General features: G+C 43.5%; 1 protein-coding gene across 1 annotated transcript; it reads right to left on the bottom strand.

Annotated features, from left to right (window-relative positions):
• Positions 1–20,429: 20,429 nt before the first annotated feature.
• slc6a1b (solute carrier family 6 member 1b) lies at positions 20,430–53,735 on the bottom strand. Its single transcript, XM_055869914.1, has 15 exons — positions 53,329–53,735; positions 49,790–50,207; positions 49,324–49,455; positions 48,988–49,088; positions 48,449–48,558; positions 48,114–48,246; positions 45,548–45,682; positions 44,401–44,504; positions 43,737–43,861; positions 39,096–39,208; positions 35,381–35,512; positions 31,091–31,193; positions 30,316–30,416; positions 26,296–26,463; positions 20,430–23,099 (listed from the first exon to the last, which is right to left on the bottom strand). Exons 2-15 carry the CDS (start codon positions 50,013–50,015, stop codon positions 22,977–22,979), a joined length of 1,806 nt encoding a protein of 601 aa, XP_055725889.1. The 5' UTR covers positions 50,016–50,207; positions 53,329–53,735; the 3' UTR covers positions 20,430–22,976.
• Between the last annotated feature and the right edge of the window lie 18,354 nt (positions 53,736–72,089).

The following is a 72,089-nucleotide window of genomic DNA, read 5'->3' as shown; positions in this document are numbered from 1 at the left end:
AGAGACATAGAGAAAGAGACATAGAGACATAGAGAAAGAGACATAGAGAAAGAGACATAGAGACATAGAGACATAGAGAAAGAGACATAGAGACATAGAGAAAGAGACATAGAGAAAGAGACATAGAGAAAGAGACATAGAGACATAGAGAAAGAGACATAGAGAAAGAGACATAGAGACATAGAGAAAGAGACATAGAGACATAGAGAAAGAGACATAGAGAAAGAGACATAGAGAAAGAGACATAGAGAAAGAGACATAGAGAAAGAGACATAGAGACATAGAGAAAGAGACATAGAGACATAGAGAAAGAGACATAGAGAAAGAGACATAGAGACATAGAGACATAGAGAAAGAGACATAGAGACATAGAGAAAGAGACATAGAGAAAGAGACATAGAGAAAGAGACATAGAGAAAGAGACATAGAGAAAGAGACATAGAGACATAGAGAAAGAGACATAGAGACATAGAGAAAGAGACATAGAGAAAGAGACATAGAGACATAGAGAAAGAGACATAGAGACATAGAGAGAGAGACATAGAGAAAGAGACATAGAGAAAGAGACATAGAGAAAGAGACATAGAGAAAGAGACATAGAGAAAGAGACATAGAGAAAGAGACATAGAGAAAGAGACATAGAGAAAGAGACATAGAGAAAGAGACATAGAGAAAGAGACATAGAGAAAGAGACATAGAGACATAGAGACATAGAGAAAGAGACATAGAGACATAGAGACATAGAGACATAGAGACATAGAGAAAGAGACATAGAGACATAGAGACATAGAGAAAGAGACATAGAGAAAGAGACATAGAGAAAGAGACATAGAGAAAGAGACATAGAGAAAGAGACATAGAGAAAGAGACATAGAGAAAGAGACATAGAGAAAGAGACATAGAGACATAGAGAAAGAGACATAGAGAAAGAGACATAGAGACATAGAGACATAGAGACATAGAGACATAGAGAAAGAGACATAGAGACATAGAGAAAGAGACATAGAGAAAGAGACATAGAGACATAGAGACATAGAGAAAGAGACATAGAGACATAGAGAAAGAGACATAGAGAAAGAGACATAGAGAAAGAGACATAGAGAAAGAGACATAGAGAAAGAGACATAGAGACATAGAGAAAGAGACATAGAGACATAGAGAAAGAGACATAGAGAAAGAGACATAGAGACATAGAGACATAGAGAAAGAGACATAGAGACATAGAGAAAGAGACATAGAGAAAGAGACATAGAGAAAGAGACATAGAGAAAGAGACATAGAGAAAGAGACATAGAGACATAGAGAAAGAGACATAGAGACATAGAGAAAGAGACATAGAGAAAGAGACATAGAGACATAGAGACATAGAGAAAGAGACATAGAGAAAGAGACATAGAGAAAGAGACATAGAGAAAGAGACATAGAGACATAGAGACATAGAGAAAGAGACATAGAGAAAGAGACATAGAGACATAGAGACATAGAGAAAGAGACATAGAGACATAGAGAAAGAGACATAGAGAAAGAGACATAGAGAAAGAGACATAGAGAAAGAGACATAGAGAAAGAGACATAGAGACATAGAGAAAGAGACATAGAGAAAGAGACATAGAGAAAGAGACATAGAGAAAGAGACATAGAGAAAGAGACATAGAGACATAGAGAAAGAGACATAGAGACATAGAGAAAGAGACATAGAGACATAGACATAGAGACATAGAGAAAGAGACATAGAGACATAGACATAGAGACATAGAGAAAGAGACATAGAGAAAGAGACATAGAGAAAGAGACATAGAGAAAGAGACATAGAGATAGAGACATAGAGAAAGAGACATAGAGAAAGAGACATAGAGAAAGAGACATAGAGACATAGAGACATAGAGAAAGAGACATAGAGAGAGAGACATAGAGACATAGAGACATAGAGAAAGAGACATAGAGACATAGAGAAAGAGACATAGAGAGAGAGACATAGAGACATAGAGAAAGAGACATAGAGAGAGAGACATAGAGAGAGAGACATAGAGACATAGAGAAAGAGACATAGAGACATAGAGAAAGAGACATAGAGAAAGAGACATAGAGACATAGAGAAAGAGACATAGAGACATAGAGACATAGAGAAAGAGACATAGAGACATAGAGAGAGAGACATAGAGAAAGAGACATAGAGAGAGAGACATAGAGAAAGAGACATAGAGAAAGAGACATAGAGAAAGAGACATAGAGAAAGAGACATAGAGAAAGAGACATAGAGAAAGAGACATAGAGAAAGAGACATAGAGAAAGAGACATAGAGAAAGAGACATAGAGATAGAGACATAGAGAAAGAGACATAGAGAAAGAGACATAGAGAAAGAGACATAGAGACATAGAGACATAGAGAAAGAGACATAGAGAGAGAGACATAGAGACATAGAGACATAGAGAAAGAGACATAGAGACATAGAGAAAGAGACATAGAGAGAGAGACATAGAGACATAGAGAAAGAGACATAGAGAGAGAGACATAGAGAGAGAGACATAGAGACATAGAGAAAGAGACATAGAGACATAGAGAAAGAGACATAGAGAAAGAGACATAGAGACATAGAGAAAGAGACATAGAGACATAGAGAGAGAGACATAGAGAAAGAGACATAGAGAAAGAGACATAGAGAAAGAGACATAGAGAAAGAGACATAGAGAAAGAGACATAGAGAAAGAGACATAGAGATAGAGACATAGAGAAAGAGACATAGAGAAAGAGACATAGAGAAAGAGACATAGAGACATAGAGACATAGAGAAAGAGACATAGAGAGAGAGACATAGAGACATAGAGAAAGAGACATAGAGACATAGAGAAAGAGACATAGAGAGAGAGACATAGAGAAAGAGACATAGAGATAGAGACATAGAGAAAGAGACATAGAGAAAGAGACATAGAGACATAGAGAAAGAGACATAGAGAAAGAGACATAGAGACATAGAGAAAGAGACATAGAGACATAGAGAAAGAGACATAGAGACATAGAGAAAGAGACATAGAGACATAGAGAAAGAGACATAGAGACATAGAGAGAGAGACATAGAGAAAGAGAGAGAGACATAGAGAAAGAGAGAGAGACATAGAGAAAGAGAGAGAGACACATAGAGAAAGAGAGAGAGACACATAGAGAAAGAGAGAGAGACACATAGAGAAAGAGAGAGAGACACATAGAGAAAGAGAGAGAGACACATAGAGAAAGAGAGAGAGACACATAGAGAAAGAGAGAGAGACACATAGAGAAAGAGAGAGAGACACATAGAGAAAGAGAGAGAGACACATAGAGAAAGAGAGAGAGACACATAGAGAAAGAGAGAGAGACACATAGAGAAAGAGAGAGAGACACATAGAGAAAGAGAGAGAGACACATAGAGAAAGAGAGAGAGACACATAGAGAAAGAGAGAGAGACACATAGAGAAAGAGAGAGAGACACATAGAGAAAGAGAGAGAGACACATAGAGAAAGAGAGAGAGACACATAGAGAAAGAGAGAGAGACACATAGAGAAAGAGAGAGAGACACATAGAGAAAGAGAGAGAGACACATAGAGAAAGAGAGAGAGACACATAGAGAAAGAGAGAGAGACACATAGAGAAAGAGAGAGAGACACATAGAGAAAGAGAGAGAGACACATAGAGAAAGAGAGAGAGACACATAGAGAAAGAGAGAGAGACACATAGAGAAAGAGAGAGAGACACATAGAGAAAGAGAGAGAGACACATAGAGAAAGAGAGAGAGACACATAGAGAAAGAGAGAGAGACACATAGAGAAAGAGAGAGAGACACATAGAGAAAGAGAGAGAGACACATAGAGAAAGAGAGAGAGACACATAGAGAAAGAGAGAGAGACACATAGAGAAAGAGAGAGAGACACATAGAGAAAGAGAGAGAGACACATAGAGAAAGAGAGAGAGACACATAGAGAAAGAGAGAGAGACACATAGAGAAAGAGAGAGAGACACATAGAGAAAGAGAGAGAGACACATAGAGAAAGAGAGAGAGACACATTAACACATGGGAAAGAATTTACACAAAAAAACAGAGCAAACTAGAATGCTATTTGGCCTTAAACAGAGAGTACACAGTGCCAGAATACCTGACAACTGTGACTGAGCCAAAATGAAGGAAAACTTTGACTATGTACAGACTCGTTGAGGCTTGCTATTGAGAAATGCCGCCGTAGGCAGACCTGGCTCTGAAGAGAAGACATGTACACACTGCCCACAAAATGAGGTGTAAACTGAGCTGCACTCCCTAACCTCCTGCCAAATGTATAACCATATTACCATCTCCTTCCAGACTCACATTAAGCATCTCCAATCCAAAATTAAATCTAGAATCGGCTTCCTATTTCGCAACTAAGCCTCCTCCACTCATGCTGTCAAACATACCCTCGTAAACTGACTGTCTTACCAATCCTTGACTTCGGCGATGTCATTTACAAAATAGCCTCCAGCACTACTCAGCAAATTGGATGCAGTCTATCACAGTGCCATCCGTTTTGTCACCAAAGCCCCATATACCACCCACCACTGCGACCTGTATGCTCTCGTTGGCTGGACCTCGCTTCATACTCGTCGCCAGACCAATACTGTCTCCAGGTCATTTTAAAGTCTTTGCTAGGTAAAGCCCCGCCTTATCTCAGCTCACTGGTCACCATAGCAACACCCACCGTAGCACGCGCTCCAGCAGGTATATCTCACTGGTCACCCCCAAAGCCAAATCCTCCTTTGGCCGACTTTCCTTCCAGTTCTCTAATGCCAATGACTGGAACGAATTGCAAAAATCACTGAAGCTGGAGACTTATATCTCCCTCACTAACTTTAAGCATCAGCTGTCAGAGCAGCTCACCGATCATTGCACCTGTACATAGCCCATCTGTAAGTAGCCCATCCAACTACCTCATCCCCATATTGTTATTTATCCTCTTGCTCTTTTCCACCCCAGTATCTCTACTTGCACATCATCATCTGCACATCTATCATTCCAGTGTTTACGCTAATTTGTAATTATTCCGCCTCTATGGCCTATTTATTGCCTTACCTCCCTACTCTTCTACATTTGCACACACTGTACACAGATTTTTAGATTTTGTTATTGACTGTACGTTTGTTTAGGTGTTGTTGTTTGTGTCGCACTGCTTTGCTTTATCTTGGCCAGGTCGCAGTTGTAAATGAGAACTTGTTCTTTAACTAGCCTACCTGGATAAATAAAGGTGTTCTTAACTAGTCTACCTGGATAAATAAAGGTGTTCTCAACTAGTCTACCTGGATAAATAAAGGTGTTCTCAACTAGTCTACCTGGTTAAATAAAGGTGTTCAACTAGTCTACCTGGTTAAATAAAGGTGTTCTCAACTGGCCTACCTGGTTAAATAAAGGTGTTCTCAACTGGCCTACCTGGTTAAATAAAGGTGTTCTCAACTAGCCTACCTGGTTAAATAAAGGTGTTCTCAACTAGCCTACCTGGTTAAATAAAGGTGTTCAACTAGTCTACCTGGTTAAATAAAGGTGTTCTCAACTAGTCTACCTGGTTAAATAAAGGTGTTCTCAACTGGCCTACCTGGTTAAATAAAGGTGTTCTCAACTAGCCTACCTGGTTAAATAAAGGTGTTCTCAACTGGCCTACCTGGTTAAATAAAGGTGTTCTCAACTAGTCTACCTGGTTAAATAAAGGTGTTCAACTAGTCTACCTGGTTAAATAAAGGTGTTCTCAACTGGCCTACCTGGTTAAATAAAGGTGTTCTCAACTGGCCTACCTGGTTAAATAAAGGTGTTCTCAACTAGCCTACCTGGTTAAATAAAGGTGTTCTCAACTAGCCTACCTGGTTAAATAAAGGTGTTCTCAACTGGCCTACCTGGTTAAATAAAGGTGTTCTCAACTGGCCTACCTGGTTAAATAAAGGTGTTCTCAACTAGCCTACCTGGTTAAATAAAGGTGTTCTCAACTAGCCTACCTGGTTAAATAAAGGTGTTCTCAACTGGCCTACCTGGTTAAATAAAGGTGTTCTCAACTAGCCTACCTGGTTAAATAAAGGTGTTCAACTGGCCTACCTGGTTAAATAAAGGTGTTCTCAACTAGCCTACCTGGTTAAATAAAGGTGTTCTCAACTAGCCTACCTGGTTAAATAAAGGTGTTCTCAACTAGCCTACCTGGTTAAATAAAGGTGTTCTCAACTGGCCTACCTGGTTAAATAAAGGTGTTCTCAACTAGCCTACCTGGTTAAATAAAGGTGTTCTCAACTAGTCTACCTGGTTAAATAAAGGTGTTCTCAACTAGCCTACCTGGTTAAATAAAGGTGTTCTCAACTAGTCTACCTGGTTAAATAAAGGTGTTCAACTAGTCTACCTGGTTAAATAAAGGTGTTCTCAACTAGTCTACCTGGTTAAATAAAGGTGTTCTCAACTAGCCTACCTGGTTAAATAAAGGTGTTCTCAACTGGCCTACCTGGTTAAATAAAGGTGTTCTCAACTGGCCTACCTGGTTAAATAAAGGTGTTCTCAACTAGCCTACCTGGTTAAATAAAGGTGTTCTCAACTAGTCTACCTGGTTAAATAAAGGTGTTCTCAACTAGTCTACCTGGTTAAATAAAGGTGTTCTCAACTGGCCTACCTGGTTAAATAAAGGTGTTCTCAACTAGCCTACCTGGTTAAATAAAGGTGTTCTCAACTAGTCTACCTGGTTAAATAAAGGTGTTCTCAACTAGTCTACCTGGTTAAATAAAGGTGTTCTCAACTAGCCTACCTGGTTAAATAAAGGTGTTCTCAACTGGCCTACCTGGTTAAATAAAGGTGTTCTCAACTAGCCTACCTGGTTAAATAAAGGTGTTCTCAACTAGCCTACCTGGTTAAATAAAGGTGTTCTCAACTGGCCTACCTGGTTAAATAAAGGTGTTCTCAACTGGTCTACCTGGTTAAATAAAGGTGTTCTCAACTAGCCTACCTGGTTAAATAAAGGTGTTCAACTAGTCTACCTGGTTAAATAAAGGTGTTCTCAACTAGCCTACCTGGTTAAATAAAGGTGTTCTCAACTGGTCTACCCGGTTAAATAAAGGTGTTCTCCACTAGTCTACCTGGTTAAATAAAGGTGTTCTCAACTAGTCTACCTGGATAAATAAAGGTGTTCTCAACTAGTCTACCTGGTTAAATAAAGGTGTTCTCAACTAGTCTACCTGGTTAAATAAAGGTGAAATAAATAAAAAAATTATAGACACATATTTCCCTCAGATTTCACAGACCCGTAAAGACATCGAAAACAAACCCTAATATCTCTCATATCTACTGGGGTGAAATACCACAGTGTGATAAACTCCCATATCTACTGGGGTGAAATACCACAGTGTGATAAACTCCCATATCTACTGGGGGAAATACCACAGTGATAAACTCCCATATCTACTGGGGTGAAATACCACAGTGATAAACTCCCATATCTACTGGGGTGAAATACCACAGTGTGATAAACTCCCATATCTACTGGGGTGAAATACCACAGTGTTGATAAACTCCCATATCTACTGGGGTGAAATACCACAGTGATAAACTCCCATATCTACTGGGTGAAATACCACAGTGTGATAAACTCCCATATATACTGGGTGAAATACCACAGTGTGATAAACTCCCATATCTACTGGGTGAAATACCACAGTGTGATAAACTCCCATATATACTGGGTGAAATACCACAGTGTGATAAACTCCCATATCTACTGGGTGAAATAGCACAGTGTGACATCACAGCAACAAGATGTGTGACCTGTTGCCACAAGAAAAGGGCAACCAGTGAAGAACAAACACCATTGTAAATACAACCCATATTTATGTTTATTTATCTTCCCTTTTTGTAACTATTTGCACATAATATGACATTCGAAATGTCTACATTTTTGGGGGGGGAACTTTTGTGAGTGTAATGTTTACTGTTAATTTGTATAGGGTTTTTTTCTCACTTTTTTTAATTATCTACTTCACTTGTTTTGCCAATGTGTTTCCAACTACGCCCTGAGAGAGAGAGAGAGAGAGAGAGAGAGAGAGAGAGAGAGAGAGAGAGAGAGAGAGAGAGAGAGAGAGAGAGAGAGAGAGGAGAGAGAGAGAGAGAGAGAGAGAGAGAGTGAGAGAGAGAGTGAGAGAGAGAGAGAGAGAGAGAGAGAGAGAGAGAGAGTGAGAGAGAGAGAGAGAGAGAGAGAGAGAGAGAGAGAGAGAGAGAGAGAGAGAGAGAGAGAGAGAGAGAGAGAGAGAGAGAGAGAGAGAGAGTTTATAGCTACACAAAGTAAAGGTCGATAGGAGATGACTAGATTAGTTTTCCTAGGGCGGGTGGTTAGCCACTCATTAACTGTTAGGCTGCTAGATTAGGATTATCATAATAGATTAGATATAGATTATTAGTGGACACAGTAATATTCCAGGAAACAGATAATGGTAAGTATGTATAGGTATATGTAGGTTGGTTGGTAGCAGTTAGGTAGGTACTGTAGGTAGGTAGAGGAGTCTGCTTCTAACCAGAGAGGAAGTGGAGAAGCAAAATGGTTTACTCCACCCAAAATATGTCCACGAAAATAAAACCACGAAGCAAGGAATTTTTGTACGGAGGTATATGAGAGTGCCGAATTTGGTCAAGAAAAATGTCTTTGCTAATTTCGCTGTGTGTGGCTTATTTGATCTAATAGAAATGTTTGTAATGGTCTAGGAGGCCTGGCCATGGCCGTCCCTGTTCTCTACCAGCTCATGGGCCTCTGGGTAATTCAGCAATTTAATAAGAAAAATAAATACTTCCTTATATTGTTGTTCATACGCGTATCTGCCCTCTCATTGACTAGAATGGTCCCACCTGATCTTGCCTTCTTCCACCTGTTAAGGACATGTATTTTCATTGTTAGAGCGGTCACTCAAATATCTTGTCAATATAATTTTAGCTTTAACCCATTATCTTTAAACGTAATTTATTTAACCAGACAAATCCGTTATGAACACATTTCTTAATTACAAAGACAGCCTACCGGGGAACAGTTGGTTAACTGCTTTGTTCATTGGCAGAACAACAGATGTTTTACCTTATAAAAAGCTCAGGGATTTGATCTAGCAACCTTTCAGTTACTGGCCAAACACTGACCATTTTTTTATTTTATTTAAAAAAAAAAAAATTACCGTTATTTTACCAGGTAAGTTGACTGAGAACACGTTCTCATTTGCAGCAACGACCTGGGGAATAGTTACAGGGGAGAGGAGGGGGATGAATGAGCCAATTGTAAACTGGGGATTATTAGGTGACCATGATGGTTTGAGGGCCAGATTGGGAATTTAGCCAGGACACCGGGGTTAACACCCCTACTCTTACGATAAGTGCCATGGGATCTTTAATGACCTCAGAGAGTCAGGACACCCGTTTAACGTCCCATCCGAAAGACGGCACCCTTTCACACCCTACACATTAGGCTACTTGCCGCCCCAATTAAAGAGCCAATCCACAGCGCTTACACCCACCTCTGTTCTGGTAATAAGCTGATGGATGGGCCTGGTGAAATGTTACCACTCTCAAATTCATAGACGGAAGCGATGGACGCAAGGACTGACTGACCATCCACAAAATCAAAATGATAGTTTTGACCATATTTTGTTTACGGTCCATTACAAAGGAGTCAAACTAACTTCTCACTGGGCACACACTAGTTGAAACAACATTAGTCTACACACCATTTCAATAAAATTACGCTGAACCAACGTGGAATAGATGTTGATGTAACGGCTGTCGTCGGTGGAAGAAGGTGAGGACCAAAGCGCAGCGTGGTTAGTGTTCATCTTATCCAATAATAATCCAAACTGAACACTTCAAATTACAAAAACAACAAAGTGAAAACCGAAACAGTTCTATCTGGTGCAGACACACAAAGACTGAAAACAACCACCCACAAAACCCAACAGAAAACAGGCTACCTAAATATGGTTCCCAATCAGGGACAACGATTGACAGCTGCCTCTGATTGAGAACCATATCAGGCCAAACACAGAAAACCAACACAGAAATAGAAAACATAGAATACCCACCCAACTCACTCCCTGACTAACTAAAACAAAAGACAAAACAAAGGAACTAAGGTCAGAACGTGACAGTTGAATTGAACCATCGTGGAATAGACGTTGAATTGACGTCCGTGCCCAGTGGGTTATATTTCGGGCTATGACAGTTGAACTAAGGTCATGAGGCATTTATAAGTTATACATATTCAAGAATCAATGAAGAGGTATCATTAATTTTAAGAGGATATGTAGGGTAACAATGTGTTTAGCAGGGTATGTAGGGTAACAGGGTATGTAGGGTAACAGGGTATGTAGGGTAACAGGGTATTTAGCAGGGTATGTAGGGTAACAGGGTATGTAGGGTAACAGGGTATGTAGTAGGGTATGTAGGGTAACAGGGTATGTAGGGTAACAGGGTATGTAGGGTAACAGGGTATTTAGCAGGGTATGTAGGGTAACAGGGTATGTAGGGTAACAGGGTATGTAGGGTAACAGGGTATGTAGGGTAACAGGGTATGTAGGGTAACAGGGTATGTAGGGTAACAGGGTATTTAGCAGGGTATGTAGGGTAACAGGGTATGTAGGGTAACAGGGTATGTAGTAGGGTATGTAGGGTAACAGGGTATTTAGCAGGGTATGTAGGGTAACAGGGTATGTAGGGTAACAGGGTATTTAGCAGGGTATGTAGGGTAACAGGGTATTTAGCAGGGTATGTAGGGTAACAGGGTATTTAGCAGGGTATGTAGGGTAACAGGGTATTTAACAGGGTATGTAGGGTAACAAGGTATTTAACAGGGTATGTAGGGTAACAGGGTATGTAGGGTAACAGGGTACTTAGCAGGGTATGTAGGGTAACAGGGTATTTAGCAGGGTATGTAGGGTAACAGGGTATGTAGGGTAACAGGGTATGTAGCAGGGTATGTAGGGTAACAGGATATTTAGGGTAACAGGGTATGTAGGGTAACAGGGTATGTAGCAGGGTATGTAGGGTAACAGGGTATGTAGGGTAACAGGGTATGTAGGGTAACAGGGTATGTAGGGTAACCGGGTATTTAGCAGGGTATGTAGGGTAACAGGGTATGTAGGGTAACAGGGTATGTAGGGTAACAGGGTATGTAGCAGGTTATGTAGGGTAACAGGGTATGTAGGGTAACAGGGTATGTAGCCTGGTATGTAGGGTAACAGGGTATGTAGGGCAACAGGGTATGTAGGGTAACAGGGTATGTAGGGTAACAGAGTATGTAGGGTAACAGGGTATGTAGGGTAACAGGGTATGTAGGGTAACAGAGTATGTAGGGTAACAGGGTATGTAGGGTAACAGGGTATATAGGGTAACAGGGTATGTAGGGTAACAGGATATTTAGCAGGTATGTAGGGTAACAGGGTATGTAGGGTAACAGGGTATGTAGGGTAACAGGGTATGTAGGGTAGCAGGGTATGTAGGGTAACAGGGTATGTAGGGTAACAGGGTATGTAGGGTAACAGGGTATTTAGGGTAACAGGATATTTAGCAGGTTATGTAGGGTAACAGGATATTTAGCAGGGTATGTAGGGTAACAGGGTATGTAGGGTAGCAGGGTATGTAGGGTGACAGGGTATTTAGGGTAACAGGGTATGTAGGGTAACAGGGTATGTAGGGTAACAGGGTATGTAGGGTAACAGGGTATTTAGCAGGGTATGTAGGGTAACAGGGTATTTAGCAGGGTATGTAGGGTAACAGGGTATGTAGGCTAACAGGGTATGTAGGGTAACAGGGTATGTAGGGTAACAGGGTATGTAGGGTAACAGGGTATGTAGGGTAACAGGGTATGTAGGGTAACAGGGTATTTAGCAGGGTATGTAGGGTAACAGGGTATTTTTTTAGCAGGGTATGTAGGGTAACAGGGTATGTAGGGTAACAGGGTATGTAGGGTATCAGGGTGTATAGTAGGTTATGTAGGGTAACAGGGTATTTAGCAGGGTATGTAGGGTAACAGGGTATTTAGCAGGGTATGTAGGGTAACAGGGTATTTAGCAGGGTATGTAGGGTAACAGGGTATGTAGGGTAACAGGGTATGTGGGGTAACAGGGTGTGTAGTAGGATATGTAGGGTAACAGGGCAAATGTCTTTATAGTGTGTGGTCTTCTCCGTTCAAATAAATCCATTTGATTTCATTCAAACTAAAAATCGAATTCATGTTAAATCAGGAAGATCCATGTTCATCCTATTAGATGTACTGTACATACGTATTTACAGTTTAAAAACAATTGGCCTCTCATGCACATCTAAAAAAACATCAGGCCATATTATGTGAGTTATATGGTCACGGAGAGGAGAGGAGAGAGGGGGAGAGGAGTGGGGAGGGGAGGAGAGCGGAGGGGAGAGGAGAGAGGGGGAGAGGAGTGGGGAGGGGAGAGGAGAAGAGAGGAGATGAGAGGAGAGGGGGAGAGGAGTGGGGAGGGGAGGAGAGCGGAGGGGAGAGGAGAGAGGGGGAGAGGAGAGAGGGGGAGAGGAGTGGGGAGGGGAGAGGAGAAGAGAGGAGATGAGAGGAGAGGGGGAGTGGGGAGGGGAGGAGAGCGGAGGGGAGAGGAGTGGAGAGCGGAGGGGAAAGGAGGAGGAGGAGGAGGAGAGGAGGAGAGGAGTGGGGAGGGGAGGAGAGCGGAGGGGAAAGGAGAGGAGAGGAGAAGAGAGGAGGAGAGAAGGAGAGGAGGAGAGGAGTGGGGAGGGGAGGAGAGCAGAGGGGAAAGGAGAGGAGAGGAGAAGAGAGGAGGAGAGAAAGAGAGGAGGAGAGGAGTGGGGAGGGGAGGAGAGCGGAGGGGAAAGGAGAGGAGAGGAGAAGAGAGGAGGAGAGGAGGAGAGGGCAGATAAGAGATGTGGATGCTGTGTTGGGCTGTGTTGGGCTGTGTTAGACTAGCATGTCATCCAGTGTTATTGTTATGCAGAGGAGAGCAGAGAGAGACAGAGTGCTGTACCAGGCGGCGAGGGAAGAGAGGAGAGCAGAGAGAGAGAGTGCTGTGCCAAGCAGCCAGGGAAGAGAGGAGAGCAGAGAGAGACAGTAGGCTGTGCCAGGCAGCCAGGGAAGAGCAGAACAGAGAGTGTCCTGTGCCAGGCAGCCAGGGAAGAGCAGAACAAGAGAGTGTCCTGTGCCAGGCAGCCAGGGAAGAGCAGAACATAGAGTGTCCTGTGCCAGGCAGCCAGGGAAGAGCAGAACAAGAGAGTGTCCTGTGCCAGGCAGCCAGGGAAGAGCAGAACAAGAGAGTGTCCTGTGCCAGGCAGCCAGGGAGGAGCAGAACAGAGAGGGTGTCCTGTGCCAGGCAGCCAGGGAAGAGCAGAACAAGAGAGTGTCCTGTGCCAGGCAGCCAGGGAAGAGCAGAACAAGAGAGTGTCCTGTGCCAGGCAGCCAGGGAAGAGCAGAACAAGAGAGTGTCCTGTGCCAGGCAGCCAGGCAGCCAGGGCCGAGAGGAGAACAGAACAGAGAGAGCAGGGAAACAGATTTAGCTAGCCCCTTTAGTCTGGAGCAGACTACCTCTGCTAGACTGAATCTGTCACTGTTACTACGCTGATGGATCCTAAGAGGCTCTCTCTCTCTCTCTCTCTGCCTGCGTCATCCACCGCCACCGCTTTGCAAGTCTTGGACCTCCAATCAGAGACTCATTTCAATGCAACCTCTTTCCCTGCACATCACAGGGCATTTACAGACTGCTAATCTGTTAATAAGTGCCATGAAGTAATTGGCATTTGAGATTAGTGCGTTCTAGTGACTGATAGTCATGCAATACTGAAAACAAGATTTCCTCTGTAACGGGAAGTTTCCGTGCACCAGATTATTTTGTGAAATTTTTTCTCTCTAGATGTTTTATGAATAATTTGAACAAATTGTCATCTGTTGGATATTGATAACACAGTACCACAGTACCACAGAGTGAGGAGATCCAATCCAATACGAGGACACAACGGCTATGATGACAGAGGCCATACTGGCAAGAGAATGCACCCGCAGGCTGTGAATCAAGGATTCATTCTACATTGTAATAACTAAGCCATGGCCACAGAGTTCATATGTGTATTTATGAAACGTTTAACCACCACAAAAGTTTTCAAACACCTACTCATTCAAGGTTTTTTTTTCTTCCCAAACCAGATGGGACGGCGTATCGCTGAAGGATGCTGTGCTAGCCGTGCTGGTTAAGTGTGAGTTTGAATTCTAAATAAATCACTGACAGTGTCACCGGCAAAGCAGCGCCGCACCATCACACCTCCTCCTCCATGCTTCACGGTGGGACCAACACCTCCTCCTCCATGCTTCACGGTGGGACCAACACCTCCTCCTCCATGCTTCACGGTGGGACCAACACCTCCTCCTCCATGCTTCACGGTGGGACCAACACCTCCTCCTCCATGCTTCACGGTGGGACCAACACCTCCTCCTCCATGCTTCACGGTGGGAAATACACATGCGGAGATCATCCGTTCATATACTCTACGTCTTACAAAGACAAGGCGGTTGGAACCAAAAATCTCACATTTGTCCTCATCAGACCAAAGGACAGATTTCCACTGGTCTAATGTCCATTGCTTGTGTTTCTTGGCCCAAGCAAGTCTCTTCTTCTTATTGGTGTCCTTTAGAAGTGGTTTCTTTGCAGCAGTTCCACCATGAAGGCCTGATTGACGTAGTCTCCTCTGAACGGTTGATGTTGAGATGTGTCTGTTACTTGAACTCTGTGAAGAATTTATTTAGGCTGCAATTTCTGAGGCTGGGAACTCTAATGAACTTATCCTCTGCAGCAGAGGTATCTCTGGGTCTTCCTTTCCTGTGATGGTCCTCATGAGAGCCAGTTTCATCATAGCGTTTGATGGTTTTTGCGACTGCACTTGAAGAAACTATCAAAGTTCTTGAAATGTTCCGTATTGACTGACCTTCATGTATTAAAGTAATGATGGACTGTCATTTCTCTTTGCTTATATGAGCTGTTCTTGCCATAATATGGACTTGGTCTTTTACCAAATAGGGCTATCTTCTGTATACCACCCCTACCTTGTCACAACACAACTGATTGGCTCAAACACATTAAGGAAAGAAATTCCACAAATGAACTTTTAACAAGGCACACCTGTTAATTGAAAGGCATTCCAGGTGACTACCTCATGAAGCTGGTTAAGTTTAATGCCAAGAGTGTGCCATGCTGTCATCAAGTCAAAGGGTGGCTACTCAAATATAAAATATGTTTTGATTTGTTTAACACTTTTTTGGTTACTGCATGATTCCATATGTGTTATTTCATAGTTTTGATGTCTTCACTATTATTCTACAATATAGAAAATAGTAACAATAAAGAAAAACCCTTGAATGAGTAGATGTGTCCAAACTTTTGACTGGTACTGTGTATAAAAACCTCCAGCAGTAACCTGTTACAGTACACAATCTACTCCCTGCACTAACCTGTTACAGTACATAACATACCTCCTGCATTAACCTGTTACAGTACATAATCTACCTCCTGCACTAACCTGTTACAGTACATAATCTACCTCCTGCACTAACCTGTTACAGTACATAATCTACCTCCTGCACTAACCTGTTACAGTACATAATCTACCTCCTGCATTAACCTGTTACAGTACATAATCAACCTCCTGCATTAACCTGTTACAGTACATCCTGTGCTAACCTGTTACAGTACATAATCTACCTCCTGCACTAACCTGTTACAGTACATAATTTACCTCCTGTACTAACCTGTTACAGTACATAATGTACCTCCTGCACTAACCTGTTACAGTACATAATCTACCTCCAGCACTAACCTGTTACAGTACATAATCTACCTCCTGCACTAACCTGTTACAGTACATAACATACCTCCTGCACTAACCTGTTACAGTACATAATCTACCTCCTGCACTAACCTGTTACAGTACATAACATACCTCCAGCAGTAACCTGTTACAGTACATAATCTACCTCCTGCACTAACCTGTTACAGTACATAACATACCTCCTGCACTAACCTGTTACAGTACATAATCTACCTCCTGCACTAACCTGTTACAGTACATAATCTACCTCCTGCACTAACCTGTTACAGTACATAACATACCTCCTGCACTAACCTGTTACAGTACATAACATACCTCCTGCACTAACCTGTTACAGTACATAATCTACCTCCTGCACTAACCTGTTACAGTACATAACCTACCTCCAGCAGTAACCTGTTACATTACATAATCTACCTCCAGCACTAACCTGTTACAGTACATAATCTACCTCCTGCACTAACCTGTTACAGTACATAACATACCTCCTGCACTAACCTGCTACAGTACATAATCTACCTCCTGCACTAACCTGTTACAGTACATAATCTACCTCCTGCACTAACCTGTTACAGTACATAACCTACCTCCAGCAGTAACCTGTTACATTACATAATCTACCTCCAGCACTAACCTGTTACAGTACATAATCTACCTCCTGCACTAACCTGTTACAGTACATAATCTACCTCCTGCACTAACCTGTTACAGTACATAACATACCTCCTGCACTAACCTGTTACAGTACATAACATACCTCCTGCACTAACCTGTTACAGTACATAACCTACCTCCTGCACTAACCTGTTACATTACATAAAAAAATATGTTGTCTTTAACTTCGTGCGGATTACTGGGAAATTGCAGAGCGCCAAATTCAAATGAAATTACTATAAATATTAAACTTTCATGAAATCACAAGTGCAATAGATCAAAATAAAGCTTAACTTGTTGTTAATCCAGCCACCCTGTCAGATTTCAAAAAGTCTTTACGGCGAAAGCAAACCATGTGATTATCTGAGGACAGCGCCCAGCACACAAATGCATAACAAATCATTTTCAACCAGGGAGTTGCGACACGAAAGTCAGAAATAGCGATGTAACATATAATATATGCATTTTACATTTTTTTTACATTTTAGTCATTTAGCAGACGCTCTTATCCAGAGCGACTTACAGTAGAGTGCATACATTATATTACATTTTACATACTGAGACAAGGATATCCCTACCGGCCAAACCCTCCCTAACCCGGACGACGCTATGCCAATTGTGCGTCGCCCCACTGACCTCCCGGTTGCGGCCGGCTGCGACAGAGCCTGGGCGCGAACCCAGAGACTCTGGTGGCGCAGCTAGCACTGCGATGCAGTGCCCTAGACCACTGCGCCACCCGGGAGGCTGGCGCAGTGGTGCCTTACCTTTGAAGATCTTCTTCTGTTTGCACTCCAAAAGGTCTCAGTTAAATTCCAAATGGTCCTTTTGTTCGATAATGTCCTTCTTTATATCTATAAAAACTCTGTTTAGCTGGCGCGCTTCAGTCAATAATCCACTCGGTTTCCCTCCTTCAAAATTCATACAAAATAAATCCCAAACGTTACCAATAACCTTATCCAAACAAGTCAATCAACGTTTATAATCAAACCTATAATAAAAAAATACCAAAGAACGCGCTCTCATTCACGCGCTTGGAAACACTACAGCCAAAATGGGAGCCACTTGGAAAAACTACAATTTCTGGATCATTTTTCCAAAAACTAGCATGAAACTCTTTCTAAAGACTGTTGACGACTAGTGGAAGCCCTAGGAACTGCAATCGGGAACAATTTTGCCCTATTTATAAAAGTGCCAGCCATTGAAATCAGTGTTTTTATGGGGGGGGGGGGGGGGGGGGGGGCGGGGGGGGGGGGTTATTCCTCGGGGTTTCGCCTGCCAAATCAGTTCTGTTATACTCACAGACATTAGCTTAACCGTTTTTGAAACTGTAGAGTGTTTTCTATCCAAATCTACCAATTATATGCATATCCTAGCTTCCGGGCCTGAGTAGCAGGCAGTTTACTTTGGGCATGCTTTGAATCCGGATGTCAAAATACCGCCCCCTATCCCAAAGAAGTTAACCACTAGCATTGTCTTTGCTGATAGCTACTTTATTGAGGAAATGTGTAGCTGCTACAATTGTGATATGTGGTTGTCCCACCTAGCTATCTGTAGATGAATGTACTGACTATGACTGTGATATGTGGTTGTCTCACCTAGTTATCTGTAGATGAATGTACTGACTATGACTGTGATATGTGGTTGTCCCACCTAGCTATCTGTAGATGAATGTACTGACTATGACTGTGATATGTGGTTGTCCCACCTAGCTATCTGTAGATGAATGTACTGACTATGACTGTGATATGTGGTTGTCTCACCTAGCTATCTGTAGATGAATGTACTGACTATGACTGTGATATGTGGTTGTCCCATCTAGCTATCTGAAGATGAATGTACTGACTATGACTGTGATATGTGGTTGTCCCACCTAGCTATCTGAAGATGAATGTACTGACTATGACTGTGATATATGGTTGTCCCACCTAGCTATCTGTAGATGAATGTACTGACTATGACTGTGATATGTGGTTGTCCCACCTAGCTATCTGGAGATGAATGTAATGACTGTGATATGTGGTTGTCTCACCTAGCTATCTGAAGATGAATGTACTGACTATGACTGTGATATGTGTTTGTCCCACCTAGCTATCTGTAGATGAATGTACTGACTATGACTGTGATATGTGGTTGTCCCACCTAGCTATCTGGAGATGAATGTAATGACTGTGATATGTGGTTGTCTCACCTAGCTATCTGAAGATGAATGTACTGACTATGACTGTGATATGTGGTTGTCCCACCTAGCTATCTGAAGATGAATGTACTGACTATGACTGTGATATGTGGTTGTCCCACCTAGCTATCTGAAGATGAATGTACTGACTATGACTGTGATATGTGTTTGTCCCACCTAGCTATCTGTAGATGAATGTACTGACTATGACTGTGATATGTGGTTGTCCCACCCAGCTATCTGTAGATGAATGTAAGTCGCTCTGGAAATGAGCCTCTGCTAAATGACTCAAATGTAACGTTCTCAGGGAAACAATTGGAGAAAAGGCTTGTAATTGAACAATGTAAAAACCTAGCATCTTAAAATGTCTAATTAAATTGTGTTCCCCCCCAATTCCAGCCGTGCATTTGAATGGATGTTCTTCATTATTAATAATGAATTCATATGTTGTTATTAAGTCAAAAGTTGCTCAAGTCTTGTAACATGATAAGCAGGAGTTGTATCAATGGTATTTTTGGAGTATTAAGAAATTAGACGTGAAAGCAGATTTTACAATAGTCGTCCCCTTGCTAAATTTAGTGCTCACTCAAAATTATTTAATGTTTAAAATAAAAAATAAAAAAACATTATTCAAAGAAAAGGTAAATACAATGGGATCACCAATATATAAATCATATTAATTTATAATGTGTATTAAAAAGGACAGGATCCCATTCTTCACATTGTAGAAGAATCCCATTGTTCACGCATTGTGATGGAACTAAAATCTGTCATTTAAAATCCAAATGACATGTACCCAATAGGTGCACATTGTAGAAGAATCCCATTGTTCACGCATTGTGATGGAACTAAAATCTGTCATTTAAAATCCAAATGACATGTACCCAATAGGTGCACATTGTAGAAGAATCCCATTGTTCACGCATTGTGATGGAACTAAAATCTGTCATTTAAAATCCAAATGACATGTACCCAATAGGTGCACATTGTAGAAGAATCCCATTGTTCACGCATTGTGATGAAACTAAAATCTGTCATTTTTAAATCCAAATGACATGTACCCAATAGGTGCACATTGTATGCTGTATCTCATTTAGCTCACTGTGCTTTTTAAGGTGAGAGATGCAGTTATTGTGTCAAGCGTTTACTCTACCGTCCTCTGGGTCTCAGTGTCATTCTATTCATCTCTTTTCTGATTTATAAAACACTGTATCTACCTACTCTCTGTAACACTATATCGAATAACATTTTTAAATCTGATATGTTTGAAATAAAATAAGCTGTAATGTCACGACTTCTACCGAAGTCGTTACCTCTCCTTGTCCGGGCGGTGTTCGGCGGTCGACTTCACCGGCCTTCTAGCCATCATCGATCCACTTTTCATTTTCCATTGGTTTTGTCTTGTCTTCCCACACACCTGTTGTCAATCCCATTCATTACCTGTTGTGTATTTAACCCTCTGTTTCCCTTCATGTGTTTGTCAGAGATTGTTCGTTGTCAAGTGTTGTGTTGTTTGTGTATAGGTGTGCGATGGGTCTTCGTACCCAGATTTGTATTATATTTTTCCGTGAGTGTTATGGAGCAGATTACTGGGACTTTAATTAAAGTACTCCATGCTACACTCTATTTTGACTCTCCTGCGCCTGACTTCCTCTGCCACTTATACACGCCACTGTGACATGTAAAAAAATATATATATATATAAAATACAAACATTTCCCCCATTAAAAAAAAAATTATACATAATGAAAAGCACAAGTTATAATCTATAGTTCTTTATTTACTTCTGCAGATAACATATACAGCAATCATGCTTTTTCATATAACACCATCTAACAACATGTATTATATATTGTACATAGAATATTTTACATTAGGCCCATGAAACTGCTAGAAATATATAAAACAAGATGATTCTTTGACTAGGCAAGTGTATCTATTATTTAATTATTCTATTATTGTTATTGTCATCTATTTTTTGTTGTTGTTGACATTTCAGAAAGATATATATAATATAAGATATGTGCTTTAGTTTCTGAAAATAATCCTATTGTTGGAGAAAACAGCAAATAATATCAGATTTTTTTCAACATTTAGACAAAAAAAAACCTCATATGGACATTCACAGTTACATGTATAACACAGTAGAGTTTTACAACATCATTTAAGACAGACAACTGCAGTATGGTAACTTTATACAAAATGAATGGGAACCTTATTCATTGCACATTTTAGTTGTATAGTCTTTGCAGAGACTAAAATGACTCATTTAAACCAGATCCTTGTCATTTGTAGCTGCCAAGGAAACAAACTAGTTTTATCTTTATAGAAATACAACTTTGATCATTTGTGGAATTACTATATAAATCGGTCTATATATGTATATGTATATATGCAGTACCAGTCAAAATTTTGGACACACCTACTCATTTCAGTGTTTTTTTTTTTATTTGTACTGTTTTTTTACATTGTAGAATAATAGTGAATGCAGCAAAACTATTAAATAACACACATGGAATCATGTAGTAACCAAAAAAGTGTTAAACAAATATATAAGTCCTTCACTCTGCGGTCCAACTCCTCCCAAATCCTCTCAATTTGGTTACTACATGATTCCATATGTGTTATTTCATCGTTTTGATGTCTTAACTATTAAGCTACAATGTAGAAAATAGTAAAAATAAAGAAAAACCTTTGAATGAGTAGGTGTGTCCAAAGTTTTGATTGGTACTGTATATATTTATTTCTTGAAAAACAATTTGATAATTCATGTTTCCTTTTTCAAAACAAAATAAGAAAAAAAAGTATAATTTCAGTAGTAATATTGGCCTATGGTTTCGTACCAGGTTAGGTTGTGGTCCATTTAGGTTGTGGTCCATCTATAACACTTCTCTTTCAGAACCTGACATTGGAAACCTGCACAGTCAGACTAGGACTAGAATGATTGACTAACGACAGACGACTGACTATCACCTCAGTAGTTTCATCGGATAATTTGGTCACTTTTCACGACTGTTCCTGAGGTCTGGACTTAATGTGGGAAACAAGTTTGAAGTTAACAGTATCTCTGGGTTGTGAGAAACAGTCACTGCTCAAATGCTGCTTCTGGGATAATAACGGTGATAGTACTGTGTTATCTGCATTGACGGGATGGGAGGGATATGTCTCATGTCAATAGGTTGTTCGTCTTGTTTTTTATTTGTTATTAACATACGTATGATTTTTGGTCCATCTCACTCTTACATAGAACACATCCTACAAATGATTCTAAAAAATAAAATGTTATTGTTCTTTAGAAAACAAAGATACAATTGTAACAGTCTCTGGTGTGTAAATGTTAATCTGCATTTTGTAATAGTCGTACCGAATGGAATGATTTGAGATCCACACTGGCCTTTGTGCTTTTCAAAGGTTGCTCCGGAAAATAAGTAAGGGGTAAAATAGTGGTAAAAATGGCAGGGTCTTGGAAAACAGTGATAATATTATATACATAGATATGGAGATTTGGCCTTTCAGGTCGCACTTTCCCATAATGCTCATTGCTTATAATTGGTCAATATTCAATTCCACTATGCATCTTTCGTTTTGCATTTATTTGACTACTTACTGTAACACATTCCATTCTTTTTTCTATATTTCTTTTAAATACAAACATATGAATTATAATCGATTTATATAACCTTTTTACAATAATTTTTATTTTTAATAGATTAATTAAGTAAATATCTTGAATTAGCACGGTAGTGTTGAATCATATTGGGCTTCCAAAATTTAAATTATAATTCAAATGACAGTAATTCTCTAGGTAATAATTTCAGAAAGACTAAAAATGTTTTTGCATATGAAATAGAACCGTTGACAATAACATCAGGCGTGTCCTGTAACATAGCCTTCCTTCATTCTGATCTGGCTGGTTAATCTACTGTATCTTTCTTCCTTCTATTTTACTCTTTTCTTTTACAAAAAAAAACAAAAAACAAAACAAAAATGAAAACAAAATTGTAATCAGGTTGGTCACATGTTTCCCCTGGAGGTAGGTGATAGGATATCAGACATCAAAGTCATTATTTTTTTTGCATCTCAAATAGAACACTTTTCCCTATGTAGTGCACTACTTTTGACCAGGGCCCATATGGAATAGTACCCTATATGGAACACTACCCATATTGGTCCTGGTCAAAAGTAGTGCACTACATAGGGAATTGTGTGCCATTTTGAGACGAATCCCTTGGTTGCGTTTTCACCTTGATTACGTTGTTTTCTGCAGAGAGTTTGCCTCGGGGCATGGGTTTAGATGTAACGAGGTTTAGATGTAAGCCTCTTCAGTGGCCGGGGCCAGGTTCTCTGCTTCTGCTGCCGTCTGCTCAGGGCCGTTCTCCTGACGTTCTCCTTTCACCATCGTCGGGGGCTGGATCATTATCCGCAGACGCTGCAATGTGCGAGAGAACGATACATTCAAAATAGGCCCGTTGTGCTGACATTTTTAGGCTTTCACATCGTTGGCAGTAAGTTACAACGTTACCATGTCGTCTGCAGACGCTGCAAAGAAACGATATGTTTAAAAAAAAAAAAAAAATCTGTCTGCTTGATGACCGCTGGTAGCCCTTTCCTGCAGTCAAATTATCTAGTGGCCTCATGGGTGGAATGTTATTCATATTTTTCATAATTTAATAAGGAAAAAACGTTATTTCAAAAAAGACGCAAAAACCTCCGATGTTTATATGTCAAATGGTGTTGTTATATTTCAGTCTCCTGTAATCTATATAAAATGTAATATTGGGAGGCAAACTGAAACTGTAATACATTTCAACTCTGTATCTGACATGGTACAAGTACCTTCTTTTTTTTAGACACATAAACCATGTGTAGATTTGTTTCAGACTACCCAGAAACACTCTGTGTGACCCTGATTTAGCCCACTGCAGTAAAATGAAGCTTTCACATTGCTACCTTCGAATATCTTACTATTATGCTATACACTGTATCATGCACGAGATAGCTAGCTGTCTCAGTGTCTGCGAGAAGCAACTTCCATCTGTTGCTTGACACATACTAATCAAGGAACTGATTGCTACAATTTAGGCAATCAAGACTCCACTGACTGACACAAAGGGGCCGACAGCTGCTCATCTCGTTGCAAGTGATGACTGCAGCGCCTCCATCCTTGACAACAACTGAACCAACAATTACTGATCAGCCTTTCACTGCAAGCTGCAGCTGAACAGCGATCACGTGACTGACCGGCCTCATACTCCTCTCTAGGACCTTTTTCAACTGAACATCTATGTCTATTTCTATGTCTATTTCTATATGTCGATTTCCCTGTCTATATCAATTTCCCTGTCTATTTCTCTATGTCGATTTCCCTGTCTATGTCGATTTCCCTCTCTATGTCGATTTCCCTCTCTATGTCGATTTCCCTCTCTATGTCGATTTCCCTCTCTATGTCGATTTCCCTCTCTATGTCGATTTCCCTCTCTATGTCGATTTCCCTCTCTATGTCGATTTCCCTCTCTGTCGATTTCCCTCTCTATGTCGATTTCCCTCTCTATGTCGATTTCCCTGTCTATATCTATGTCTAATTCCATGTCTATATCTATGTCTAATTCTATGTCTATTTCTATGTCTAATTCTATGTCTATTTCTATGTCTACGTCTGTTTCTATGTCTATTTGTCTATTTCTCTGTCTATTTCTATTTCTCTGTCTATGGGAACACCCATACGAAATACAAAAAAAATGTATTTGGAGGAAAGTGTCTCCTTTTTAAAATCTTTAGTAATGACATAACTAACAGTTACATCACTTCCTGTTAAAGCCACTGGCTCTGAGTAAGGCCAGTGTGTCTATGTATGTGGATGACTCAACACTATACACGTCAGCTACTACAGCGACTGAAATGACTGCAACACTTAACAAAGAGCTGCAGTGAGTTTCAGAATGGTTGGAAAGAAATACATTTGTTCTAAATATTTCAAAAACTAAAAGCATTGAATTTGGGACATTCATTCACTAAACCCTAAACCTCAACGAAATCTTGTAATAAATAATGTGGAAATTGAGCAAACTGAGGTGCCTAAACCGCTTGGAGTAACCCTGGATTGTAAACTGTCATGGTTGAAACATATCGATGCAGTAGTAGCTAAGATGGGGGAGAAGTCTGTCCATAATAAAGCACTGCTCTGCCTTAACAGCACTATCAACAAGGCAGGTCCTACAAGCTCTAGTTTTGTCACACCTGGACTACTGTTCAGTCGTGTGGTCAGATGCCACACGTAATACATAGAGCCATAACTCCATCAAGTAACTCATGCAAGTAGTACAATCAGATGTAATAAAAACAGATAAAAATACACCTTATGGAACAGCGGGGACTGTGAAGAGACACACACACAGGCATATACATAAACATGCTAACACACGCCCTCTACACACACGTCAACTTGGATTTTGTATTGTAGATCTGTGGTAGTAGAGCAGTGCCCTGAGCTACTGCCTTGACAGGAACTAATGAGGATCCATAATAAACTCCAGGAAGAGTAGCTGCTGCCTTGGCAGGAACTAATGGGGAGCCATAATAAACCCCAGGAAGAGTAGCTGCTGCCTTGGCAGGAACTAATGGGGATCCTTAATAAACCCCAGGAAGAGTAGCTGCTGCCTTGGCAGGAACTAATGAGGATCCATAATATAATAAACCCCAGGAAGAATAGCTGCTGTCTTGGCAGGAACTAATGGGAATCCATAATAAACCCCAGGAAGAGTAGCTGCTACCTTGGCAGGAACTAATGGGGATCCATAATAAACCCCAGGAAGAGTAGCTGCTGCCTTGGCAGGAACTAATGGGGATCCATAATAAACCCCAGGAAGAGTAGCTGCTGCCTTGGCAGGAACTAATGGGGATCCATAATAAACCCCAGGAAGAGTAGCTGCTGCCTTGGCAGGAACTAATGGGGATCCATAATAAACCCCAGGAAGAGTAGCTGCTGCCTTGGCAGGAACTCATGAGGATCCATAATGTACCCCAAAATGAGTAGCTGTTGCCTTGGCAGGAACTAATGGGGATCCATAATAAACCCCCGGAAGAGTAGCTGCTGCCTTGACAGGAACTAATGAGGATCCATAATAAACCCCAGGAAGAGTAGCTGCTGCCTTGGCAGGAACCAATGGGAATCCATAATAAACTCCAGGAAGAGTAGCTGCTGCCTTGGCAGGAACTAATGGGGATCCATAATAAACCCCAGGAAGAGTAGCTGCTGCCTTGGCAGGAACTAATGGGGATCCATAATAAACCCCAGGAAGAGTAGCTGCTGCCTTGACAGAAACTAATGGGGATCCATAATAAACCCCAGGAAGAGTAGCTGCTGCCTTGACAGGAACTAATGGGGATCCATAATAAACCCCAGGAAGAGTAGCTGCTGCCTTGGCAGGAACTAATGGGGATCCATAATAAACCCCAGGAAGAGTAGCTGCTGCCTTGGCAGGAACTAATGGGGATCCATAATAAACCCCAGGAAGAGTAGCTGCTGCCTTGGCAGGAACTAATGGGGATCCATAATAAATAAAAATACAATATATATATGATGATGATTGGCAGCATCTGAGGAAGAAAGAAGAAGATGTCCGTACCTCTTTGTAATCCCCCTTGAGGTTGAGGAACATATAGATCATGTATCCAGGTATCAGGAGCATGGAGGACAACGCCATGCACCAGCCCACTCCCTGGCCCCAGGCGGGGAACACGTAGTTGTTCATGGTGAGAGGAACCATCTGGACAGCACTGAACAGGAAAACGCCCTGGAAGAGAAGACAGAGGAACAACCTGGTCACAAAACAATGGATGCCTTAGTGCTTTATTGTGTTTATTGTCCTCTATATTGTTTATGTTTGTAATGCTGTATCCTTCATACTTTTTATGATCTACTAAATTCAAATCAATCAATCGACCTGGTTACATCCCAGACACCACCAAAATCGAGCTGTTTTTTTCTATACGTCGACAGAACGGCAGCGTCGTGTAAACTCAAGTGGGGTGGTGATGTGTCTCTCTGTTCACAACAGCTGGTGCACGATCTCTAATATTTAAGGAAGTCTTGAAGTTCTCCTCGCCTGAGTTAGAATACCTCACGATAAGCTGTAGACCATACTATTTATGAAAAAGATTTATCTATAACATTCTTAGTTGTCTATTTACCCACCACAAACCGATGCTGGCACTAAGACCGCGCTCGACGAGCTGTATTGGGTCATAAGCAAACAGGAAAATACTCACCGAGAGGCGGCGCTCCTAGTGGACTGTGATTTTAATGCAGGAAAACTGAAATCCGTTTTACCTCATTTCTACCAGGATGTCACCTGTGCAACTTGAGGCGAACAAAACGTTAGATTCCCTTTACTACACACACAGAGATGTATACAAAGCTCACCCTCCATTTGGCAAATCTAACTATATCCTAACTATATCCTCCAAGCACAAGATGAAGCGGATGCTAGGCTATAGGACTGTTTCACTAGCACAGAATGGAATGTGTTCCTGGAGGAGATTTACCATATCAGTCACCGGATTCATAAATAAGTGCATCGACGACGTTGTTCCCACAGTGACCGTACGTACATTTCCCAACCAGAAGCCATGGATTACAGGCAACATCCGCACTGAGCTAAAGGGTAGAGCTTCCTCTTACAAGGAGCGGGACACTAATCCGGACGCTTATAAGAAATCCTGCTTCACCCTCCGAGGAACCATCAAACAGACAAAGCTTCAATAAAGGACGGAGATCGAATCCTACTACACCAGCTCTGATGCTCGTCGGATGTGGCAGGACTTGCAAACTATCACATATTACAAAGGGAAACTCAGCCTCGAGTTGCACAGTGACATGAGCCTACCAGACGAGCTAAATGCCTTGTATGCTCCCTTCGAGGCAAGCAACTCAGAACCATGCATGAGAGCATCAGCTGTTCTGGACGACTGTGTGATGACACTCTCCGTAGCCGATGTGATTAAGAGGTTTTAATATTAATATTTAATATGAATATTTTAATATTCACAAGACCGCAGAGCACGACTCCATCATTAAGTTTGCCAATGACCCGACTGTGGTGGGCCTGATCACCAATGACGGACTACAGGAAAATGGGTCCAAATACGCCCCCATTCACATCAACAGGGCTGTAGTGGAGAAGGTCGGGAGCTTCAAGTTCCTCTGTGTTCACATCACTAAGGAACTATCATGGTCCAAACACGCCAACACATCCATGAAGAGGGTACGACAACACCTATTCACCCTCCGGAGACTGATAAGATTTGGCATGGGTCCTCAGATTCTCCAAAAAAGTTATACAGCTGCACCATCGAGAGCATCTTGACAGGCTGCATCACCGCCTCGTATGGCAACTGCTCGGCATCTGACTGTAAGGAGCTACAAAGGGCAGTGAGTACGGTCCAGTACATCACTGGGGCCAAGCTTCCTGCCATACAGGACCTCTATACCAGGCGGTGTCAGAGAAAGGCCCTAAATATTGCCAAAGACTTCAGCCACCCAAGTCATAGACTGTTCTCTCTGCTACCACACAGCAAGCGGTACCGGAGCGCCAAGTCTAGGACCAAAAGGCTCCTGAACAGCTTCTTCCCCCAAGCCATTAGACTCCTGAACAGTTAATCAACTGGCCACCAGGACTATTGACATTGACCCTGCTTTTTTTGCATTGGTTCTATCTACACTCACACATACTACACTGACACTCCAACACACACACACATACACACTTTAATAGTCTCACCCCCTTCACATATGCTGCTGCTACTCTGTTTATTATCTGTCCTGATTGACTAGTGACGTTTATCCCTACCTACATGTACATATTACCTCAACTACCTGGTATCCCTGAACATCGACTCAGTACTGGTACTCCTTGTATATAGTCTCATTACTACCTCGTACCCCTTCACATTGACTCAGTACCGGTACTCCTTGTATATAGCCTCATTACTACCTAGTACCCCTGCACATTGACTCAGTACCGGTACATAGCCTCATTACTACCTGGTACCCCTGCACATTGACTCAGTACTGGTACTCATTGTATATAGCCTCATTACTACCTGGTACCCCTGCACATTGACTCAGTACTGGTACTCCTTGTACATAGCCTCATTACTACCTGGTAACCCTGCACATTGACTCAGTACTGGGTACTCCTTGTATATAGCCTCATTACTACCTGGTACCCCTGCACATTGACTCAGTACTGGTACTTCCTGTATATAGCCTCATTACTACCTGGTACCCCTGCACATTGACTCAGTACTGGTACTTCCTGTATATAGCCTTATTACTACCTGGTACCCCTGCACATTGACTCAGTACCGGTACTCCTTGTATATAGTCTCATTACCTACCTGGTCCCCCTGCACATTGACTCAGTACTGGTACATAGCCTCATTACTACCTGGTACCCCTGCACATTGACTCAGTACCGGTACTCCTTGTATATAGTCTCATTACCTACCTGGTCCCCCTGCACATTGACTCAGTACCGGTACATAGCCTCATTACTACCTGGTACCCCTGCACATTGACTCAGTACCGGTACTCCTTGTATATAGCCTCATTACTACCTGGTCCCCCTGCACATTGACTCAGTACTGGTACTCCTTGTATATAGCCTCATTACTACCTGGTACCCCTGCACATTGACTCAGTACTGGTACTCCTTGTATATAGCCTCATTACTACCTCGTACCCCTGCACATTGACTCAGTACCGGGTACTCATTGTATATAGCCTCATTACTACCTGGTACCCCTGCACATTGACTCAGTACTGGTACTCATTGTATATAGCCTCATTACTACCTGGTACCCCTGCACATTGACTCGGTACCGGTACCCCTGCACATTGACTCAGTACTGGTACTCCTTGTACATAGCCTCATTACTACCTGGTAACCCTGCACATTGACTCAGTACTGGGTACTCCTTGTATATAGCCTCATAGCCTAGAGAGAAGGGGAGTGGGGAGGAAGAGTGAGAGGAAGAAGATAGAGAAGGGGGAGGAAGGGAGAGAGTATGATAGAGAAGGGGGAGGAAGGGAGAGAGAAAGATAAAGAAGGGGGAGGAAGGGAGAGAGAAGGAGAGAGAGGGGGGAGGAAAAGAGAGAGGAAGATGGAGAAGGGGGAGGAAGAGAGAGAGGAAGAAGATAGAGAAGGGGGAGGAAGGGAGAGAGAAAGATAAAGAAGGGGGAGGAAGGGAGAGAGAAGGAGAGAGAGGGAGGAGGGAAAGAGAGAGGAAGATGGAGAAGGGGGAGGAAGAGAGAGAGGAAGAAGAAGATAGAGAAGGGGGAGGAAGGGAGAGAGAAAGATAAAGAAGGGGGAGGAAGGGAGAGAGAAGGAGAGAGAGGGAGAGAGAGAGTGAAGGAGGAGAGAGAGGAGTGAGGAAGAGAGAGAGAAGGAGAGAGGGGGGAGGAAGAGAGAGAGAAGGAGAGAGAGGGAGAGAGAGAAGGAGAGGTGGGAGGAAGAGAGAGAGAGGGGAGGAAGAGAGAGAGAGGGGAGGAAGAGAGAGAAGGAGAGAGAGAGGGAAGGAAGAGAGAGAGAGAAGGAGAGTGAAAGGGGGAGGAAGGGAGAAAGGAAGAGAGAGAGAGTACTTACAGCCACAATAAGAGGAGTGAACACGACCCAACAGAGCTTCCACCACAGGCAGGGCTTGTGGCCAATCATCTCCTCAATGTTGGCAAGGAACTTATCGGCACCTGCAAAATATATAAGACATTATAGGTCAATCAATCAATCAATCAATTTTATTTTATATAGCCCTTCGTACATCAGCTAATATCTTGAAGTGCTGTACAGAAACCCAGCCTAAAACCCCAAACAGCAAGCAATGCAGGTGTAAAAGCAGGTGTAATGCAGGTGTAGAAGTCAAAGGTCCTGTGATGGAAGACAAGAAGCTGCACTCACTGGAAGCAGTCTTTAGATATGGAATTTGGTAGCCGTATCAGAAGCCCAGCACCCAAACCTTTTACCCAATGTCTATTACGTTGAGTACACCCAAAGACGATTACGTTGAGCAGACCCCAATACTTTTACACACAGAATATTGAGTTGCGTTGGACACTTCTTTATGTATCCTGTACACATCAAACTGAAGACATTGTCATCAGTGTCAGGTTAGTGATGTCCGTGGGGCGACGCACAATTGGCATAGCGTCGTCCGGCTTAGGGAGGGTTTGGCCGGTAGGGATATCCTTGTCTCAGTATGTAAAAAATGTAATAAAATGTATGCACTCTACTGTAAGTCGCTCTGGATAAGAGCGTCTGCTAAATGACTAAAAATGTAAATGTAAAAAAATGTAATGTCACCGTGGCTTTAACAGGAAATGAGGTAACTGACTCGCACAAACAGGAAGCGATGTCACTGACTTACCGTAGAACCAGGATATGGAGACGCACTCGAAGAAGACCAGGAAGAGCAGGCACATTCCGCTGGCAGAGTAGTAGTCAAACAGCTTGAACACATACAGCCCACCCTATTGGAAGAGACAGGAGAGGAGAGGAGAGGAGAGGAGAGGAGAGGAGAGGAGAGGAGAGGAGAGGAGAGGAGAGGAGAGGAGAGGAGAGGAGAGAAGAGGAGAGGAGAGGAGAGGAGAGGAGAGGAGAGGAGAGGAGAGGAGAGGAGAGGAGAGGAGAGGAGAGGAGAGTGTTCGAGACTCAATCATTTGTTTCCTGATTTATATAAAACTCTTTGTTTTCATCATTTGGGCTCACATAGAGTGGTGGCATAGAACTGGTGGTGGCATAGAACTGGTGGCATAGAACTGGTGGTGGCATTGAACTGGTGGTGGCATAGAACTGGTGGAATAAAACTGGTGGTGGCATAGAACTGGTGGAATAGAACTGGTGGTGGCATAGAACTGGTGGTGGCATAGAACTGGTGGTGGCATAGAACTGGTGGTGGTATCATAGAACTGGTGGTGGTATAGAGCTGGTGGTGGCATAGACCTGGTGGTGGCATAGACCTGGTGGTGGCATAGAACTGGTGGAATAGAACTGGTGGTGGCATAGACCTGGTGGTGGCATAGAACTGGTGGAATAGAACTGGTGGTGGCATAGAACTGGTGGCATAGAACTGGTGGTGACATCGAACTGGTGGTGACATAGAACTGGTGGTGGCATTGAACTGGTGGTGGCATAGAACTGGTGGCATAGAACTGGTGGTGGCATAGAACTGGTGACATAGAACTGGTGGTGGCATAGAACTGGTGGTGGCATAGAACTGGTGGTGGCATAGAGCTGGTGGTGGCATAGACCTGGTGGCATAGAACTGGTGGTGGCATAGAACTGGTCATAAGCATGACAACGAAGGCTGGGAAGTTCAGGGCTCTGGAGCCCAGCGCTAGTGCAGAGTGGAGGGTGTTGGGAGCCCAGCGCTAGTGCAGAGTGGAGGGTGTTGGGAGCCCAGCGCTAGTGCAGAGTGGAGGGTGTTGGGAGCCCAGCGCTAGTGCAGAGTGGAGGGTGTTGGGAGCCCAGCGCTAGTGCAGAGTGGAGGGTGTTGGGAGCCCAGCGCTAGTGCAGGGTGGAGGGTGTTGGGAGCCCAGCGCTAGTGCAGAGTGGAGGGTGTTGGGAGCCCAGCGCTAGTGCAGAGTGGAGGGTGTTGGGAGCCCAGCGCTAGTGGAGAGTGGAGGGTGTTGGGAGCCCAGCGCTAGTGCAGAGTGGAGGCTGTTGGGAGCCCAGGGCTAGTGCAGGGTGGAGGGTGTTGGGAGCCCAGCGCTAGTGCAGAATGGAGGGTGTTGGGAGCCCAGCGCTAGTGCAGAGTGGAGGGTGTTGGGAGCCCAGCGCTAGTGCAGAGTGGAGGGTGTTGGGAGCCCAGCGCTAGTGCAGGGTGGAGGGTGTCGGGAGCCGCTACACTGGACTGCTACTTCAGATCTGAACAACTAATTAGGCCTATTGTTTCAATCCAAGAAGAATGCAGACATGAATCTCCAGTGACAGATGATGATAATGCTGTGAAGAACGGTGCAGTGGGTAGGGTAGTGTTCCATACAAGCAGGGGACTAGAGGGGGTACTTGGGGGGCGTTCAGTGATCGTGTCAGTGGCCACGGTACATCAGTGAGTAGACGACGGTTTAAGAGGACAGTTATGGACCTTAAGAGTTTGGGATGTGGAGCGTGAGAAGACACCATCGTTTCCCTGGCTTGTTCCTGTGAAAGAGCCCAGGAAGGAAGGAGGAGCTTGTGGAATGAGTTAGAATGAAGAAGTGGTAGCCTGATCAGATACAGGATCAGATACAAGACCAGATACAAGATCAGATACAGGATCAGATACAAGGTCACATACAGGAAGAACTTCTAAAGTAATATTATTGTACTGATGAAAAATGAACATGGATTTAATGATTATATATTAATTATGTAATGCTGACCCCTCATAAAATATAGACTACCCAGAAAATAAAGGCTACCCAGAATAAAGAAAGACTACCCAGAACATTTTCTGGGTAGTCTTTATTTTCTGGGTAGTCTATATTTTATGAGGGATCAGCATTACATAGGGTAGCATTACCCAGAGAATAAAGACTACCCAAAAAATATAGACTACCCAGAAAATAAAGACTACCCAGAAAATAAAGACTACCCAGAAAATAAAGACTACCCAGAAAATAAAGACCACCCAGAAAATAAAGACCACCCAGAAAATAAAGACTACCCAGAAAATAAAGACTACCCAGAAAATAAAGACCACCCAGAAAATAAAACAAATATTCCTTATTTTAAATAATTGAAGAGAATTGTCAATGTATTTCCTGAATTCATTGGAATTGAGATGGAATTGAGCCCTGCCCTGCTAGTGATGACAGATCTGCCCTGCTAGTGATAACAGCTCTGCCCTGCTAGTGATGACAGATCTGCCCTGCTAGTGATGACAGATCTGCCCTGCTAGTGATGACAGATCTGCTCTGCTAGTGATGACAGATCTGCCCTGCTAGTGATAACAGCTCTGCCCTGCTAGTGATAACAGCTCTGCCCTGCTAGTGATGACAGATCTGCCCTGCTAGTGATGACAGATCTGCCCTGCTAGTGATAACAGCTCTGCCCTGCTAGTGATAACAGCTCTGCCCTGCTAGTGATGACAGATCTGCCCTGCTAGTGATGACAGATCTGCCCTGCTAGTGATAACAGCTCTGCCCTGCTAGTGATAACAGCTCTGCCCTGCTAGTGATGACAGATCTGCCCTGCTAGTGATAACAGCTCTGCCCTGCTAGTGATAACAGCTCTGCCCTGCTAGTGATAACAGCTCTGCCCTGCTAGTGATAACAGCTCTGCCCTGCTAGTGATAACAGCTCTGCCCTGCTAGTGATAACAGCTCTGCCCTGCTAGTGATAACAACTCTGCCCTGCTAGTGATAACAACTCTGCCCTGCTAGTGATAACAGCTCTGCCCTGCTAGTGATAACAGCTCTGCCCTGCTAGTGATAATAACTTTGCCCTGCTAGTGATAACAGCTCTGCCCTGCTAGTGATAACAGCTCTGCCCTGCTAGTGATGACAGATCTGCCCTGCTAGTGATAACAGCTCTACCCTGCTAGTGATAACAGCTCTGCCCTGCTAGTGATAACAGCTCTGCCCTGCTAGTGATAACAGCTCTGCCCTGCTAGTGATAACAGCTCTGCCCTGCTAGTGATTACAGATCTGCCCTGCTAGTGATAACAGATCTGCCCTGCTAGTGATAACAGCTCTGCCCTGCTAGTGATAACAGATCTGCCCTGCTAGTGATAACAGATCTGCCCTGCTAGTGATAACAGATCTGCCCTGCTAGTGATAACAGCTCTGCCCTGCTAGTGATAACAGATCTGCCCTGCTAGTGATAACAACTCTGCCCTGCTAGTGATAACAGATCTGCCCTGCTAGTGATAACAGATCGATAGACGTATTAGTATGAAGAAAATAAAGTATAAGTACATCTATCTAACTGACAGATAAAGTAAAAGTAAATCTATCTAACTGACAGATAAAGTAAAAGTACATCTATCTAACAGACAGATAAATTATATCTATCTAACTGACAGATAAAGTATAAGTACCCTGCCATTACATCACAATACAACGAGCACTCCCCCCCACCCTATACAATACAGCATGATGACTAATCTCAGCTGGCAATATCTGGCACGGGACATTAGAGTGACGTCATTTTCTGGTTGAAATTGGGTTTTCTGGCTGAAGCAATGTCGAGATTACAACCAGTTAAAGACGTATTTTCATGACGACATCAAGGCGTCTGAGAAAGACAGCTTCGGTTGATATCTGGTTGAAGCCTGACGTCTTTTCAACCAGTTTTGCCCGCTGAGAGGTTGTCAGTCAGACCTAGTGGTGTCAGACCATGTTTTCTAATGTATGTAGTGTTGTTTTGTATATCATCCTGCCTGTGTGTGTGTGTGTGTGTGTGTGTGTGTGTGTGTGTGTGTGTGTGTGTGTGTGTGTGTGTGTGTGTGTGTGTGTGTGTGTGTGTGTGTGTGTGTGTGTTTGGGGGTGTGTGTGTGTGTGTGTGTGTGGGTGTTTGGGTGTTTGGGTGTTTGGGTGTTTGGGTGTGTGTGTGTGTGTGTGTGTGTGTGTGTGTGTGTGTGTGTGTGTGTGTGTGTGTGTGTGTGTGTGTGTGTGTGTGTGTGTGTGTGTGTGTGTGTTTGGGTGTGTGTGTGTGTGTGCGTGCGTACACTGTACCTGTGTGATGTTGGACAGGCCGATGATATAAGAGACCAGGCAGACGGCAGCGATGAAGAGCTCTCTTCTTCCTCTCAGAGCCCTGGGGAACTCATCCACCAGCGCAGTGATGAAGCCCTCCACCGTGCAGAACTACACAAAAGATCACTAATTAGATAACCCAGCAAACCGGGAACATTCCAAGAACATTAGATTCCCGTTAAGTTTTAGTTATGGTTTTATCTAACATTAAGATGGTAACATCCCCAAAAAACACTCAAAGAACGTTTTCGATAACAATCTGAATCTGAAATAGATTTTTGTCAGACTTTTTTTTTGTAATTAAATATCATTAGAATGTTCTCCTAACATTCACTAAAACCGTTACATCTGTAACAACCACCACAGGACATTCCCCAAACGTTCTCATTAGGTTTCTAGGTAATAAATGTAATAAAAGAAAAAGACAAAATGTGTTCTGGGAACGTTCTTGCAACATCAGGCGAATGTTTTATACAAACATGGCATAATCATTACCACAAACAAACAGTTTTTGTGTTATGATACCATTTGACGCAACGTAACAAAATGTTCCGGGAACTTTCACAGAAACAACTTTGGTTTGCTGGGAATACTATACCGCCACAGTACACTACCATACAACACATTATATAATACTATACCTCCACAGGTAACTACCATACAACACATTATATAATACTATACCTCCACAGTACACTACCATACAACACATTATATAATACTATACCTCCACAGTACACTACTATACAACACATTATATAATACTATACCTCCACAGTACACTACCATACAACACATTATATAATACTATACCTCCACAGTACACTACCATACAACACATGATATAATACTATACCTCCACAGTACACTACCATACAACACATTATATAATACTATACCTCCACAGTACACTACCATACAACACATTATATAATACTATACCTCCACAGTACACTACCATACAACACATGATATAATACTATACCTCCACAGTACACTACTATACAACACATTATATAATAGTATACCTCCACAGTACACTACCATACAACACATTATATAATACTATACCTCCACAGTACACTACCATACAACACATTATATAATACTATACCTCCACAGTACACTACCATACAACACATTATATAATACTATACCTCCACAGTACACTACCATACAACACATTATATAATACTATACCTCCACAGTACACTACCATACAACACATTATATAATACTATAACTCCACAGTACACTACCATACAACACATTATATAATACTATACCTCCACAGTACACTACCATACAACACATGATATAATACTATACCTCCACAGTACACTACCATACAACACATTATATAATACTATACCTCCACAGTACACTACCATACAACACATGATATAATACTATACCTCCACAGTACACTACCATACAACACATGATATAATACTATACCTCCACAGTACACTACCATACAACACATTATATAATACTATACCTCCACAGTACACTACCATACAACACATTATATAATACTATACCTCCACAGTACACTACCATACAACACATTATATAATACTATACCTCCACAGTACACTACTATACAACACATTATATAATACTATACCTCCACAGTACACTACCATACAACACATTATATAATACTATACCTCCACAGTACACTACCATACAACACATTATATAATACTATACCTCCACAGTACACTACCATACAACACATTATATAATACTATACCTCCACAGTACACTACCATACAACACATTATATAATACTATACCTCCACAGTACACTACCATACAACACATTATATAATACTATACCTCCACAGTACACTACCATACAACACATTATATAATACTATACCTCCACAGTACACTACCATACAACACATGATATAATACTATACCTCCACAGTACACTACCATACAACACATGATATAATACTATACCTCCACAGTACACTACTATACAACACATTATATAATACTATACCTCCACAGTACACTACAACAAACACTGTATTAGATGGATAATACTACTGCATATCCATGGTCCAACACAACAACACAACACAACAAGACAACAACACAACACAGGACAACACAACACAACAAGACAACAACACAACACAGGACAACACAACAAGACAACAACACAACACAGGACAACACAACAACACAACAACACAACACAACACAGGACAACACAACAAGACAACAACACAACACAGGACAACACAACACACAACAACACAACACACAACAACACAACAACACAACACAGGACAACACAACAAGACACAACAACACAGGACAACACAACACAGGACAACACAACACAACACAGGACAACACAACAACACAACACACAACAACACAACACAACAACACAGGACAACACACCACACAACAACACAACACACAACACAGGACATCACAGCAACACAACAACACAACAACACAACACAGGACAACACACAACACAACACACAACAACACAGGACAACACAACACACAACAACACAACACAACAACACACCACACAACACACAACAACACAGGACAACACAACACACAACAACACAACACAGGACAACACAACACAACAACACAACAACACAACACAACAACACAGGACAACACAACACAACAACACAACACAAGACAACACAACACAGGACAACACAACACAACAACACAACACAAGACAACACAACACAGGACAACACAACACAGGACAACACAGGACAACACAACACAGGACAACACAGGACAACACAACACAGGACAACACAACACAGGACAACACAACACAACAACACAACACAGGACAACACAACACAGGACAACACAACACAACAACACAACACAAGACAACACAACACAGGACAACACAACACAGGACAACACAACACAACACAGGACAACACAACACAGGACAACACAGGACAACACAACACAGGACAACACAGGACAACACAACACAGGACAACACAACACAGGACAACACAACACAACAACACAACACAGGACAACACAACACAACAACACAACACAAGACAACACAACACAACACAACACAACACAACACAACAACACAACACAAGACAACACAACACAAGACAACACAACACAACACAACACAGGACAACACAACACAGGACAACAACACAACACAGGACAACAACACAACACAGGACAACAACACAACACAGGACAACACAACACAGGACAACACAACACAGGACAACAACACAACACAGGACAACACAACACAACACAACAACACAACACAGGACAACAACACAACACAGGACAACAACACAACACAGGACAACAAAACACAACACAAGACAACACAACACAACACAGGACAACACAACACAACACAACAACACAAAACAGGACAACACAACACAGGACAACAACACAACACAGGACAACAACACAACACAGGACAACACAACACAGGACAACAACACAACACAGGACAACACAACACAACACAACAACACAACACAGGACAACACAACACAACACAGGACAACACAACACAGGACAACACAACACAACACAGGACAACACAACACAGGACAACACAACACAGGACAACACAACAACAAAACACAACAATACAAACACAAACTCCAAATGGCTGTTGTTTCCTCACCTGACTGTCGATTCCCAGCATCAGCAGCATGGAGAAGAAGAGGATCGCCCAGAGAGGAGAGATAGGCAGCTGAGTTACTGCCTCGGGGTAGGCCAAGAACGCCAAGCCAGGACCTGCAACACAACACAGACAGGCAGTTAGAGACAGGATTATGCCTCCCGGTCCTGTTAAAATACCCATATAGGACAGTGTTTAAAACTTAGTTGATGGCCCAGAGGTATAGGCAATTTATTTATATATTTTTTCACCTTTCTTTAACTAGGCAAGTCAGTTAAGAACAAATTCTTATTTTCAATGACGGCCTAGGAAAAGTGGATTAAGTGCCTTGTTCAAGGGCAGAATGACAGATTTGTACCTTGTCTGCTCAGAGATTTGAACTTGCAACCTTTCCGTTACTAGCCCAACACTCTAACCCACTAGGCTACGCTGCCATGATATGCTGAGTTTACACAGGCAGCACAATTCTGATCTTTTTTTTTTGTTGTCACTAATTGATCTTTTGACCAATCAGATCAGTTCTTTGGCCAATTAATTTGGCAAAAGATCAGATTTGGGCTGCCTGTGTAAACACAGCCATAGTAAATCATAGGTAGCCTATATGGAAGCACACCGTATGCGGTTCCATAGGTATGGTGGAAAGAATATGCTACCGTCCCGCTATGATTTTCTCAGATTTTTTTGCTCAGTAGGCTAATGCTGGGCATGATATATTATATATTTAGTTTAATATTAGCTCAGTAGGCTAATGCTGGGCATTATATATTATATATTTAGTTTAATATTAGCTTAGTAGGCTAATGCTGGGCATGATATATTATATATTTTGTTTTATATTAGCTCAGTAGGCTAATGCTGGGCATGATATATTATATATTTTGTTTTATATTAGCTCAGTAAGCTAATGCTGGGCATTATCAATTATATATTTAGTTTAATATTAGCTCAGTAGGCTAATGCTGGGCATGATATATTATATATTTAGTTTTATATTAGCTCAGTAGGCTAATGCTGGGCATGATATATTATATATTTTGTTTTAGATTAGCTCAGTAGGCTAATGCTGGGCATTATATATTATATATTTAGTTTAATATTAGCTTAGTAGGCTAATGCTGGGCATGATATATTATATATTTTGTTTTATATTAGCTCAGTAGGCTAATGCTGGGCATGATATATTATATATTTTGTTTTATATTAGCTCAGTAGGCTAATGCTGGGCATTATATATTATATATTTAGTTTAATATTAGCTTAGTAGGCTAATGCTGGGCATGATATATTATATATTTTGTTTTATATTAGCTCAGTAGGCTAATGCTGGGCATGATATATTATATATTTTGTTTTATATTAGCTCAGTAAGCTAATGCTGGGCATTATATATTATATATTTAGTTTAATATTAGCTCAGTAGGCTAATGCTGGGCATGATATATTATATATTTTGTTTTATATTAGCTCAGTAGGCTAATGCTGGGCATGATATATTATATATTTTGTTTTATATTAGCTCAGTAGGCTAATGCTGGGCATGATATATTATATATTTTGTTTTATATTAGCTCAGTAGGCTAATGCTGGGCATGATATATTATATATTTTGTTTTATATTAGCTCAGTAGGCTAATGCTGGGCATGATATATTATATATTTAGTTTAATATTAGCTCAGTAGGCTAATGCTGGGCATGATATATTATATATTTTGTTTTATATAAGCTCAGTAGGCTAATGCTGGGCATGATATATTATATATTTTGTTTTATATAAGCTCAGTAGGTTAATGCTGGGCATGATATATTATATATTTTGTTTTATATTAGCTCAGTAGGCTAATGCTGTGCATGATATATTATATATTTTGTTTTATATAAGCTCAGTAGGCTAATGCTGGGCATGATATATTATATATTTTGTTTTATATAAGCTCAGTAGGTTAATGCTGGGCATGATATATTATATATTTTGTTTTATATACGCTCAGTAGGCTAATGCTGGGCATGATATATTATATATTTTGTTTTATATAAGCTCAGTAGGTTAATGCTGGGCATGATATATTATATATTTTGTTTTATATTAGCTCAGTAGGCTAATGCTGGGCATGATATATTATATATTTTGTTTTATATAAGCTCAGTGGGCTAATGCTGGGCATGATATATTATATATTTTGTTTTATATAAGCTCAGTAGGCTAATATAACACTACACCACTTCTAAAATCTGAACAACTGGGAGGTGCTCACATTTCCCGATTAACAAATCTTTTACCTCCGTCCGCCCTCAACCACAGGATATGGGTGCTCACATTACACGCTGATTCCCTAGTTGATCCTGCCCGTGCCGACATACAGACAGGTGTTGTTGTACGTACTAAGTGTTCACATTATTGTGTGCAGAAACATCCCAAAAAAAGAGACAGAGGTGTAGAATGGATGGGCAGATGTGACCAATATGGACTTTATATTCTATGTGAGTAATCGGACGTAATACAAAAAAAACGTTTAATATTGAAAAGGTTGCTGGGACTTTCTCTCCACGGCTCCACCAGTCAGTCTTCCATTACCTCGGTCCACATGGTGTGTGTTGGGTTACCACAGCCATGAAATCATAATCATGGCTAAACCCTTCCTATTTCTAAAATATATATTCTTAAAGTCTGATTTTAAATCTAACCCTAACCAACCCCCCGGAGTCGATGTCCAACCACAAGCTCACGAGACTCGTCTGAAGTCGGTACAGCCGATCTTCCAACGTCTGTCTGTAGCGTCTGAACGGGTTGGGCTACACACTACTGTGGAAAGGTGAGACTCCCACTGTGGCTCCCACTGAAAGGTGAGACTCCTAGGAGAACATGTATATGTCTAGGACGCCCACAAGCTTCACAAGACGAGTCTGAAGGAAGCCAGGTATCAGTTTAAAAAAGGAATGTAAGTATGGAGATAGTCAAGTGCCTAAAATAAGGGGTTAAAAAAAGTATATATATAATGATAATAAATATGTATGTATATATACAGTATGTACAGTACCAGTCAAAAGTTTGGACACACCTACTCGTTCCAGGGATTTTCTTTATTTTTACTATATTCTACATTATAGAATAATAGTGAAGACATCAAAACTATGAAATAACACATACGGAATCATGTAGTAACCAAAAAAAGTGTTAAACAAATCTAAATATATTTTAGATTCTTCTAAATAGTCACCCTTTGGCTTGATGACAGCTTTGCACACTCTTAGCATTCTCTCAACCAGCTTCATGAGGTAGTCACCTGGAATGCATTTCAATGAACAGGTGTTCCTTGTTAAAAGTTAATTAGAGTTAACTTCACCTCAGATTGCAGCCCAAATAAATGCTTCACAGAGTTCATGTAACAGACACATCTCAACATCAACTGTTCAGAGGAGATTGCGTGAAACAGGCCTTCAGGGCCTAATTGTTGTAAAGAAACCACTACTAAAGGACACAAATAAGAAGAAGATACTTGCTTGGGCCAAGAAACACGAGCAATGGACATTACACAGGTGGAAATCTATCCTTTGGTCTGATGAGTCCAAATTTGAGATTTTTTGTTCCAACCGCCGTGTCTTTGTGAGACGCAGAGTAGGTAAACTGATGATCTCTGCATGTGTGGTTCCCACCGTGAAGCATGGAGGAGGTGGTGTGATGGTGCTTTGCTGCTGACACTGTTGGTGATTTATTTAGAATTCAAGGCACACCTAACCAGCATGAAGGCCTGCTTCACTTCCACAGCATTCTGCAGCGATATGCCATCCCATCTGGTTTGCACTTAGTGGGACTATCCTTTATTTTTCAATAGGACAATGACCCAAAACACATCTCCAGGCTGTATAAAGGCTATTTGATCGAGGAGAGTGATGGAGTACTGCATCAGATGACCTGGCCTACACAATCACCCGACCTCAACCCAGTTGAGATGGACCGCAGATTGAAGGAAAAGTAGACAACAAGTGCTCAGCATATCTGGGAACTCCTTCAAGACTATTAAAAAAGCATTCCTCATGAAGCTGGTTGAGAGAATGCCAAGAGTGCGCAAAGCTGTCATCGAGGCATAGTGTGGCAACTTTGAAGAATCTAAAATAGATTTTGATTTGTTTAACACTTTTTTTGGTTACTACATGATTCCATATGTGTTATTTCATAGTTTTGATGTCTTCACTATTATTCTACAATGTAGAAAATAGTACAAAAATAAACTTTTGACTGGTACTGTAGTTTCCTGATCTGTGTCATCTCTCTCAGATACAGGACAGACACTTCAGAACAAACTTCCTTTAGATAGTCCTAAAACATATCTGTTTATCCATGTAGTGAATCTGTCATTCACTGCATTTCTATTGGCTAATAGCATTAAGGCCAAATTCAATGTTTCATCGGGAAAAAATATATGTATATATATTTTGATACCTAAAGGGGTCCTAAAACTTCAAATCAAATAGCTAAATGATCCTTGGTATGACCATCTTCAAAAAAGTGTGTCGTTTTTCACCTTAGTCATTCAAATTAGTCTGGGATGGCAAAAATGTGGCGAATTCGTGGCGAAATCGTGTATGCACGGCATCAATGCTGTATTGATCCATTAACATCTATATCGATAGTGAACGGTAATTACCTGAGGCTGCTACTTCTATTATAGGTCTCTTAGTCACGTTGGCCATGAAGCCCACAATGGAGAAGATGACTAAGCCAGCGAACATGCTGGTGAACGAGTTGATGCAGCACACAATGACAGAATCTCTGCAGGGAGATGGAGAGAAAGACAAAAAGCATGGATTGGAATGGCTGTTGTCACACTGATATGGAAGGCCTTATCAAACCACAGCACATTTGCTTTGGGAGGGAGGGAGGGAGGGAGGGAGGGAGGGAGGGAGGGAGGGAGGGAGGGAGGGAGGGAGGGAGGGGAGGGAGAGAGGGAGGGAGGGGAGGGAGGGTTTTGCATTCTATAGCCGAGCCTTACTGCAATGTCAATGGATTGGCCCATTCATTTTTAGAGATGGGGTATTTGTTCGTTCATTGCCAGGATATAAAATGTAGAGAGACAGAGATGAAGTGGCAGCTGACAGATGTGTTCTCTCACTCACACACACACACACACACACACACACACACACACACACACACACACACACACACACACACACACACACACACACACACACACACACACACACACACAGCAGAATCCATTGACATAGGTCCACACATCATTGGCAGAGGCAGAATATAAGCCGCAGTAAAGAGCTGGATTGAGTGGTATTAGAGATATATAAACCTACCTGTAAACATTATTATTGAATGGGTTGTAGCTTCCCAGAGCAATCAGTGATCCCAGCCCCAGCCCATAGGAGAAGAAGATCTGAGTGGCAGCATCCAGCCACACCTGACGAGAACAGAGACAGAGAGTCAAGACGCACTGCAAGTCAAAACGCACTGCAAGTCAAAACGCAATGCAAGTCAAAACGCACTGCAAGTCAAGACGCACTGCAAGTCAAAACACACAGCAGGTCAGAAAAAAATTATATTCAAAACACACTGCAAGTCAAAACGCACTGCAAGTCAAAACGCACTGCAAGTCAAAACGCACTGCAAGTCAAAACGCACTGCAAGTCAAGACGCACTGCAAGTCAAGACGCACTGCAAGTCAAAACGCACTGCAAGTCAAAACGCACTGCAAGTCAAAACGCACTCCAAGTAAGACGCACTGCAAGTCAAAACGCACAGCAAGTCAAAACACACAGCAGGTCAGAACAAACTGCAACTGAAAGCATCACATGCAGCAATCAGCATACATTCTTCCTCTGTATCTGCTCACTGATAAAGGCTAGCTACCTCTGTATCTGTTCACTGATAAAGGCTAGCTACCTCTGTATCTGCTCACTGATAAAGGCTAGCTACCTCTGTATCTGTTCCCTGATAAAGTCTAGCTACCTCTGTATCTGTTCACTGATAAAGGCTAGCTACCTCTGTATCTGTTCACTGATAAAGGCTAGCTACCTCTGTATCTGCTAACTGATAAAGGCTAGCTACCTCTGTATCTGTTCACTGATAAAGGCTAGCTACCTCTGTATCTGTTAACTGATAAAGGCTAGCTACCTCTGTATCTGCTCACTGATAAAGGCTAGCTACCTCCGTATCTGTTCACTGATAAAGGCTAGCTACCTCTGTATCTGTTCCCTGATAAAGACTAGCTACCTCTGTATCTGTTCACTGATAAAGGCTAGCTACCTCTGTATCTGTTCACTGATAAAGGCTAGCTACCTCTGTATCTGTTCCCTGATAAAGACTAGCTACCTCTGTATCTGTTCACTGATAAAGGCTAGCTACCTCTGTATCTGTTCACTGATAAAGGCTAGCTACCTCTGTATCTGTTCACTGATAAAGGCTAGCTACCTCTGTATCTGCTAACTGATAAAGGCTAGCTACCTCTGATTCCTTGAGCTTTTCAAAGTTGGGCGTGATATAGAAGAGGATTCCATCGATGGCTCCGGGGAGAGTGATGCCACGGCAGAAGAGGATGAAGAGCATGACGTAGGGGTACGTGGCTGAGAAGTACACCACCTGAAACAGGGAGGGAGGGAGACTCTCGTTAGAATATAAAACAATGGAATTATGCAAACACTGACTTCAAGGGTGAATGCACTTCCTGTTGTGGCCTAGTTTTGAAGACTGCTCATTAATTTATTGCAGTGGGCTATTTTCAGGGTGACACAGTGCTTCTTGGTAGTCTTAAACAAATCTACTTCGAAACAAAATTATACACCTCACACACATGGTTATGGGCTTAAAATTAAGAAGACACCAGTACCCTTTTTTTTTAACTAGGCAAGTCAGTTCAGAACAAATTCTTATTTTATATGACGGCCTAGGAACAGTGGGTTAACTGCCTTGTTGAGGGGCAGAACGACAGATTTTTACCTTGTCAGCTCAGGGATTTGATCTTGCAACCTTTCAGTTACTAGTCCAACACTAACCACTAGGCTACTTGCCGCCCACCAAGTTCAATATAGAGTTAACTTTATATACTTTATATACCTCACAGAGGACTGAAATATGACAAAACCGTTTGACATAGAAACATCGGATTTTCAAAGCATTTGATTAATTATGAAAAATATGAATAACATTCTACCCATGAGGGCGATTTGGTCATTTGTCTGCAGACTACGAAAGGCCATGACTGAAGCCAAATGAGAGTTTGGTTTGGGGGGGGGGGGGGGGGTTGGTTTGATGTGGGTGTAATATGTTCTCATATCGTACCCTTGTAGTTACTGTTGTTTGTCCCTCCTGATTCAACGTAGCAACAACATAGCCACTCCCTCAAAATAGTCACTTCTTTTAAATAGTCCGTAGCTAGCAGGCACAATTAAGCAGCCAGGCCACAATCAGCTTATTAAAGTCATTGGCGAGTGGTGACTTGTGTACATTTTCTACAACTTTCTCACTATCTATTACAGAGAGTGTGAGTCTGTCTAGCAGTGTTTCATATGCTGGGCATGCTGGATTAACCCCCAAAATCCAATATGGCGGCCAAAACCCAATATGGAGGCCAAAATCCAATATGGAGGCCAAAACCCAATATGGAGGCCAAAACCCAATAAGGAGGCCAAAACCCAATATGGAGGCCAAAATCCAATATGGAGGCCAAAACCCAATAAGGAGGCCAAAACCCAATATGGAGGCCAAAATCCAATATGGAGGCCAAAATCCAATATGGAGGCCAAAACCCAATATGGAGGCCAAAATCCAATATGGAGGCCAAAACCCAATATGGAGGCCAAAACCCAATATTGCGGCCAAAACCCAATATGGAGGCCAAAACCCAATATGGAGGCCAAAATCCAATATGGAGGCCAAAATCCAATATGGAGGCCAAAACCCAATATGGAGGCCAAAATCCAATATGGAGGTCAAAACCCAATATGGAGGCCAAAACCCAATATGGAGGCCAAAATCCAATATGGAGGCCAAAATCCAATATGGAGGCCAAAACCCAATATGTAGGCCAAAATCCAATATGGCGGCCAAAATACAATATGGCGGCCAAAATCATATTACAAAAGAAGTTGCAGTTGGGAAACAAGTGTGGCTCTGATCGTCTCAATTCTTATTTTGCCCAGAAAAGTAGCAGACTCGAGTGGTTGACACTATCAAACACATCAGCAAGTGACCACTCCATATAAAGGGCTTCGGGCCAAGGGTTATTTCAACATAGCATTGGTGACGTGTTATGTAAAAGTCTGAAGCGCTGCGTACTGGCCAAGTCTATGTCACTGTCTTGATGTTCTGGCCGCTATGATTGGATAGAGCACAACCAGCTGATTACAGTAGAGGGCAACCAGCACAGCTGCTTCTCTCATGTCAGTGGACACTGGACACAAGTGGCATGATCCTACTCCGTACCCAACCCTCTAGTAAGTCGTGACGAACTCACTTACAAAACTCGGTTTTGGACAAGACTGACTTTATGACCAAAATTATCATTTTTTTACACTTCGAAGTCAATTCCGACACTAATATGAATGTTTCTGACTCATAACGAGGCCATGTAGGCTGTTTTAAAACAAGACAAGTTGCTTCTAAGGGGCAGTTGACCTTTAACAGATGCATTTAATTACTTAACACTCATTATTAGAGACAAGGCCCAGGCACAGATCAACTGTCATTTTTTTCCCAGTCAAAGGTTTCTCTATGGATTTTGATTCTTTAGCCATGCCTCCTACTTTTGCAAATAAGCCAGGGGAGGGGGGCATGCTGGATTAACCCCCAAAATCCAATATGGCGGCCAAAATCCAATATGGCGGCCAAAATCCAATATGGAGGCCAAAACCCAATATGGAGGCCAAAATCCAATATGGAAGCCAAAATCCAATATGGCGGCCAAAACCCAATATGGAGGCCAAAATCCAATATGGCGGCCAAAATCGAATGTCAAGATTCCCCCGGTGGGTTTAGCATCTTAATCCCAAAATCTATCAATTTGGTCAGTTACCTTCCCAGTCCAGGCGACACCTTTCCAGATACAGAAATAGACGAGGACCCAGGCGATGGCCAGCGTGATGGCGAGAGGCGCTCTGATTTCCCCGGGCTTCTCCAGACCGTCTGTTAACTGGTGCATGTTACGTCTATAGGACAACACAATCAATCAATCAATCTACCAGTCAATGAAATGTATTTTATAAATCCTCTTTCAACCCCATGACTTATTTATTATTTAGGAACAAATTTACAGATTAAAAGGTCAAGTTTTTAGTGACACTGCATGGTCCAACCACAGCCAAAAAAACAACAAAATAACACTTAATAATAAAAACTACTTGTTCTTACTCCCAGAATTCCTGAACAGCGCTGGTGAGGTTGGCAGCGTTCAGGGTGCTGTAGTTGGTGTAACAGCGCTCTGTGTTCCAAGAATTTCCACATGATTGCCATGGTAGCTCCTGCAATAACAAAGACAGGTTTTTTTTTTTCTCCCTCTCTCTCTCTCTCTCTCTCTCTCTCTCTCTCTCTCTCTCTCTCTCTCTCTCTCTCTCTCTCTCTCTCTCTCTCTCTCTCTCTCTCTCTCTCTCTCTCTCTCTCTCTCTCTCTCTCTCTCTCTCTCTCTCTCTCTCTCTCTCTCTCTTTTGTAAATGTTGCCAATCTCTTTCAAACGTCATGCACCTCATTTGTTGAAGGGCTAATAACAGCCAAATTCGATATCTTGGAATTAACTACGCATACAAGAAACAATATATCGTTATGATCAAACTGCCCCGACATTTGCAATGTCATGCCACTTAAAGATATCCATTTGGGAAATGTGTTTTCCTTTTTTTAAACCTTCAATGACTTCATTCATATTTTTTTTAGTACCTGACTATCATACTCACGGTAGTAAAGGAGGACCACAAATAGTATATGGCCCAGGCAATGATGACAATGTAATAAATATTTAGCCAGAAAGAAAGCACTGCGGCGGCCAGACCAACACCTAGAAAAGGGAGATTATGAATGAGGTATTTATATACTGTGCTTTAATACAAAATGAAATAATTTGAGAAAAATATAGATATAATAGCATCAGCTAAATATAAAGTTTGATCTGTTTAAACGATCGGGACAGGAGACATGCTGGTCAAACAGCAAGAAGAGTATTTGAGGACAGCTATTTGTCTTATGTAACGTGATGTATTTCCGGTTAACCTAAACACGGGGTTTTGATTTACCTTTAAACATGGGAGCCAGTTTCCACACACCAAGCCCTCCAATCGATGTGTACTGACCGAGGGACGTTTCGAGCAGAAACAGGGGCATACCAGCAAATATGAGCGTCAAAAAGTAGGGAATCAAGAAGGCCCCTGAACAGAATATAAAAGGTAAGTAAACAAAAAAATATAATCGTGAATAAAAGTGAACCATTGCATTGATGTACCATTAACATTTCAAATCATCCAAAGAGATACAGTGATAAACCCACTATTTTGTTTCACACTACAGCGACTCAAATGAATGATCTCGTAGCGTTGCCTATAAATGTGCGCGTAATTACGCACAATCTGGAGAGAAAAGGAGCTCTTGAGCCATTGAGATTATTTAAATGAGCGCCCCAGAACAAATTTGCCGATTGAAAGGTCAAATTTAGCCTCATTTTGTTTTTTGAAAAACACGGAAAAGTTCCGACATCTTGATTACCTCCTCCATTCTTCCCACATAGATAAGGGAATCTCCAGACATTTCCGAGTCCAATTGCGTACCCGACGCAAGACAGGAGAAAGTCAAATTTTCCAGTCCAGTTCTCTCTTTCGGGAAGTTCCTTTTTCTGGACTTTGACCACCAAAGTTTTGGGTTTGTCGTTAGGCTCGGCATTCACCTCCGTTAGAACGTGTCCATCAGAGCCTTTAGTACCATTCGTTGCCATGTCTCTGTCTCTCTGTTTAGATTTTGATTTCCTGACAAGGCTGGAAGGCGGAAGGAAGATTTTAACCCCACCGGTCCACGTAGACAGCAGCTTCGCGGTTCGTTACCCAGCCAAGGGACGGTTAGATGGGCAGGAAATGGGCAGATGGGCAGGAGAAGAAGCGGGAACACCGATCCAGTTGGGAGAGCGCACCTGGAAAAAAAGCGCAAGAGAATAATGTTACCAAATAGGTCATTCAAATAATGATTGGACCCTAAATGTTTACTAAATATTGATTTACCATGGGGAAGAACCAAAATTGATGCATCAATAGCGCTGAAAATGAGTTTTCAGGGAGTCGCATTGTTGGCGCTGGGGACAAGAGATGTTTTATGGCAATGGACATGTGATGTTTATTTTTTATTTAACCTTTATTTAACTAGGCAAGTCAGTTTAAGAACAAATTCTTATTTACAATGACCGCCTACCCCAGCCAAACCTGGACGACGCTGGGCCAATTGTGCGCTGCCCTATGGGACTCCCAATCACGGCTAGATGTGATACAGCCTGGATTTGAACCACTGAGATGCAGGTGCCTTAGACCGCTGCGCCACTCGGGAGCCCAAGTGCTGATTTACAGCGTTGATACTCTAAAAGTCTTCGCACATTAAGCAGGTCCTTCAACACTGTTTAAGAGCAGGTGGCGATCATCACCGTCAATTAATCAGCATTTGGAGGGTTAATTGCTGTGCAACGCAACCATTAATAAAAATAAATAAAAAAGGGAAATTACATTCATTAACACGCTATGGCTTATGCACACAAATAAATATAAATTTAAATAAAAACGAGGATAAATGGGATGTATAAATATTACCACACATTATTACAAATGAGTGTTAATTATTCAATCAATGAAATGTATTGTGTAAAAGCATTTTTACATCAGCAGATGTCACAAAGTGCTTTACGGAAACCCAGCCTAAAACCCCAATGAGCAAGCAACGCAGAAGCAGAAGCAGAAGCAACGCAGAAGCAGAAGCAGAAGCATATTTCCTATGGTCCCGTGTGGCTCAGTTGGTAGAGCATGGCGCTTGCAACGCCAGGGTTGTGGGTTCAATTCCCACGGGGGGCCAGTACAAAAAAAAAGTATGAATGTATGTACTTGTAAGTCGCTCTGGATAAGAGCGTCTGCTAAATGACTTAAATGTAAATATTCAACGTTAAATATATAGGCCTAGTTGTTCTTTAATTATTTATAATACACGTCAGAAGACAGTTGATTGATCTTTTTTTGTTGTTGCGTAATTTGGGATACATTGGGCTTGGTAACGTCATGCTTTTGGTATTTTTCTGCATTTATTTTTAGAATAGTACCGTGCCTCTATTGCTGTAGTACAAAGGGGGGGGGGGGGGGGATCTCCCGTTTTTCCCCTCAGCTATTTGAAATTTATGAGATGAGACGGCATGGAGAAAGAGAAGTCAAACAAAAGGACCCTGTAAGCACCAAGCTTTAGGCATCATCTCTCTCTTACGTTTCATTTGCTTATGACACACCAGGAATTATGGAACTTCAAAAACGCGTCAAGTGTAGAATGATGTGTAGCGTTTTGTGGCTAAGCGAGATTTGGTTGGGGGGTGGGTGGTGGGGTGGGCTATGGAAGGAAATGTTTTAGTTATAAAGCTAAGCTCCTGCAATTCTACACATTTTATAATGCCTTATGCCGTGCTAATTATATCTGAGTGAGAATGACTAACACAATCAATGGGGGCCCCCTAGAGATCAGGGCCCCTTGACCATTCGGGGTTTTGGCCAAGTTTAGACAGCTGGCTAATCTAAAAATGTGTTAGCTGACATGGCTACTTGAGTGACTGTCAGCAGGCAGGTTTCAATTGACCAATTGGTTTATTCGACAAAAGCGATATTGCAACAACAACAAAAAAATTGCTAGATGTGTAATGAAAACGGCAGAGATGTGAGATATTTTCTAAAAGGGTGGCAGGGTAGCCTAGTGGTCAGAGCGTTAGACCGAAAGGTTGCAAGATCGAATCCCCGAGTTGACAAGGTAAAAATCTGTCGTTCTGCCCCTGAACAAGGCAGCTAACCCACTGTTCCTAGGCCGTCATTGTAAAATAAGAATTTGTTCTGAACTGCCTAGTTAAATGAAGGTAAAATAAGAATTTGTTCTGAACTGACTTGCCTAGTTAAATGAAGGTAAAAAAATGTAAAAGGGTGATAACATTTTAAACCGTTCAACAGGGGTTGATATTTTTTTTGTCTAACTTTCTTTATTGCGATATATTATGATTCCCGAATAATTTTTCAACTATAAAAAAAATGATATTTGTTTGCAGAACAAGGATTGTCCTCAGTGTCAACAATGCCTGTATTGCTTTTCTGGCTTTTCAGATGTCAAACAGAGCAAATTTCACCTATGGCGATACGTCGGGACATGAGAATTATTAGAATATGGCAAATATTAGTCAATTATTGTATTCTATACAAGCTGGCTTTTGCAGGCCACTTGAGACATGAAACAAATAGGTGGGAGGGCATGCAGGCTGTCACCAATTTATTAATGCACAATTTGCCTAAATGGGTCATGGAAACAATACAAACCACTTCCTTTTTATCCGACATTGGAGGGGGTTTTTTTGCGGAAAAGTTTCATCTAAATCTATGACGTCATTACGTCTAGCCGTTTTAATCGACACAAGGATAATTCAATGGAAACGTACCGTATCAGATCTATTTTCTATGCAAACTTTCTAAATGTCGGCAACAAATCAGTGGAAAAGTTAATGGAAAAATGGGATACTGATTGAAATAACAAGATTAAAAAACCTGCTGAACAACCAAATTCCGAAAATGCCCCCCGGTGTATTATACTATTCTTACTCTCAATAGTACGTTTCTGGAGAAGGATGGGGGGGTTCGGGGCCCCCCCTAGTGGTCGGGGACCCTAAGCAACCGCTTGTGTCGCTTATGCCTGGAACCTGCCCTGATGAAGGGACTAATCACTGGCTTTCTGGTGGAATTCATTGTTTTGGTAAAATATCACAGTTATGCCTGGAACCTGCCCTGATGAAATGACTCATCACTGTTTTTCTATTGTTTTGGTAAAATACCACAGTTGCGATATATCCAATCGAATAGACTAAGACTAGGCTACTCCGTGTGCAAGATCTGAATACCCCCCCCCCCCCCCCCCCCCCCCAACACACCGAGACGCAACTCCGTATCCCCAAACGGGTCCACACGGTTCTGTTCAATGTACTGATCATTGCGCTGAAGTTTTCCCCCCACACTGTTATAAGTAAAATCAGTACTTACAATCAAACTGCTATGCCAGACAGAATTTGGGGCGATGGTATAGTTATCCGTACGTTCAGCTAAAAGTTGTATCCTTACAGATTCTCCCGGAGCAGACCGAAGAAAAGATTTTCCATTTTATGATAAGAGAAGCAAAACCCAAACTAGGATCCGGAGGGGAAAGGTGAGTGGTGCTGTCCGTTAGCTCTGTGGTGCTGAAGGAGAGATCCGAGCAGAAGCAGAGCGGAGAAACAACGCAGCGAAAAGGGACGCAGCTTCACCTCGAAGCACCGTCTAACTTTGGCCAGGGATGTTCCACGGAGCACAAATCCCCCCCGCGCTCATCTACATAGCGTCAATGTCATCTGAAAGTCGACCCTCCCCGTGTCCAACATTTCCACCACTGAGATCGCTGCGGGTTTGAGGCAGGGGCATCCTCTTATCTCACGGTTTTATATGCTTAGTGCTTTTTCATCAACTTGAGGGGTGATGGGGGGGGGGGGGGGTTCTACATGAATTGATTGTGCCAGAGACACAGTTTGATACGCAATATGATATAACCTCCAACATTTAGTTAGCTATGCGTGACTGTTGAAATCTCTGAAAATTGTCACATCCTTGAATTCACTAGGAAAAAAAGCTTATTTTCTCCTATTAATCCACTTCACTAGGAAGAAAAGCTTATTTTCTCCTATTAATCCACTTCATTTGAAGCGTGCTTGGAACGTGTTTCTCACACTTACTATTCGTTTTATGGTATTAAAATGAATGCTTCCTTTGTAAACCGATGGGGACTGAGGTTAAGGACTAGCCATGGCAGACTTACTATGCCCTATTTGAACCAAATGGTTGTATCAATATTCATATTCTCCTTTTTAGCGCTTTACCCCCACCTCCCCCCTTTGACCCCGCCTCTCCCCTTTACCCCCACCCCCCCCGTTTGACCCCAGCACCCCCCTTTGATACTGGCTCCCTCCTTTGACCCCGCCTCTCCCCTTTACCCCCACCTCTCCCGTTTGACCCCACCTCCCCCCTTTGACCCTGGCTCCCCCCTTTGACGCTGGCTCCCCCCTTTGACCCCGGCTCCCCCCTTTGACCCCGCATCTCCCCTTTACCCCCACCTCCCCCCTTTGACCCTGGCTCCCCCCTTTGACCCCGCCTCTCCCCTTTACCCCCACCTCCCCCCTTTGACCCTGGCTCCCTCCTTTACCCCCACCTCCCTCCTTTGACCCCGCCTCTCCCCTTTACCCCCACCTCCCCCGTTTGACCCCAGCACCCCCCTTTGACCCTGGTTCCCCCCTTTGACCCCGCCTCTCCCCTTTACCCCCCACCTCCCCCGTTTGACCCCAGCACCCCCCTTTGACCCTGGCTCCCCCCTTTGACCCCAGCTCCCCCCTTTGACCCCGGCTCCCCCCCTTTGACCCCGCCTCTCCCCTTTACCCCCACCCCCCCCCGTTTGACCCCAGCTCCCCCCTTTGACCCTGGCTCCCCCCCTTTGACCCCCGCCTCTCCCCTTTACCCCCCACCTCCCCCCTTTGACCCCGCCTCTCCCCTTTACCCCCCACCCCCCCCCGTTTGACCCCAGCACCCCCCTTTGACCCCGCCTCTCCCCTTTACCCCCACCTCCCCCCTTTGACCCTGGCTCCCCCCTTTACCCCCAGCACCCCCCTTTGACCCCGGCTCTTTCCAAACACTCTTTCCAAACTGGCCAATCAAACAACAGCCCAGAGTGAACATGTTATGGTAGAAACCGTAAAGACATTTAACTTGAGGAAAACCAGGCTGTGGTTGGTGGCAAACAGCAATAATATGAGTCAGTCAATAAGAGTCTGGGGGTGGCAGAGACGTTTAGCTCGCTGTCTCCTGAAATATAACAGAAATTCAATTCAGTCTTTAACCGAAAGTTGAAATAAATGAATAGAGTCTCACAGGGAGATTGGGCCACGAGTGAGTTTGAATCATGGAAAAGTGCAGCGAGTAAAAAGGGGATTAAGCAGCTTAACACACAGCGTGTTCTTACTCAGCTGAAGCTGTGTGTGTTTACTCCACTCTCTGCCGTTCATTCTTCAAAGCACGAAAACCACGCAGACCAAAATGGTGAATAGGTGATTCCGTTTGCCCTTCCACCAAAAATCACCATTGTGCCAACGATGTTTATTATGTCCCACTCATAGTCATCAATGCATTTTTTTGTTTGTTTGTGAGGCCTTACCGTTTACCGCTTGTTCTGGTATTACCAATCCTTATCTTCAAAGCACAGATAGAAGAAACCTCTTGTGGGATAGATCTATAATAACATAACGTGTTATAACCTACCAGCACAGCTCCTGCAGGCTCAGCAAAGCTGTTTGTGTACTAGGTTCCCTGGCTCTCGGATAGGGTCTGAGGTTCCCTGGCTCTCGGATAGGGTCTGAGGTTCCCTGGCTCTCGGATAGGGTCTGAGGTTCCCTGGCTCTCGGATAGGGTCTCGGGTTCCCTGGCTCTCGGATAGGGTCTCGGGTTCCCTGGCTCTCGGATAGGGTCTCGGGTTCCCTGGCTCTCGGATAGGGTCTCGGGTTCCCTGGCTCTCGGATAGGGTCTCGGGTTCCCTGGCTCTCGGATAGGGTCTCGGGTTCCCTGGCTCTCGGATAGGGTCTCGGGTTCCCTGGCTCTCGGATAGGGTCTCGGGTTCCCTGGCTCTCGGATAGGGTCTCGGGTTTCCCTGGCTCTCGGATAGGGTCTCGGGTTCCCTGGCTCTCGGATAGGGTCTCGGGTTCCCTGGCTCTCGGATAGGGTCTCGGGTTCCCTGGCTCTCGGATAGGGTCTCGGGTTCCCTGGCTCTCGGATAGGGTCTCGGGTTCCCTGGCTCTCGGATAGGGTCTCGGGTTCCCTGGCTCTCGGATAGGGTCTCGGGTTCCCTGGCTCTCGGATAGGGTCTCGGGTTCCCTGGCTCTCGGATAGGGTCTCGGGTTCCCTGGCTCTCGGATAGGGTCTCGGGTTCCCTGGCTCTCGGATAGGGTCTCGGGTTCCCTGGCTCTCGGATAGGGTCTCGGGTTCCCTGGCTCTCGGATAGGGTCCTCGGGTTCCCTGGCTCTCGGATAGGGTCTCGGGTTCCCTGGCTCTCGGATAGGGTCTCGGGTTCCTGGCTCTCGGATAGGGGTCTCGGGTTCCCTGGCTCTCGGATAGGGTCTCGGGTTCCCTGGCTCTCGGATAGGGTCTCGGGTTCCCTGGCTCTCGGATAGGGTCTCGGGTTCCCTGGCTCTCGGATAGGGTCTCAGGTTCGGAGATAATACTGTCAGTAGCTGTGGGCTGTGATGTGCTGCACTACGATGGCATGTAGGCTTAGGGTCCGTATCCCAAATTGCACCCTATTCCATACGGAGCACACTACTTTAGACCAGAGCCCTATTGGGGGAATAAGGTGTCTCTTGGGACGTGTCCGAGGGCTGAAACGGCAGCAGATGGGAAGCCAATGAGGGGTGAGCTAACCTACTAATGATACGAAATGAAATGTAGCATTTCTAAAGCCCATCTGGTTGTTTCTGCACCGCCGCAACACGCCGGGACCACCCGCAGCCAGAGCTCTGTCTCAAAGGGCACCCTATTCCCTATATAGTGCACTACTTTAGACCAGAGCCCTATTCCCTATATAGTGCACTACTATAGACCAGGGCCCTATTCCCTATATAGTGCACTACTTTAGACCAGGGCCCTATTCCCTATAAAGTGCACTACTTTAGACCAGAGCCCTATTCCCTATATAGTGCACTACTATAGACCAGGGCCCTATTCCCTATATAGTGCACTACTATAGACCAGGGCCCTATTCCCTATATAGTGCACTACTTTAGACCAGAGCCCTATTCCCTATATAGTGCACTACTTTAGACCAGGGCCCTATTCCCTATATAGTGCACTACTTTAGACCAGGGCCCTATTCCCTATATAGTGCACTACTTTATAATGTAGGTGTCCTATATGTAGGGAGCAGGGGGCCGTTTGGTACACAGGCAGTTAGGCACTCCTGTGTTTGGAAAACGTCGGTGATAGCACCATCCATATCACTGCAGAAGGAGCATTTCATCTCTCTGAGGTCTTCTTGCTATTCGGCTTTTAAACATCATTTGTGGGAAACGATCCCACCAATGAAACGATCCCACCAATGAAACGATCCCACCAATGAAACGATCCCACCAATGAAACGATCCCACCAATGAAACGATCCCAACAATGAAACGATCCCACCACTGAAACGATCCCACCAATGAAACGATCCCACCAATGATGTTGTATCGCACGCAGATGGAAATGGCAGGGAGAGTTTTACTCCGTCTCATCTTTCAATGGATTAATGGAGTCAGTTAAGAACAAATTCTTATTTACAATGACGGCCTAAAAAAAGGAAAAAGGACTCCTGCGGGGACAGGGACTGAGATTTAAAAATCAAAAGAATAGTACATCTAAATATAGGACAAAACACACATCACGACAAGAGAGACAACACTACATAGAGAGAGACCTAAGACAACAACATAGCAAGGCAGCAACACATGACAACATAGCAAGGCAGCAACACATGACAACACAGCATGGTAGCAACACAACATGACAACACAGCATGGTAGCAACACAACATGGTAGCAACACAAAACATGGTACAAAACATTATTGGGCACAGACAACAGCACAAAGGGCAAGAAGGTAGAGACAACAATACATGATGCAAAGCAGCCACAACTGTCAGTAAGAGTCCATGATTGAGTCTTTGAATGAAGAGATGGAGATAAAACTGTCCAGTTTGAGTGTTTGTTGCAGCTCGTTCTAGTCGCGAGCTGCAGCGAACTGAAAAGAGGAGCGACCCAGGGATGTGTGTGCTTTGGGGACCTTTAACAGAAAGTGACTGGCAGAATGGGTGTTGTATGTGGAGGATGAGGGCTGCAGTAGATATCTCAGATAGGGGGAATGAGGCCTAAGAGGGTTTAATATATAAGCATCAACCAGTGTGTCTTGAGACGGGTATACAGAGATGACCAGTTTACAGAAGAGTATAGATTGCAGTGATGTGTCCTATAAGGAGCATTGGTGGTAAATCTGATGGCCGAATGGTAAAGAACATCTAGCCACTCAAGAGAACCCTTATCTGCCGTTCTATTATTTATATCTCCGTAATCTGCATGGGTAGGATGGTCATCTGAATCACGGTTAGTTTGGCAGCTGGGGTGAAAGAGGAGCGATTACGATAGAGAAAACCAAGTCTAGATTTAACTTCAGCCTGCAGCTTTGATATGTGCTGAGAGAAGGACCGTGTACCGTCTAGCCATACTCCCAAATACTTGTATAAGGTGACTACCTCAACCTCTAAATCCTCAGGTAGTAATAATAAGTAATAGAGGTAGTTATCACACCTGTGGGGAGAGGGGCATTTTTCTTACCAAACCACACGGCCTTTGTTTTGGAGGTGTTCAGAACAAGGTTAAAGGTAAAGAAAGCTTGTTGAACACCGAGAAAGCTTTGTTGTAGAGCGCTTAACACAAAATCTAAGCCTAGCAACCTCGATGATGTTCTATAATAATATGATAATTATTCTGAATACACAAATTTAAAAAAAAAATACTTAAAAAAAACAATATCCATTCAATCTCATTAGAAAACACCACACCTAACCATAACTGCAGCAACAAAGATATGGCATGGCCCCAGCCATTTTAATTATGGAGTGTTGGGCCGTGTGTAGATTATGTAGTGATTGGCCGTTAATTAAGGCATATTTTTAAGTTTAGGAATTAATTACGAGATTTTGGTTAATTTCAGGCATTAGGGTTAACCTTAGGAATATAATTATTCAGAGTGGTTAAGGTTTGGGATAGTGTAAACAAAGAGAAACCTAGCACTAGCACTGGGAGTGAACTTGCGATCCTCGTAGTTTAATTAAGGCCATCCTCGACCCATTCCCCGACACCTTTGTCATGAGCCTACTAGATGGTATTAATCTCTTGCGTTGCTCCCTAGCGGACGGTGGGAAATTGCCATGCATATAAAATGACACCCCATGTCATAATTTTACCATTTGAAACATGACGGAAAATACTCCGTAAATCCACTAGAGTTGTCCTGTAAAATATAGACACATACTGTAGATGAGATATGGAAAAGTAACTTTGTTCAGAAGGCCTACGATCTAGATCACACTTAGATAGAGAGAAGTTTGGGACAAGTATCCTGATTTGCCCCTTCGCTTCTCCATTCCGATATTTACTCTGCGGCTGTCTAGATGCGTACACATTTTACCAAAGTATCGTGTCATTCGTTGCTCATGAGACATGACGAGAGAGAGCACTGACAGGATGTAAACAGGCTATGAGTCAGATCAGGCTAGGTATGAATCCCAAATGGAATCCTATTCCCTATGTAGTGCACTACTTAGCACCCTATTCCCTATATATCGCACTAGGGCCCTTGTCAAAAGTAGTGCACTTATGTAGGGAATAGGGTGCCGTTTGGGATACAGCCTAGGTCGCAAGAAGTAGAGAAGGGGGGGGGGGGGGACCACAGTGTTCTCATTAGTTCACTGCAGTAGACCATGGCTAAAGCAAAGGGTTAGTCTTTTATTTCGGTCATTTTCTACCATCATTACATTTCCCTGAGATGTCTATGGCACGACACGTATCTCTCTGCGTCTCCATCTTGCTCTTAAAAGAGAAAATAACCAAACTCATTATTCATTGTATTCCCAAATTAAATAAGTATTTTTTTTTAATTTATTCCATGTTTCACTTTATTCTCATTCTAATAAAGTGTATTTTCCCCTTTCAATAATCCCATTGGTTCAGGTTTGGATGAAACGCTGTGGGAGAACAGGAGATACAACCCAACCTTCACCCTTCCATCCTAGTCTTCCTCCCAACACCATCCAGCCATTCTCCATTCTTCCTCCCTGGCCAGGGGAAATGGGTGTCACAAACAGTTACGCGTGACACTGGCAGCCAGCCAGACACAGCCAAAAGCAGAGAATGCAGTAGATGTGCATTGGTAAAGCAGTCAGAGCACAAGGCAGAGAGAGAGAGAGAGAGAGAGAGAGAGAGAGAGAGAGAGAGAGAGAGAGAGAGGAGAGAGAGAGAGAGAGAGGGAGAGAGAGAGAGAGAGAGAGAGAGAGAGAGAGAGAGAGAGAGAGAGAGAGAGAGAGAGAGAGAGAGAGAGAGAGAGAGAGAGAAGAGAGAGAGAGAGAGAGAGAGAGAGAGAGAGAGAGAGAGAGAGAGAGAGAGAGAGAGAGAGAGAGAGAGAGAGGAGAGAGAGAGACAGAGAGAGAGAGACAGAGAGAGAGAGACAGAGAGAGAGAGACAGAGAGAGAGAGACAGAGAGAGAGAGAGAGAGAGAGAGAGAGAGAGACTACTCTATGCTGTGGGTGGATGGGTGTTCATTGGTAAAGCAGTCAGAGCACAAGGCAGAGAGAGAGAGAGAGAGAGAGAGAGAGAGAGAGAGAGAGAGAGAGAGAGAGAGAGAGAGAGAGAGAGAGAGAGAGAGAGAGACTACTCTATGCTGTGGGTGGATGGGTGTTCATTGGTAAAGCAGTCAGAGCACAAGGCAGAGAGAGAGAGAGAGAGAGAGAGAGAGAGAGAGAGAGAGAGAGAGAGAGAGAGAGACACTACTCTATGCTGTGGGTGGATGGGTGTTCATTGGTAAGTTGGTCAGGTAGGCAGCGGGCAGCAGGCTCTTCCAGAAGAGGCTCAGTACTCAGTCTCCTGTTTCTCTCTCTCTGAATGGACGAGAGACAGACCGGCGTGTCCGTTGCCTGGCGACCAGCTAAAGTAGTCCGGGGCCACTTGTATAGAGCGGGGGAACACAGGCAAAACACACAGGCAAAACACACAGGCAAAACAAACAGGCAAAACACTCCACGAAAACACACAGGGAAACACGCAGGGAAAAAGAACAGGGAAAACGAACAGGCAAAACACAGGGAAACACAGGGAAACAGACAGGGGAACACACCGGGAAACACACAGGGAAACAGACAGGGAAACAGACAGGGAAACACACAGGGAAACAGACAGGGACACAGACAGGGACACAGACAGGGAAACAGACAGGGAAACAGACAGGGAAACAGACAGGGAAACATACAGGGAAACATACAGGGAAACATACAGGGAAACACACAGGGAAACATACAGGGAAACAGACAAGGAAACAGACAAGGAAACAGACAGGGAAACAGACAGGGAAACACACAGGGAAACAGACAGGGAAACAGACAGGGAAACACACAGGGAAACACACAGGGAAACAGACAGGGAAACAGACAGGGAAACAGACAGGGAAACAGACAGGGAAACAGACAAGGAAACAGACAGGGAAACGGACAGCGAAACAGACAGGGAAACAGACAGGGAAACAGACAGGGAAACACACAGGGAAACACAGGGAAACAGACAGGGAAACGGACAGGGAAACGGACAGGGAAACACACAGGGAAACAGACAGGGAAACAGACAGGGAAACAGACAGGGAAACAGACAGGGAAACACACAGGGAAACACACAGGGAAACAGACAGGGAAACAGACAGGGAAACGGACAGGGAAACGGACAGGGAAACACACAGGGAAACACACAGGGAAACACACAGGGAAACAGACAGGGAAACACACAGGGAAACACACAGGGAAACACACAGGGAAACGGACAGCGAAACAGACAGGGAAACGGACAGGGAAACAGACAGGGAAACAGACAGGGAAACAGACAGGGAAACAGACAGGGAAACACACAGGGAAACACACAGGGAAACAGACAGGGAAACAGACAGGGAAACAGACAGGGAAACAGACAGGGAAACAGATAGGGAAACACACAGGGAAACACACAGGGAAACACACAGGGAAACAGACAGGGAAACACACAGGGAAACACACAGGGAAACACACAGGGGAACAGATAGGGAAACACACAGGGAAACAGATAGGGAAACACACAGGGAAACACACAGGGAAACACACAGAGGTTCCTCTACTCACAGCACAACCCACAAAGGTGTTCTATTGGAGAATACGGATACGTTCCCCAGCAAGAAAACCAAAAAGTTGTTGCTCAAATAGAAGGGGGAACTAACAAAGAGTCATTGACAAAACCAAAACGAAACAGGTGGGGATTTAGGAGGGGTTCTGAAAGACACTCATGGGGGATTCCACTGAAAGTTGACTAGTAACAACAACTGGAACCTAAAAGACACCCATCATGATCGCCAACTAAGAAGCAAACACTAGAGAAACCCACACCAAACTTAGAGACAGGAAGCAAACACTAGAGAAACCCACACCAAACTTAGAGACAGGAAGCAAACAAAAATGGAGGAAAATGAAAACAGGGAAGACCAGAAAAAGGAATATTTGTCTAGAAATTAAAATAGGGAGAGACAACTAAAGGAGTTAACCCTCCACATCTATCAAGACAACTAGAGGAGTTAACCTTTCACATCTCGTTAGTCGGTATGTGTTACTGACTAATGATGACCAACCAGCACAGGAGTAACACATACCGACTAACGAGGTGACCAACCAGCACAGGAGTAACACATACCGACTAACGAGGTGACCAACCAGCACAGGTGTAACACATACTGACTAATGAGGTGACCAACCAGTACAGGAGTAACACATACCGACTAACGAGGTGACCAACCAGCACAGGAGTAACACATACCGACTAACGAGGTGACCAACCAGTACAGGAGTAACACATACCGACTAACGAGGTACCAACCAGCACAGGTGTAACACATACCGACTAACGAGGTGACCAACCAGCACAGGTGTAACACATACCGACTAACGAGGTGACCAACCAGCACAGGAGTAACACATACTGACTAATGAGGTGACCAACCAGCACAGGAGTAACACATACTGACTAATGAGGTGACCAACCAGCACAGGTGTAACACATACCGACTAACGAGGTGACCAACCAGCACAGGAGTAACACATACCGACTAACGAGGTGACCAACCAGCACAGGTGTAACACGTACTGGCTAATGAGGCGACCAACCAGCACAGGAGTAACACATACCGACTAACGAGGTGACCAACCAGCACAGGTGTAACACATACCGACTAACGAGGTACCAACCAGCACAGGTGTAACACATACCGACTAACGAGGTGACCAACCAGCACAGGTGTAACACATACCGACTAACGAGGTGACCAACCAGCACAGGAGTAACACATACTGACTAATGAGGTGACCAACCAGCACAGGAGTAACACATACCGACTAACGAGGTACCAACCAGCACAGGTGTAACACATACCGACTAACGAGGTGACCAACCAGCACAGGTGTAACACATACCGACTAACGAGGTGACCAACCAGCACAGGTGTAACACATACCGACTAACGAGGTGACCAACCAGCACAGGAGTAACACATACTGACTAACGAGGTGACCAACCAGCACAGGTGTAACACATACCGACTAACGAGGTGACCAACCAGCACAGGAGTAACACATACTGACTAATGAGGTGACCAACCAGCACAGGTGTAACACATACCGACTAACGAGGTGACCAACCAGCACAGGAGTAAAACATACTGACTAACGAGGTGACCAACCAGCACAGGAGTAACACATACCGACTAACGAGGTGACCAACCAGCACAGGTGTAACACATACCGACTAACGAGGTGACCAACCAGCACAGGTGTAACACATACCGACTAACGAGGTGACCAACCAGCACAGGAGTAACACATACTGACTAATGAGGTGACCAACCAGCACAGGAGTAACACATACCGACTAACGAGGTACCAACCAGCACAGGTGTAACACATACCGACTAACGAGGTGACCAACGAGGTGACCAACCAGCACAGGAGTAACACATACCGACTAACGAGGTGACCAACCAGCACAGGTGTAACACATACCGACTAACGAGGTGACCAACCAGCACAGGAGTAACACATACTGACTAATGAGGTGACCAACCAGCACAGGAGTAACACATACCGACTAACGAGGTACCAACCAGCACAGGTGTAACACATACCGACTAACGAGGTGACCAACGAGGTGACCAACCAGCACAGGAGTAACACATACCGACTAACGAGGTACCAACCAGTACAGGAGTAACACATACCGACTAACGAGGTACCAACCAGTACAGGAGTAACACATACCGACTAAAGAGGTGACCAACCAGCACAGGTGTAACACATACCGACTAACGAGGTACCAACCAGTACAGGAGTAACACATACCGACTAACGAGGTACCAACCAGTACAGGAGTAACACATACCGACTAAAGAGGTGACCAACCAGCACAGGAGTAACACATACTGAATAACGAGGTGACTAACGAGGTACCAACCAGTACAGGAGTAACACATACCGACTAACGAGGTACCAACCAGTACAGGAGTAACACATACCGACTAACGAGGTACCAACCAGTACAGGAGTAACACATACCGACTAACGAGGTACCAACCAGTACAGGAGTAACACATACCGACTAACGAGGTACCAACCAGCACAGGTGTAACACATACCGACTAAAGAGGTGACCAACCAGCACAGGAGTAACACATACTGAATAACGAGGTGACCAACGAGGTGACCAACCAGCACAGGAGTAACACATACCGACTAACGAGGTACCAACCAGTACAGGAGTAACACATACCGACTAACGAGGTACCAACCAGTACAGGAGTAACACATACCGACTAACGAGGTGACCAACCAGCACAGGAGTAACACATACCGACTAAAGAGGTGACCAACCAGCACAGGAGTAACACATACTGAATAACGAGGTGACCAACCAGCACAGGAGTAACACATACCGACTAAAGAGGTGACCAACCAGCACAGGAGTAACACATACCGACTAAAGAGGTGACCAACCAGCACAGGAGTAACACATACTGAATAACGAGGTGACCAACCAGCACAGGAGTAACACATACCGACTAAAGAGGTGACCAACCAGCACAGGAGTAACACATACCGACTAACGAGGTGACCAACCAGCACAGGAGTAACACATACCGACTAAAGAGGTGACCAACCAGCACAGGAGTAACACATACTGAATAACGAGGTGACCAACGAGGTGACCAACCAGCACAGGTGTAACACATACCGACTAACGAGGTGATCAACCAGCACAGGAGTTGGTCCCCTCAGTCTCCCCCAGCCTCCCTAACACTCTCAGCCTCATTTCAGCATAATTTCATCCTCATTTCAGCCTCCCATCAGCCTCGCTAGCCTCCCCTCAGCCTCCCTAGCCTCCCCTCAGCATCCCCTCAACCACCTCTCAGCCTCCTTAACACTCTCAGCCTAATTTCAGCCTCCCCTCAGCCTCCCTAGCCTCCCTCAGCTACCCTCAGTCTTCCCTCAGTCTCCCCCAGCCTCCCCCAGCCTCCCTAACACTCCCAGCCTAATTTCAGCCTCCCCTCAGCCTCCCAAGCCTCCCCTCAGCCTCCCTCAGCCACCCTCAGTCTCCCCTCAGTCTCCCCCCAGCCTCCCCCAGCCTCCCTAACACTCTCAGCCTCATTTCAGTCTCATTTCATCCTCATTTCAGCCTCCCCTCAGCCTCCCCTCAGTCACCCCTCAGCCTCCCTAGCCCCCCCCCCCCCAGCCTCCTTAACCTCCCCTCAGCCTCCCTCAGCCACTCTCAGTCTCCCCTCAGTCTCCTCCCAGCCTCCCTAACACTCTCAGCCTGATTTTCATCCTCTCTTCAGCCTCCCCTCAGCCTCCCCTGCCTCCCCCAGTCTCCCCCAGCCTCCCTAACACGCTGTCTCATTTCAGCCTCATTTCAGCCACCCCATTTCAGCCACCCCATTTCACCCCATTTCAGACATTTCAGCCTCCCTCAGCCACCCCTCAGCCTCCCTCAGCCACCCCTCAGCCTCCCTCAGCCACCCCTCAGCCTCCCTCAGCCACCCCATCAGCCTCCCTCAGCCTCCCTCAGCCTCCCTCAGCCACCCCTCAGCCACCCCTCAGACACCGCAGCCACCCCTCAGCCACCCCTCAGCCACCCTCAGCCTCCCTCAGCCACCCCAGCCTCCCTCAGCCACCCTCAGCCTCCCTCAGCCTCCCTCAGCCTCCCTCAGCCACCCTCATCCTCCCCCAGCCTCCCTCAGCCACCCTCAGTCTCCCTCAGCCTCCCTTAGCCTCCCTCAGCCACCCCAGCCTCCCTCAGCCTCCCTCAGCCACACCTCAGCCCCCCTCAGCCACCCCCCAGCCTCCCTCAGCCACCCCTCAGCCACCCTCAGCCTCCCTGAGTGGAAAAAGCTTCAACAAATTGCTGTAATGCAGTGGTATTATTTGCAGATGTGTTGCTAGGCAACAGCAAGGTAGGTATGTAGGCAGGTTTGCCATGTGACTCCCCTTTCTGCCACTCAAACTACAGATGCCTTAAACTCTCCAAATCAGGATGGTTCGTTCGAGGCCAGAATATGCAAGCTTGTAGTGTATTCAAGGTTTAAAAAGGCTTTTAAAGTTTGTAATTTCCACTTTTAAATTCCAGACTTGATTTGCCCGAACGAATGTATCATCCCCTAAAAACTGTTTTTGCATGAATTAAAATCTAAATAATAATTCACATTTCTGGTTTCTGCAGGATTATTTCCGTGCTGTGAGAAATTGGGTCAAATTAAGATACGGCATCTGTATACAGTCTCTCTTTGAACTGTGCCGACTATAGTCTACGTATACACGTCCCAGCTGTAATAGGCTTCGTTATATGACTATAGTCTACGTATACACGTCCCAGCTGTAATAGGCTTCGTTATATGACTATAGTCTACGTATACACGTCCCAGCTGTAATAGGCTTCGTTATATGACTATAGTCTACGTATACACGTCCCAGCTGTAATAGGCTTCGTTATATGACTATAGTCTACGTATACACGTCCCGGCTGTAATAGGCTTCGTTATATGACTATAGTCTACGTATACACGTCCCAGCTGTAATAGGCTTCGTTATATGACTATAGTCTACGTATACACGTCCCAGCTGTAATAGGCTTCGTTATATGACTATAGTCTACGTATACACGTCCCGGCTGTAATAGGCTTCGTTATATGACTATAGTCTACGTATACACGTCCCAGCTGTAATAGGCTTCGTTATATGACTATAGTCTACGTATACACGTCCCAGCTGTAATAGGCTTCGTTATATGACTATAGTCTACGTATACACGTCCCGGCTGTAATAGGCTTCGTTATATGACTATAGTCTACGTATACACGTCCCAGCTGTAATAGGCTTCGTTATATGACTATAGTCTACGTATACACGTCCCGGCTGTAATAGGCTTCGTTATATGACTATAGTCTACGTATACACGTCCCGGCTGTAATAGGCTTCGTTATATGACTATAGTCTACGTATACACGTCCCGGCTGTAATAGGCTTCGTTATATGACTATAGTCTACGTATACACGTCCCGGCTGTAATAGGCTTCGTTATATGACTATAGTCTACGTATACACGTCCCAGCTGTAATAGGCTTCGTTATATGACTATAGTCTACGTATACACGTCCCGGCTGTAATAGGCTTCGTTATATGACTATAGTCTACGTATACACGTCCCAGCTGTAATAGGCTTCGTTATATGACTATAGTCTACGTATACACGTCCCAGCTGTAATAGGCTTCGTTATATGACTATAGTCTACGTATACACGTCCCAGCTGTAATAGGCTTCGTTATATGACTATAGTCTACGTAAACACGTCCCAGCTGTAATAGGCTTCGTTATATGACTATAGTCTACGTATACACGTCCCAGCTGTAATAGGCTTCGTTATATGACTATAGTCTACGTATACACGTCCCAGCTGTAATAGGCTTCGTTATATGACTATAGTCTACGTATACACGTCCCAGCTGTAATAGGCTTCGTTATATGACTATAGTCTACGTATACACGTCCCAGCTGTAATAGGCTTCGTTATATGACTATAGTCTACGTATACACGTCCCAGCTGTAATAGGCTTCGTTATATGACTATAGTCTACGTATACACGTCCCGGCTGTAATAGGCTTCGTTATATGACTATAGTCTACGTATACACGTCCCGGCTGTAATAGGCTTCGTTATATGACTATAGTCTACGTATACACGTCCCGGCTGTAATAGGCTTCGTTATATGACTATAGTCTACGTATACACGTCCCAGCTGTAATAGGCTTCGTTATATGACTATAGTCTACGTATACACGTCCCAGCTGTAATAGGCTTCGTTATATGACTATAGTCTACGTATACACGTCCCAGCTGTAATAGGCTTCGTTATATGACTATAGTCTACGTATACACGTCCCAGCTGTAATAGGCTTCGTTATATGACTATAGTCTACGTATACACGTCCCGGCTGTAATAGGCTTCGTTATATGACTATAGTCTACGTATACACGTCCCGGCTGTAATAGGCTTCGTTATATGACTATAGTCTACGTATACACGTCCCAGCTGTAATAGGCTTCGTTATATGACTATAGTCTACGTATACACGTCCCGGCTGTAATAGGCTTCGTTATATGACTATAGTCTACGTATACACGTCCCGGCTGTAATAGGCTTCGTTATATGACTATAGTCTACGTATACACGTCCCGGCTGTAATAGGCTTCGTTATATGACTATAGTCTACGTATACACGTCCCGGCTGTAATAGGCTTCGTTATATGACTATAGTCTACGTATACACGTCCCGGCTGTAATAGGCTTCGTTATATGACTATAGTCTACGTATACACGTCCCAGCTGTAATAGGCTTCGTTATATGACTGTAGTCTACGTATACACGTCCCAGCTGTAATAGGCTTCGTTATATGACTATAGTCTACGTATACACGTCCCAGCTGTAATAGGCTTCGTTATATGACTATAGTCTACGTATACACGTCCCAGCTGTAATAGGCTTCGTTATATGACTATAGTCTACGTATACACGTCCCAGCTGTAATAGGCTTCGTTATATGACTATAGTCTACGTATACACGTCCCGGCTGTAATAGGCTTCGTTATATGACTATAGTCTACGTATACACGTCCCGGCTGTAATAGGCTTCGTTATATGACTATAGTCTACGTATACACGTCCCGGCTGTAATAGGCTTCGTTATATGACTATAGTCTACGTATACACGTCCCGGCTGTAATAGGCTTCGTTATATGACTATAGTCTACGTATACACGTCCCAGCTGTAATAGGCTTCGTTATATGACTATAGTCTACGTATACACGTCCCAGCTGTAATAGGCTTCGTTATATGACTATAGTCTACGTATACACGTCCCAGCTGTAATAGGCTTCGTTATATGACTATAGTCTACGTATACACGTCCCAGCTGTAATAGGCTTCGTTATATGACTATAGTCTACGTATACACGTCCCAGCTGTAATAGGCTTCGTTATATGACTATAGTCTACGTATACACGTCCCAGCTGTAATAGGCTTCGTTATATGACTATAGCGGCAGTTGCTGCGGTCTCTACTGGCTCTTTCGCAGCAGGTTCATTACCTTTAATGGAATCTCCATGAAGGCCTCAGATTATGGGCTGCGGGTTAATGTGGATTCAATTAAATACTTATTTGAAACACTGTCGCCCTTTTCCTGTAGTCAATTACCAAAAGCTCCATCTTTGGCCTCCTGGGTGGAATGTTATTAATATTTTTTCATAATTAAATCAAGATGGGGGGGAAAAAAGTAAACTGACAAATCTAGTGTTTATATGTCAAATGGTGTTGTTATATTTCAGTCTCCTGTAATGTATATAAAGTGTAATATTGGGATGCAAACTCAAACTGTAATACATTTCAACTCTATATCTGACATGGTACAGGTGTCGTCTTTTGTTTTAAGGACATAACCATGTGTGTGAGGTGTATACTTTGGTTTCAAGTAGATTTCTTTAAGACTACCCAGAAACACTCTGTGTGTCCCTGATTTAGCCCACTGAAGTAAAATGTTCAAATGCTTTGTATTGTTGTAAAACCACATAAGTGTAACAAAATGTATTAATCAAAACAATTCATTCATTTATCTGATGAATGTTTAGAGATTGGTCTTTTATTGAACTTCTAGGTATTTATTATATAATGTTATAGTTACCCTTAGATACATATTGACTGTACCGTGTATCAATCCACCTCGTCATTTGTTATTACATTTACTTTTATTATTGGTCAAATCTGACAGATTTTGGTCTCAAGTCTCTTGTTAAAAGTGCTGTAAAATAGGGCCTCCCGGGTGGCGCAGTGGTCTAGGGCACTGCATCGCAGTGCTAGCTGCGCCACCAGAGTCTCTGGGTTCGCGCCCAGGCTCTGTCGCAGCCGGCCGCGACCGGGGGGTCCGTGGGGCGACGCACAATTGGCCTAGCGTCGTCCGGGTCAGGGAGGGTTTGGCCGGTAGGGATATCCTTGTCTCATCGCGCTCCAGCGACTCCTGTGGCGGGCCGGGCGCAGTGCACGCTAACCAAGGGAGCCAAGTGCACGGTGTTTCCTCCGACACATTGGTGCGTCTGGCTTCCGGGTTGGAGGCGCTGTGTTAAGAAGCAGTGCGGCTTGGTTGGGTTGTGCTTCGGAGGACGCATGGCTTTCGACCTTCGTCTCTCCCGAGCCCATACGGGAGTTGTAGCGATGAGACAAGATAGTAATTACTAGCGATTGGATACCACGAAAATTGGGGAGAAAAGGGGATAAAATTAAAAATATAAAAAATAAAAAGAAAGTGCTGTAAAATAAAAAAATAAACAATGATTCCCACACACTATCTACCTCTTGACAACAAACTGTACTGTCACTGAGCGTAACTGACATTCTCTCTCTGAATGAAACAACAGCTTTCCCCATAGTGACAGTGCTAGGGCTATACAGACCGGAGAGGGGTGGCTCAGGAGGCCAGGGTACGGTCAAGTTAACACATCTCTCTCTCTCTCTCTCTCTCTCTCTCTCTCTCTTCTCTCGCTCGCTCGCTCTCTCTCTCTCTCTCTCTCTCTTCTCTCGCTCGCTCTCTCTCTCTCGCCCTCTCTGTCTCTCTCTCTCTCTCTGTGTCTCTCTCTCTCTCTCTCTCTCTCTCCAGACAAGGGTTGCGTCCTAAATGGGACTCTGTCCCCTTGTTAGTGCACTACGATTAACCAGGGCTCATGGGACTTTATTCAAAAGCAGTGCACTATATAGGGAATAGGGTGCTATCGGGGACATTGCGTAGATAAAACATCTCCTCACCGTTAATCTGCTCCAAGGGTACATCAGTCTCCTGCTCCATTTCAGGTCAAAGGTTATATAGGTTTCAGAGAAGTGTTCAGCCATTAAAATGATCTGGTTATGTGGCATTGATCTTTTTTTTATTATTAAAAAATAGCCAGATAAATTGATTAAGAACACATTGTCATTTACAGCAGCCACCTGGGGAATAGTTACAGGGGAGGGGGGGGGGGGATATTTAGTGACCACAGGGCAGTGTCCCCTCAATCACTGGCCTGAAATTGTATTTTAAGACCAGAGGACAGAGTGCCTCCTACTGGCCCTCCAACACCACTTCCTGCAGCATCTGGTCTCCCATCCAGGGAGGGAGATGGGGGAGAGGAAGAGAGGGAGGGGGAGAGGAAGGGAGCGAAGGAGGGGGAGGGAGCGAGGGAGGGAGCGAAGGAGGGAGCGAGGGAGTGGGGGGAGCGATGGAGGGGGGGAGCGAGGGAGGGAGGAAGTTATAACCCCCCCATGGAGATAAAGTTGAAAACTTTTGAATGCCTAAAGA

This window comes from Salvelinus fontinalis, chromosome 18, assembly GCF_029448725.1.
Source record: "Salvelinus fontinalis isolate EN_2023a chromosome 18, ASM2944872v1, whole genome shotgun sequence".
NCBI classification, from domain to species: domain Eukaryota; kingdom Metazoa; phylum Chordata; class Actinopteri; order Salmoniformes; family Salmonidae; genus Salvelinus; species Salvelinus fontinalis.
The sequence above is the reverse complement of the archived record's forward strand: the minus strand, read 5'-3'. Positions and strand labels throughout refer to the sequence as shown.

What these genes read in the sequence shown, in the direction of transcription:
- slc6a1b (XM_055869914.1), bottom strand. Translation starts at nt 50,015, where the DNA reads ATGGCAACGAATGGTACTAAAGGCTCTGATGGACACGTTCTAACGGAG. An exon ending in ACTGGCTCCCATGTTTAAAG is followed by an intron (nt 49,089 to 49,323) that starts GTAAATCAAAAC and finishes TCCCTTTTCTAG; the next exon opens with GTGTTGGTCTGGCCGCCGCA. An exon ending in TGCTGGGAATCGACAGTCAG is followed by an intron (nt 35,513 to 39,095) that starts GTGAGGAAACAA and finishes TCTTTTGTGTAG; the next exon opens with TTCTGCACGGTGGAGGGCTT.